Source organism: Gossypium arboreum, chromosome 1 (genome assembly GCF_025698485.1).
Source record: "Gossypium arboreum isolate Shixiya-1 chromosome 1, ASM2569848v2, whole genome shotgun sequence".
Taxonomy (NCBI): domain Eukaryota; kingdom Viridiplantae; phylum Streptophyta; class Magnoliopsida; order Malvales; family Malvaceae; genus Gossypium; species Gossypium arboreum.
The window spans coordinates 80,074,945-80,147,033 of NC_069070.1; positions in this window are offsets into that span (position 1 = coordinate 80,074,945).

Sequence of the window (72,089 nt, forward strand, 5' to 3'; positions counted from 1 at the left end):
GTGTTCTATGAATTGTCATTGACAACGGACGAATGCCTAAAATGTGCCGTTTCACTTATGAGAGATACGTCATATCATTGGTGGAAGACGTTGATATCCGTAGTTCCGATAGAACAAGTTGCCTGGGATTTATTTCAAGCTAAATTCTGAAAGAAATTCATCAGTCAGAGATTCATTGATTAGAAATGTAAAGAGTTTCTTGAATTAAAACAAGGCCATATGTCATTACAGAATACGAGTGAGAATTTCTGAGGTTGAGCCAGTATGTACGAGAATGTGTTTCGACTGAAACAATTATGTGTAAGAGATTCGATGATGGTTTGAATGAAGATAAGTCGGGATTTTGGAAATAAAAGAGTTTGTTGTGCTTGTTGAACGAGTATGTAAAGCTGGAGAACTCCGGAAAGAGAAAAGAAAAGCTGATTCTGAAGCTAGAGACGTGAGAAAGAGATTCGAAAGTAAATCATTTCAGTCTACTTCAAAGAAGTTCCAAGATGATTTTAGCCATTCAAAGACTAATGTGGGGTATTCGAGTAAAGACTGTGCTAGATCGCGTTCGAGCTTCAGAGCTCTAGCTACTTCTGTTGCAAATTTTGGAAATGTCAGATCTGATTGACCCGAGTGTAAACACTATGGTAAAAGACATTCTGGCAATTGTAGACTGTATGATCAGGCTTGTTTCAAATGTGAATCTTTAGATCATTTTATCCGTGATTGTCCCAAGTTTGTTGAGCAAGAGATTGTGCAAAATTCGAGACTGAGTAACACTTCAGCTCATGGTAGACCTCCTAGAAATACTAGAAATGTGAGTGGTAGTCAAAGAGGGACTAAAGACACCGCTGTTTGATCTGAGGCCAAAGCACCTGCCAGAGCCTATGCCATTCGAGCTCGTGAGGAAGCTTCATCTCTTGATGTTATAACTGGTACTTTTACTCTTTATGACACTTCTATAATTGCATTGATATATCCTGGACCAACGCATTCTTATATATGCATGAATTTAGTATCCAGTAAGACTTTGTCTGTAGAGTCTACTGAATTCATGATTAGAGTATTAAACCCCCTAGGTAAAAGTGTTTTGGTGGACAAAGTCTGCAAGAATTGTCTATTAATATTTCGAGACATTTGCTTTTCGGCCGATCTGATGTTATTACCTTTTGATGAGTTTGATATAATTTTGGGAATGGATTGGTTAACTTTGCATGATGCTATTGTAAACTACAAACGGAAAACTATTTCTTTTAGATGCAAGAATGATGAAATAGCTTGAATTGAATCTAGTGATTTAAATGGATTGCCTGTTATGATATCTTCGACGAAAGCTTTGAGGATTGTGAGAAAAGGTTGTGAAGCCTACTTTGCCTATGTGATCGATTCGAAAATAACAGAAAAGAAAGTTGAATCAGTGCCTGTTGCCTGTGAATTCCATGAAGTGTTTCTTGAAGAACTTCCGGGATTACCTCCAATTCGAGAAGTTGAATTTGGCATTGAGTTATTACCGGGAACTACTTCGATTTTAATAGCCTCGTATAGAATGGCTCCAACCGAGTTAAAAGAATTAAAGTCTCAATTGCAAGAGTTGATCGATAGAGGATTTGCACGACCGAGTTTCTCGCCTTAGGGTGCACCTGTTCTATTTGTGAAAAAGAAATATGGCACGATGAGAATGTGCATTGATTATCGTCAGTTGAACAAAGTGACTATTAAGAACAAGTATCCTCTGCCCCAAATTGATGGTTTGTTTGATCAGTTGAAAGGAGCTACTGTGTTTTCAAAGATAGATCTGAGATCAGGCTATTATCAGTTGCGAGTAAAAGATTCAGATATTCCGAAAACTACTTTTCGAACGAGATACGGACACTATGAATTTTAGTTATGCCTTTCGGATTGACTAATGCACCTGCTATCTTTATGGACTTGATGAATAGAATTTTCAGACCGTACTTAGATCGATTTGTTGTCGTATTCATTGATGACATATTGATATATTCATGTGATGAAACTGAGCATGCTAAACATCTGAGATTAATACTACAGACTTTGAGTGATAAGCAGTTGTATGCGAAATTCAGTAAATGTGAGTTCTGGTTACGTGAAGTTGGTTTTCTGGGAAATATTGTATTAGCATCCGGTATTCGAGTTGATTCGAACAAAATTTCAACTATTTTGGATTGGAAACCTCTGAGAAATGTTTCTGAAGTCCGCAGTTTTCTTGGACTTGTTGGTTATTATCGAAGATTCGTAAAAGGATTTTCAATGATTGCAACTCTGTTAACGAAACTGCTTCAGAAAGATGTGAAATTTGAGTGGTCAAAAAGTGCTAGAAAAGCTTTGATCAGTTGAAAGCTCTATTGACAGAAGCTCCGTTATTAGTACAACCAGAATTAGGTAAAGTTGTGATCTATAGTGATGCTTTGTTGAACGGTCTGGGTTGCATTTTGATGCAGGAAGGCAAAGTCATTGCCTATGCTTCAAGATCCAAAGAAAACATAATTAGATCGGGGGAAAATGAAAGTCGTTGAATAGTATCTTGTTTTCGTTCATTTCTGTATGAGGTAAGTCGATATCCAAATAAATATGTTTTGAGTTGAATTATTGATGTTTATATGCTCTTGATCAATGTTAAATGATTATATAAGTTGAGCATGAGATATTCGAGAAAGTATCGACAAAGTTTCGACGTTTGAAAAGCCCCGTACAAACCATAGGAATAGTTAGGATACATATGTCATGACATAGGATCCGATATGTGTTTTCGTGTAAGACCACGTCTGAGACGTTGGCATCGACATATGATTTACGTGTAAGACCATGTTTGGGACATCGACATCGTATTTGATTTCGTGTAAGACCTGTCTGGGACAGTGGCATCGATATTTGATTACATGTAAGACCTCGTCTGGGACGTTGGCATTGTACGAGATTTCTGAGTTATCCGAGTATCCTTATTGATTTCGAACGGTTCAACAAGCATTCCGAGATAATGAATGACTATGTGAATGAGTATCTGATTCAGGTACGTTGGAATTGTATACCATGTTGAAAATGAACGGTAAGTACATGTACCTTTGTGAACATAAGATATAGGTATGAATTGGTATGAGATTGAGATATTATGAATACATATGTGTATTATGATCAAATGAAATATAAGATACATATGGCTATGTGAATGTATTTTTCCTTGAGTTATATGAATGAATTGATGTAGATTGATATTATGTGATAAGTTTATTTGTATATGGCTTACTAAGCTTTTGAAAGCTTACTTTGTATGTGTTTTCAATTGTTGTATAGATATCATAGATATTGGGAGCTCGGGGATCGTCGAGGATCATCACCTCACTATCGGACTCTATTTTCGTACCTTTTGAAAATGTGAATATTAAAGTATGGCATGTATTGGCTAAAAGTACTTTGATTATGTTTCGTGATGTATGTATATTTAGCCATGTGATATGGCTTGGTTTTTGTTATGATTATGGTTTGATTTTGGTATTTGAAATTTGATGCAATATGATCAATATGATGTGTTTATGAATGCCCAAGAAATTTGGTAAGTTTGGTAAGTTTTTGGTATGTGCTTAATTGTGGAATTGGTAAGAATGTGGTATGAGATTGAATGAGTATATTAAGGTTATAAATGTAACAAACTGATTTAGACCCTAATCAGAACGATGGTTTCGGGACCACGAATCTGAGTCAGAAAAATATTTAAAAATTATTTTCTATGTTTGTTATGTGTGAATTAATACCTGTGAAATTTTCGTGATTTAATTTTGTCGTTTGAGTGTTGATTTAATAAAAAGGGCTTAATCGCGTAAAATAAAAATTTGATGGTTAAATATGAAAGGGCCGAATGGTTGTTGACTTTTTAAATTGAGGTATTTAAGTTGCAATTAGACCATAATATTAAGTGATGGACGGTTGTGGACAACCATTATAAAGATTTTATATTAAATTATAAAGGTTAAATTTGAGATAATATGTATTAAATAAAACATAAAATAAAAAGCCATTTGTTCATATTTTCTTTCCATGACCGAAACATCAAAATAATAGAGAAAGGAAAAGGTTTTCAGGGGTTAGGCCGAAGCTAAGCTTGATTAAGATCAAGAACCAAAGAAATCAGATTTGGATCGGGGGAAAACCAAAGTTGTCGATTAGTCGTCCTGTTTCGATTTTCCTTGTCTGAAGTAAGTTTATAAGCAAATAGATGATGTTTATTTTAAATAAATATGAGCTTATTATGCTGAAATTAATTATGTGGAGTATATATGTTGGTAGCCGAATGTGTATATGCTACGGAGCTATATTTTAAAATTCGTTTCGACTGAGTTATGATGTCTGAAAGCCCCTTATGAACCTTAGGAATAGCTAGGATACATATGTCATGACATAGGATTCTGAATGTGATGTGCGAGTAAGACCATGGCATCGATATATGTAACGCCCCCACGCCCGAGACCATCACCGGAGTCGAGCTTGAGGGGTTACCGAACATAATTTATCAATTTAAGAACTTCAAATCATTTGTTTCTACATTCACAGCTTTCTAGCTACTCGCATCACAGTTACAAGAAAAATCATATCTCGAGTTACAAAACTCGAAATCAAGATCCGTAAATTTTCCCTGAATCTAGACTCATATATATATTTACTAATTTTTTTCTAGAATTTTTTTATTGGGTGAATTAGTACATTTTATTAATTAAAGTATCCCCTGTTTCAGGATTCGACTGTTCTGACCTCTGTGTATTACGAATCAGATATATCTCTATAAAAAATTTCAATGACTATGAGGTTTGTTTCTATTAAAACTAGACTCAATAAGGAATCTTTAAATATAAATAACAACTTCTAATTATTTTAGTAAAATTTATTATGAATTTTTGAAGTCAGAACAGGGATCCAGAAATCACTCGCCCTGTTTTGCAAAAGTTTAAATATCTCATAAAATATAATTTATATTCCTGTTTTGTTCAATCCATATGAAAATAGACTCATTAAGCTTCAATTTCATAACTTACTCATCATTTAGTTATATTTATAATATTTTTAGTAATTTTTCAAATTCATGTCATTGCTATAGTAATATTCTGTTTTAAGGCAAGTTTCATCTTTCCATGAATTTTTATGAACTAGATAACCTGTTAAACTTCCATGATATCAAACATGATCTAAATTAGCCATCACCATGACTTATCAATATCAAACATTTTCTCAACCAAACATGGCCATATCATAAAATTATTTACACAAAATAGGTATATTGCTATACATGCCATACTTAAGTAGTTGTACAAGCCATTTACCAAGATAAAAGTCCTTTGGATAGTGTGATTGAACTTTCGACTGTCCCGATTCTGAGTAAAGCTTGTTCAAAACTACAGTGAATGAAAAGGAAGGAGTAAGCATAAATGCTTAGTAAGTTCATATGTAAATAACAAGTAACATAACAATACAAATATACCAAACAACTTTAGCATGGTACCACCAAAACATATATCACATCTTTAAACATCATTCATCATCTTACCACCTTATCGTTGTTGTATCTATTTTCAACCCGAGGGTTAAGAACATACCTGTCCAAAGTGTCCATTTCACAACACTTACTCAAAACGTCACTTATATCTTAAGTGTTCTTCCATTAAACTAGAAATTTCACCCGTTGAACACATCGGAATATAACTCGGATACATGGATAATTTGCACATAAGTGCCACATATGTAATCAAGAAATCATGTAACCCGCCCCTAAGTGAACTCGGACTCAACTCAATGAGCTCGGGCGTTCGCATCCATAAATGAACTCGGACTCAACTCAACGAGTTCGGATGCCTAGTTACATTTCACGAACTCGGACTCAACTCAACGAGTTCGGACATTCGCATCCATAAGTGAACTCGGACTCAACTCAACGAGTTTGGATGCTCAACCATCCTAGTGACATGTCACTTGTATCCTAATCTATTCCTAAGGTTCAAACGGGCTTTTTTCCTCGATCTCACATTGCTGTCTTCCATGGAATATCGGAACCGATACTCGGTAGTAATTCATATTTATCAAGTAGTAAACATAATTTGCATATTACTCAACATTAACCACAAAGCATAATATTTACGATAAAAAAAACAGCATATCATATAATTAACATCAATAACTTAAAAATAACAATTATGCTACATTATTTACACATGAACTTACCTTGGTACCAAAATATAAAGATTTTGCAATTTAGTCCACAATCTTTTCTTTTCCTCGATCACGACTTGAATCTCGTTTTTCTTGATCTATAATACCAAATTAATCTTATTTAATACATACATTCATCAAAACAGCATTTAATATGAACTTTAAAAATTACACTTTTGCCCCTAAACTTTTGCATAATTACACTTTTGCCCTAGGCTCTGGAATTAAACTTTATTCCTTATTCTTATGTTTTATAACATGCTGATCACTTTTCCCTTCTATGGCAACATCAAATTCTCTCTCTAACATATACTTGTGACTATTAGGTATTTTTGCCGATTAAGCCTTTTTACTCGTTTTCACTAAAAACCGAGTAGCAAAAGTTGTCTAACATAATTTAAAACCCCATATTCTATCATAAAACATCAAAATACACAAATTTCACCTATGGGTATTTTTCCAAATATAAACCCTAGGTTGAATTATTGCTAGCATAAGCTTAATCGAGCTTCCGGGATTCCAAAAACGTAAAGAACATTAAAAACGGGGCTTGGAATCACTTACTATGGAGCTTTGAAGCTTGAAACAAACCCTAGCTATGGAGAACCCTTGAAATTTCATCCTAATGAAGAAGATGGACAAAAATTGGCTTTTAATTTTGTTTTTAATTCATTTTAATAACTAAATGACCAAAATACCCTTACTACTAAACTTTCCAAAAATTCCTTCCATGTCCTAATTTTGTCCATGAACTTAAAATTGGTCAAATTGCTATTTAAGACCTCCTCATTAATATTCCAAAACAATTTCATACTAAAAACTTCTAGAATGCAAGTTTTGCAACTTATTCGATTTAGTCCCTACTTTCAATTTAAGCACTTTAGGCATAGAATTTCATCACGAAATTTTCACACAATCATGCAATCATATCATAAACATCAAAATCATTGTAAAATAATTATTTCTATCTCGGATTTGTGGTCACGAAACCACTATTCCGATTAAGCCCTAATTCAGGATATTACAATATATATGTGCGAGTAAGACCACGTTTAATATGTTGGCATCGATATGTGATTCTGATATATGTGCGCGAGTAAGGCCACATTTAATAGGTTGGCATCGATATGTGATTCTGTAATATGTGTGCAAGTAAGACCCTATCTGGACAGTGGCAACAATATGTGATTACATGTAAAACCACGCCTGGGACGTTGGCATTGTACAATATGTGTGACTATATGAGTATCCTATTCAATTCCGAATGGTTTAATGGGCAATGATAAGTTGTGATCGAATGTGTAAAACGAGCTAAAACGATCAGGTATGAGTTAGTTGATTACCTATTTGAAAATAAGGTAAGTTGGCTATTTGATATGTGATGTAAATTATACAAGTTACTAATGTAAACATATGTGCATTTGTGTAGTATATTCAACCATATGCTATGAATATGTATGTGATGCTATATTTTGATTCATGAGTATATGTATAGAGTGTAAATGTACTTGGTTATATAATGATATTTTGGTTTTGAAATCGAATGATACCTTGTTAATATATATATGTACATTCGGCCATGATAAAGTTTATATGTGAAAGTATATGTTATACATGAAATTGTAAGCTTGAGATTAAATGTGACTATGGTAGTATAATTTGGTTTGGTTTAAATGAGTTGATTATGTCATTGAGTTGTTTATTTGCTTATAACTTACTAAGCTATGATAGCTTACTGTCTATGTTCATGTTTGCCTCTGTTTTATAGATTTTGGAGATTAGTTACAAGCTCGGAGATAGTCAGCAAAGTCCATCACACTATCGACTGTTTTTGGTATTTTATAAGTTTAAATTTGAACCTATGGCATGTATAGGCTAGTTTAGTTATTATGATGATTTTGAAGTATGTATATATTGAGAGCCATGCGAAAATGGCTTGATTATAATGTTAAAGTTTGTGTGTTTGTGGCTATGACTTAAATTCAATGTGGAAGTGTATTTCATGGTGTATATATGCGTGGTATTAGGTTATATGGTTCGCCTTGCTTATTAGGTTAATTGATGATTTAGTAATTTGATATGAGATAATTATATTTTGGTAAGTATGTTCCTTGGTCTATATGTTTGTGATGTTTAGTTAAATATTTCAGCAATGAAAATGGTAAGTATAAGGTATAATCGGTTTAATAGTTAGTTCATTTTGGATGTATGAAATGTGGTATGATTGGGATGGTGAATGATAGTAAATTTTGGCTTAGTATTGAGATAAAATGATGGATATATATTTGAATCAATATTGGCCTATTATGTTCGGTTGCTAAATGGCAAGTAATGACTATGTTATATAATTGTTTTGGTTGATATATATATATGTATACTAATTTGTTTCTATGAAAGGTTATGCGTATAAAGTGATAACTTGAAAATGATGAAAATTCAAGCATGGAAAAAAGCTATGTTTTAAGCATGATTACATTCGGCTAATGTATTGAAAAATGACCAAATGAATAGTGATTATGGCATTGGTTAAACAAAAGGATTATATGAGTTTTATATGATCCATATATGTTCGACTTGGTAAAATATATATATATATATATATATATATATATATAGGTTAGTCATTTAATTAGGAGCATGAGTTTGATTTTTAAGCTTATTATTCGGTCAAATAAGAATATCACTGAAATTATTTGTATGTGAAATTTGAGTTTCCCTATGAAAGTGATTTGTGAAATTTTGTATGTATTTTCATGAATAGATTTTTTGGTGTTCTTTGAAAATATGTTTAAATTGTTATGTTATGACTTGTAAAGAATTTAAATTAGTTATTTATGTTAACATTTGATTGGTTTAAAAGTTTGAGCAACTGAATGCATATGATTGTTTAGAATTTGTGTCTCGTCCGGTAATACCTTGTAACCCCATTCCAGCGACGGATATGGGTGAGGGGTGTTACATTTGATTTGGTATCAGAGCTACGGTTTAGTCGATTCTAGGACTAATGTGGCGCGTGTGAGTCTAGCTATACATGCCATATTATATACTGCGATAGTGTGATGACTTATGACATTTGAAAATGTGTTTTCTTACAGAAATGAATCCCAATTAAGCTGTAATGGATGACATAAAAGATAATGCACCCGCTCCTGCTCAAGGGGCAGCGTCGGCTGATTCTAGGCTGATTTCGAGTAGTATAGAGGGAAAGGCTAAGCAAGCCTTCTTCCAGTTAATGAATGAGTGGTTCACAGAGTTCGTTAGAACAAATACGGCTATTCAACAACCTCCACCCCCTCAAGTTCCTGTAACTTCTCAAGTTATACAAAATGAAAAGAAAAAAAAACTGATTTTGAAGTCGGAGATTTCCGTGAGAGATCATCGGGTAAATCATTTCAGTTTGCATCAAAGAAATTCTGAAATGATTATAGTCGTTCAAAGGCTAATGTTGGACACTCTAGTAGAGATCGTGCTAGATCACATTCGAGCTTCAGAGCTTCAACTACTTTGATAGCTAGTGTTGAAAATGTCAGATCTGATCGACCTGAGTGCAAATGTTATGGTAAGAGACATTCTGGTATTTGTAGATTGAATAATCAAGCTTGTTTCAAATGTGGATCCTTAGATCATTTTATCCGAGGTTGTCCCGAGTTGGTTGAGCGAGAGATTGTGCAAAATCCGAGATCGAGTAACATTTCAGTCGAGGGTAGGTCTTCTAGAAATATCGGAAATATAAGTAGCAGTCAGAGAGGAACTAAAGACACCACAGTTCGATCTAAGGCTCACGAACTGCCACAGCTATTGCCATTCATGCAGGCGAGGAGGCTTCATCCCTTGATGTTATTACTAGTACAATCACTCTCTATGATACTTGTGTAATTGCGTTGATTGATTCTGGTTCGACTCATTCCTATGTATGTGAGACCTTAGTATCCAGTAAGACTTTGCCTGTAGAGTCTGCTGAGTTTGTAATTAAAATATCGAATCGCTTGGGCTGGTATATTCTGGTTGATAAAATGTGTAAGAATTATCCGTTGATGGTTTGAAATTCATGTCTTTCGGTTGATTTAATGTTATTATCATTCGAAGAGTTCGATATAATTCTGAGTATGGATTGGTTGACTTTGCACAATGCTGTTGTAAACTGCAAATGATAGACCATTGATTTGAGATGCCAAAATGATGAGATTAATCGGATTGAGTTTAATGATCTGAATGGTTTACCGACAGTGATATTTTCGATGTTAGCTTAGAAAATAGGTGAGAAAGAGTTGTGAAGCTTACTTTGATTAGGTGCTTGGTAATAAAGTGACCGAAAGAAAGATTGAATCAGTATCAGTTGTGTGCGAGTATCCAAATGTGTTTCCTGAAGAATTGCCGGGTTTACCACCTATCCAAGAAGTAGAATTTGGTATTGAGTTAGTGCTGAGGACGGCTCCGATATCGATAGCTCCGTACATAATGGTACCTACTGAATTAAAAAAAATTGAAAGTTCAGTTACATGAGTTGATAGATAGAGGTTTCGCGCGACTGAGTTTCTCTCCCTGAGGTGCACTAGTTTTATTTATGAAAAAGAAAAACGGAACTATGAGAATGTGTAACAACTATAGACAGCTCAATAAGGTGACTATAAAGAATAAGTATCCATTGCCAAGGATTGATGACCTGTATGATCAATTGAAAGGGGCTATAGTGTTTTCAAAGATAGATTTAAGATCAGGTTATTATCAATTGCGAGTTAAAGACTCTGATGTGCCAAAGGTTGCTTTCCGAACAAGGTACGAACATTATGAGTTTTTGGTTATGCCTTTCAGACTTATTAATGCACCTGCTGTTTTCATGGATTTGATGAACCAGATTTTCAGACAGTATCTAGATTGATTTGTGGTTGTGTTCATAGATGACATTTTGATCTATTCCTGTGATGAAACCGAGCATGCCGAACATTTGAGACTTGTGTTATAGACTTTTCCGGATAAATAGTTATATGCAAAGTTAAACAAATGTGAGTTCTGGTTACGTGAAGTCAGTTTTCTGGGACATGTTGTATCAGCATCGGGTATTCGGGTTGATCCGAGTAAAATTTTAGCTATACTTGATTAGAAACCTTAGAGAAATGTTTCTAAAGTCCGAAGTTTTCTGGGACTTGCTGGTTACTATAGACGGTTTGTGAAAGGTTTCTCTATGATTGCAGCCTTGATGACGAAGCTATTACAGAAAGATGCTAAGTTTGAATGGTTAAAAAAGTGCCAAAAAAGTTTTGATCAGTTGAAAGCCCTTTTGACCAAAGCTCCAGTGCTAGTTCAGGCAGAATCGGGTAAAGAATTTGCTATCTATAGTGATGCATCCTTAAATGGTTTGGGCTGTGTTTTGATGCAAGAAGGCATAGTCATAGGTTATGCCTTCAGATAGTTAAAGTCGCATGAAAAGAACCATCCGACCCACGACCTAGAATTGGCAGCTATTTTGTTTGCATTGAAGATATGGCATCACTATCTGTTCAGTGAGAAATGTCATGTTTATTCTAATCACAAGAGCTTGAAATATTCGATGACTCAGAAAGATTTGAATCTGAGATAGCCTCGATAGTTAGAGCTGTTAAAAGACTACGAGCTTGTGATTGATTATCATCCGGGAAAGGCTAATGTTGTTGCTGGTGCTCTAAGCCAAAATTAACTATTTGCTTTGCGAATGAATACGCAAATGGTTATGTCTGATGATGGTTCGATTATAGTGTAGTTAAAAGCAAGACCATTATATATTCAACAGATTTGCGATGCTTAGAAAGTTGATAATAAATTGTTAGCAAAGCAGAGCCAATGTGATTCGAATGCTGATTCAGAGTTTTGAGTTGATGCTGAAGGCTGTCTGAGGTTCAGAAACCGAATATGTGTTTCGAGAAATTCAGAGTTGATTTAGATGATTTTGAATGAAGCTCACAGTAGTCAATTATCTGTTCACCCGAGTAGTATGAATATGTACAATGATCTGAAATAGTTTTACTGGTGCCATGGTATGAAACGAGACATTTCTAACTTTGTTTCGAAATGTTTAGTTTGTCAGCAAGTAAAAGCCGAGCATTAGGTACCTTTCAGATTGCTTCAACTGATCATGATACCTGAGTTAGAAAAGATCCATAATGTATTCCATGTTTCAATGCTTCATAGATATCGATCTGATCCTTCCCATGTGATTAATCCATTAGAGATTGAGATTAAATTTGATATGACATACGAGGAAGAATCGATTTGTATTCTGGCTTGCGAAATTAAAGAATTGTGAAAAAAGAAAATTCTGTTAGTAAAAGTACTGAGGCATAAACACAGAGTTGAAGAGACAACATGAGAGCCAGAAGATGCAATGAAAGAATGTTATTCGAACTTATTCACCAATAAGATTTTCAGGGACGAAAATCCCTAAGGGGGAGAGTTGTAACAGCCCCATTTAGACCCTAATTGGAACGGTAGTTTCGGGACCATGAATCTGAGTCAAAAAAATATTTAAAAAATATTTTCTGTATTTATTATGTGTGAATTAATATCTGTGAAATTTTCGTGATTTAATTTTGTCGTTTGAGTGTCGATTTAATAAAAAGGGCTTAATCGTGTAAAATGAAAATTTGAAGGTAAAATATGAAAGGGCCGAATAGTTGTTGTCTTTTTAAATTGAGGTATTTAAGTTGCAATTAGACCAAAATATTAAGTGATGGACGGTTGTGGACAACTGTTATAAAGATTTTATATTAAATTATAAAGGTTAAATTTGTAATAATATGTATTAAATAAAACATAAAATAAAAAGCCATTTGTTAATATATATATGTACATTCGGCCATGATAAAGTTTATATGTGAAAGTATATGTTATACATGAAATTGTAAGCTTGAGATTAAATGTGACTATGGTAGTATAATTTGGTTTGGTTTAAATGAGTTGATTATGTCATTGAGTTGTTTATTTGCTTATAACTTACTAAGCTATGATAGCTTACTGTCTATGTTCATGTTTGCCTCTGCTTTTATAGATTTTGGAGATTAGTTACAAGCTCGGAGATAGTCAGCAAAGTCCATCACACTATCGACTGTTTTTGGTATTTTATAAGTTTAAATTTGAACCTATGGCATGTATAGGCTAGTTTAGTTATTATGATGATTTTGAAGTATGTATATATTGAGAGCCATGCGAAAATGGCTTGATTATAATGTTAAAGTTTGTGTGTTTGTGGCTATGACTTAAATTCAATGTGGAAGTGTATTTCATGATGTATATATGTGTGGTATTAGGTTATATGGTTTGGCTTGCTTATTAGGTTAATTGATGATTTAGCAATGATATGAGATAATTATATTTTGGTAAGTATGTTCCTTGGTCTATATGTTTTTGATGTTTAGTTAAATATTTTGACAATGAAAATGGTAAGTATAAGGTATAATCGTTTTAATAGTTAGTTCATTTTGGAAGTATGAAATGTGGTATAATTGGGATGGTGAATGATAGTAAATTTTGAATTAGTATTGAGATGTGTCCTTTTTGAAACCTCGATGTGTCCTTTTTGAAAAGCTACTTATCTTACTCATTTGTGAAATTCTAGAATTTGTTAAGCAAAACATGTCTCTTAGTAAAATTGTTACTACATTTTTTAAACGTAGCTTGTTGCGGAAGCATTCAAAACAGGTTACGTAGCATGGTAGTTGAAAAACATTTGTTTTTCTTTTTAAACTCGAGTCCTAGTGCTCACAGGTTTAAGTCAATTTAATTAAATTCCCAAATAAAAACTTAAAATGGCCTTATTACATAAATTTACCCAAACAAATTTACTTTTACTAAAATCAAAATGAAAACATAACTAGCGGTGTGGCCATCTGTGAGTCCCTCGCAGCATTGATTTGCCTAAGGATTACCTGCATAGATGGGCAAAAAAGGTGAGTTTATGAAAAATCAGTGTCTAATCCATATTTATTAATTAGACAAACATACAGTATTGAACAGTCTGGGCCTAAGCCCAATTCAGTAGCAATAACAGTGTGGGCCTTAGCCCAATACAGTAATAGTATCCATGTGAGCCTTAGCCCATTTCAGTACAGTATCAGTAATGCACACAAAGATCCTACCCATCCATCCTCTACACTCCACTTCGTCCAACCCTACACTCTATGTGGGGATAATATCGACCCACCCATCCCTATACTCCAAAATATAGTACCGATTTTGGCACAAATAGTAATTGCAGTAGAGCTATCAGTAATAGGCTTATAGCCTTTCAGTACACTTCCTCCAATATCATAAGTCCCACCCCATGCAATGCAACATAATATATATGTACATAAATGATAAAGATGGCATGTTCAAACATTCAGATATCACATAGGGGTATTTCCGTCATTAACCTCATGAGGGTATTACAATCATAACATAGATTAGGGTCTAGATATACTTACCGACCCATCAGTAGGTTCACAGTCGTCTCGTGCGACCCGTGCAACCTTAGCAGCCAAACCGTGAATATGGGTCAAAGCCCATAATAGGCCCCATGTGGGCCCACATGCTCGTGTGATTCAATAAGCCTAAATAATGACCATTGCCATGTAAACAACACAACCGGCCTAAAAGTCTCCACATATTCGTGCGATTTACCAGTGTGGGGCCTACACAGCCATTTCGGCCCAACATGGACCAAAACAACCTAAGCCCACGAGATCGCTCGTGGTGGTCTCTACAGTCACATGCTCACGCTTATGAGTTTAGACGACCACACGAGCGTGCGCATGCCCGTACGGTATTGATGGTACATGTTTTCCGACTTTTACAGTTTAACAACAGTGTAGTGTGGTTACACACCTTTAGAGAGTTGTAGCCAAAATGCCTCTGATATCAAGAACCTAAGATCATTAACGATATCTCATTAGTCCAACACCCTCGATAATAAAAACCATACTACCCTTGAATAAGATATTTCGACCAAATCATCACCACTTACCAATCAACAGTCGTAGCCCTTCCTTGTTCTAACCTACGTATTCTCCCCAACACTTAACCTTCACAAAAACGGTTAACCAAATCTCCTACGTATTCTCCCCAACACTTAACCCTTACAAAAACGGTTAACCAAATCATGAGAATCTGAAATCCCACACAAACACATCTAAAACTCAACACTTACCAAAAGAAGAGTTATCACTTGCACAGGAAAAAGCAATTGGCTCCACACCTTGTTTAAAGAGATTGAATCCCTAGCAACATCCGTAATAAGAAGAGAATGTGACAGCCCTAATTTGACCCTAGTCGGGAAGTGGTTTCGGGACTACAAAACCGAGTCATAAAAATAATTAATTGTTATATTCTATGCTTATTATATGTGTACATGCATATGTGAAAGTTTCATGCTCTAATTTTTGTCATTTGTATGTGAAATTATTAAATAGGACTTATGTGAAATAATTGTGGAAGGTGATAGGTAATTTTAAAAAGGGGGTCTATTAATGCATGTCACAAAAGGTTTGGACTTGCATGTCAAATATACATTTTTGTTTATAATGCCCGGCCATGATGATGCTTTTATATTAAATATATGTATTAATTATTAGTTAAATGGCTTTATACTTTATAATATAGATGAATAAAATAAAATAATAATAGAAAGAATGGTGAAGAAAACAAAGTCTCAGCTTTGTTCTTCTTAGCCGAATCTAAAGAAAGAAAAAAAAATGGAGCAAGACATTTGGCCATTTGAATCATAAGGAAGGTTAGTAAATTGTGTTAGTTCTTTTTTAAATTCTAGCTTATTTTAGGTTAATAATCATCATGTTTCTTACTTAGGCCATGTTAAAATTTTGGATTTGGGTGGTGAATGGAGCATTCGGCCATGGTTGTTAATGAAGAGATTGGATTATTTTCTTTATGTTTTGATGAATAAATGTTGATGAGAGAAGTTTGAACTAGTTAAAAGTTTAATTTGATAGTATTTATATGTGTAATAGCCGAACTTGGACTTGTTTAGTTACTTGAATAAATGTTTTGAAGTTAAATGCTAAAATATGAGTATTTCCGTTTAGATGATTTGAAAAGAAAAGGGTAGATGTTTGAATGTCTAAAGGTTCGGTATTGTACATGAATTCTAATGGTATGATTTTGTAAATTGCCGAATGAGCTATAGGAGTTCGAAAATGGTTTAATTTTCATGTTTAAATTCGGTTATATCCAATCATGGTTGGAGTTATTTTGATATGCATAGTATAAGGTATGTATGATTTGTGTTTTGGTTGCATAACTATACATGTTTAAATGATATGAATGCAAAGAGTTGTGAAATAGTAAATTGTAGTAAATCTGCTTGGGACAGCTGATTTTGGAAAATCACCATAAATTGTGGGAGTGGAGTTAGAAGCTGAATAAACTATGTAATTAAAGCTTAATGAGTTTAGTTTCAAATGAAATCAATGAGAACATATTTTGAATTCTGTACAATTATAAATTTGATTCGAAGTAAAGGGTGGTCAGATTCGTCAAACAGTGAAACAGGGGAAATTTTAAGAAAAATCTGGTATTGATTGGCCAAGCTAAAAATTCTGAAAATTTTATGGATAAAATATATATGAGTCTATTTTAAGGGAAATTTTACGGCAATTGATTTGGAGTTTTGTATCTCCAATTATAAATAATTTAGTGACTATTGCTCAGGAAGACATCTTATTGTGAATTTGTGATTATGTGGTAAATATTGATAAAAATTTGTTAACGAGTTGCTTAATGTTTTCTTATAAACTTACTATGATCTATATGTGTGAAATTCGTATATATATATTATATTCTGAAAGTAATGCTTGAATAGTCGAATAATGACTAGTTTAAAATTATTGAATTTAAGCTCAAGAGTATAGAGAACCAAGGTTGGACAAGGGAAAAGAGAAAGTAGTTGAATAGCCGATCCGAGACTGTTCGAAAATATTCGAGGTAAGTTTTGAGTAGTCACCTTTAGTATATAATTGATGATGCTTTGATATGTGATATTTATATATGGCTTTCGAATCGAAATGTAAATGATGGTATTCATATGGAGCTTATATCCCAACGTAGCAAATGACTACTAATGTGATATGCTGAATAAGTTGTGTTAATATATGATTAAATATGCATGATATTTGATGTGTATCCGGCTTAAAGACCCGCAGCTATATCTTGGAATTATATCCGGCTTAAAGACCCGCAGCTATATCTTTGGAATTATACCGGACTTAAGGTCCATGTGCTATGTCTTTGGAATTATAACCGGACTTAAGGTCTACGAGCTACGTCTTTGGACATATGTCCAGCAAAAGTCTCATGAGCTTCGAAATGGTATTATACCGGGTTTAAATTCCCGCAGGCTTGTGCTGGTAATTGGTTTCAAGTTCTAAGACCTGACAGGCTTAATGCCAGTAATTAAGTAAGACTACGATATTGAATGTTTGCAGTAAACAATCGTTGAGTAAGTACTATACATTTAAGATGTTCAGGTACGTATTACTTACACATCGGTGATTTGATTTTGAAGTGAATCATAGCATCAAAGAAGAATATATATATACATTTATATATATATAAGTGTAATTGATGGTTATATTTGCGAATATGAGAATGATTTAATCGGTCATGGTATATTTGTATATGAATTATATATTAAAATTTCTTTATGGACTCAACTACATTCAGTCAATGATTTGTGAATTATTAGTATTAAAGAATGATACTTAAGTGTGAATGATTGTTATTTCTACGAGCAAAGCAATGACCTATTCGATCAAATGTTGTTAGTATATGAGATTATTTATTTTAAATGCATCGTACGAACTATTAGTAAAAGAAAAATATGTGCTGAGAATCTATGTTTATGTTTATGTGTATTCGGCCATGAAGCAATTTGAAGTGAGAATAAGTCTGTTTAAATGAATGTTTTGATTTTCGATAAGTTTTAATTATTTGTGATGCTTAAAACTTACTAAGCTTTAAAAGCTTACTTCGTTTGTTACGTTCTCTGTTTTATAGATTGTTGATTCGATTACACCTTTCGGAAAGGAATAAATCACTACTCGTCACACTATCTGTCATTTTGGGGTACTACTGTATTTTGAAGCTAGTATGGCATGTATGGAATAGACTTAAGCGAATGATATTTTGAGATGTACTTATATATAAGCCATGTGAATATGGTTACTTTTGAATGTCGATACAAGTTTGAATTTCGATCTTTAACTAAGTTTGGCGACGTATATTTTTATTTTATTTTTTTATTGTGTATGTTTTTAAAATATTAAATTTTGAATCAGTAACTCTTCATAACCCACCCCGACGACGGACACGGGTTATAGGGGTGTTACAATTTTATTGGTATCAGAGCTACGGTTTAGTCGATTCTAGGACTAACGTAGCGTTCCCTTACCTTACCTTGGCTGGCCATGCACCTAGACAATTCACTTCATATTTTATTTTTTTCATTTTTCTCTTCTCCTTTCCTTTAGCCGGCCCTCCTCCTTGCTTCTGCCATTTTCCTTCAATTTTCTTTATTTCACCACCCTCCTTTCCCATTTCTCCTCTATTTCTCCACCACTAAAGGCTATCACACCTCCACCTCACCACCACTGGACTACTGCCTCACATCCAATGCTGTCGTCCTAGCCGCACTACCGCCACCTTCGACCACCTCCTAAAATTCTAATTTCTCTTCTTTTTTTCCTCTCTTCTAATAATCAATTTATTCTTCATCTCAAATCTGAATTTTCTTATTTTTAAGGGATTATTTTCCAACCAATTTTTCTGACTTCTTATTTTATTCATCATAGTGGCAAATCCTCCTCTCTAGTCAATTTTTCGAAAAAAAAGTTGTCGAGCCTCTTTCCTCCATTGTTATGTAAGTATGGAAGAACCTCCGCTCATGTTTTTCTTTCTCATGCTATTATTTTTGTGTGGTTAATACTAACAATCTACTTTACAATGCTTTCGTGATGTGCTATTTAAATCCTCGATTCGTGTCCCACTTGTAGAAGGGTGCATTTAGACGAATATTTGCGTAAGTAATTTGCCAAATTGTTTGATTAAAGGGTATTTATTTATGAACCAGTACTAACTCAACTGTATGGTCGAAATCATAAAGACTCGAGAATCAACCTCTCCTATTTGAAGTTGGAATAGAGATTTGTACAATCGAATTTGCAAGGTGTAGGGATTTTTTTTAATAATAATGGTTGATATTAGTTTTGATAAAAATAATAAAAATGAGTAATATAATGTTATCATATATATGATTCACTGAATAATGAGATATTGGGTGAGTACAATAGTATTCATAAAAGATTGGCAAAATCTGATAAAAAAGGATACCAAGTAAGTATTCCTAAAATTTCACATCTGTGATGATGATTGTGATTTGGTGATTTTTTTTTTTGTGAAATATGTTATTATGGGATTCTTATTACTCATGACATGTAATACATGGAAATTTGAATGTGTATGTGAAAATTGTGTGAAAATTGAATTATCGATGTTCTAATTGGCATGATAAATATGTTACTATTCTGATATTCTTATTTGCATGTTAACCATGCCATATTTCTGATATTCTGATTTGCATGTTAAGTATGTCACTGTGATAAATCGTATTGAGATCTGATTCGCATGTTAAGCATGTAATATTTCTGATATTTTGATTTGCATGTAAAGCATGCCTACTGAAAATCTATTATGTATGCCATATCACATGCATGGGGTCGGGAAAATATGTACGAAGGAAGTATCTGGTAGTAAATTTACATTATCTGGTAGCTTGTTCACAATATTTAGTATTTGGCAGTGAATCTGCATTATTTGTTGGCTAGACCATAATATTCTGTTTCTGGCAGTTCGACTGTACTATTTGGTGGATTGACTACTGTAACAGTCTGTTTTTAGTCAAATCAGAACAGTGGTTTTGGGACCACAAATTTGATGTCAAAATATTAATTGTATTATTATTTTAATGTTTACAGCATGATTGAGTGGCTGTATAAAAATTTCGTTTCGTTAAGAAATTTTATCGTTTGAATGGTTAATTTGATGAAAAGGGCTAAATCGCATAAAGTGTAAAACTTGAGTTCTTATAGCTAAAAGTGCCTAATAGCTATAGAACCTTAAAGTAAAGGTCCTTATGTTGTAATTAGACCATTAATAGCATGAGTGGAGATATATGGACATATATTAAGGTGTTTTTAAATGGTTTTATATAAGGTTAATATAGTAATTTATATAATGCATGCTTCATTTACAAGTGATTTTTAACCTGTAGTGATTTCTATATTTTTGAGTTCGTTGTAGCTCAATCTATCTAGCCCGTACCTTCAATTTCAAAACTGTTAAAATTTGTGAGAGTTGCCATTGATGTATATATGTGTTCTTTGATGATTCATGATGAATTGTGAATGTTTGATAATAGTAATACAAGTTTTGTTAAGTGATTTTTAGTGAAAATGCAAAATAGGGATTAAATTGAGAAATGTTGAAACCTTGTGGTTGAAATGTGAAATAAATGAAAAATGGCCTGCTAGGGGTATAATGGTAATTCAGCTAAGCATGGGTGTTTTGAAATTTGCATGAATTTGTGATTTTGTGTAATAAGGACTAAATTATAAAAATGTAAAAATTTAGGGGCTAATGTGTAAAATAGCTCAAATGTATATTATGGATTGAATGGAATAAATAGATGATTAAATGAGTTGAATTTGATATTATATAGATCAAGAACAATAAAATTTGGAATTTGATCGGGGAAAAGATAAAGTACTCGACTAATTAACTCATTTTGTTGTTTCCACATTCGAGGTAAGTTCTTATGTTATAAATCTCAATATAAATGTATTTCATATACTTTGATATTGCATAAATTGCGAATATGAGACTATAGATATCAACGATAGTGATTTGGTAACGATTCGACATTTGAAATCCCGGTTGAACCTTAGGAATAGTGTAGGATGCTAGTGACATGTCATTAAGGGATACGTTGAGTTGGATTCGGGCCATGATATAGCACTTCGGGTATGAGTTATACCAATTTGGCTTCGGGCCATGCATATTGGCTGATTTGGCTTCGGGCCATGGTATCAGTACTTCAGAGATAAGTTATCTTGATTTGGCTACAGGCCATGGTATAGGTATTTTTCGTGTGAGACCCTTGAGTATCCGACTTCTATTCCGAATGGTTCAATGGGTAAATGAAAGACGAGAATGTGCATGATATTGATACGAGATAGTACAGGTATGTGCATAAACTATTTTAGCGTTGAATCGAAGAAATGATGATGAAAGTATATAATTTTGTGAATAAGTATTTGAAAGGTTTGTTAGCTAATGTAAGCTACATATTGGTGTATTCAAATTATTCAATTATGTTTATGTGATTGAATTAAGTTTATTTCATACGAGATTACTAAGCTTTATAGCTTACATCATTTAATTTTCTATGTTTTATAGTGAATACAAAGCTAGCTCAGATTCGGGGATTGGAGATCGCTTCACACTATCCACTTATCTTTCGGTACCTATGAACTTGGTATTTTAAGTATATGGCATGAATAGGGATTTTGAGTTATTTTGGTTATGTTTTGTTAATGAATTTGGCCATATGAATTGACATTGTAAATGTTTATGTTCGGTTTGTAAATATAGCCATAAGATTTGGCTTAATTTGGTGGATTTTGGTTATGTGCATATTTGTGTATATATGGTTGTTATGGTGAGCTCATGGATATCTGAATATATTATATTATTAGGCTTGTGGATATTGATTTGGTAAATGTTAAATGGATAATATTAGATATAAATTGTGTTTGTGAATTGGTGCAAAAATGATGTATGTTTGAGAAAGGTTTAGCTAGTTGAATTGTATACGAAATTTTTGTACAAATGGTATGTGTATTTGGAGAATTTGTGTATTGAGATAACTGGTTTAGATCATGCATGAATTAGGCTTGAGTTGAATGTTTTAAAATGTCTATCGATGCTATATATTGGTGTAATTGAATTGATGTAGGTGAGCACGAATTTGGTGGCAAATTGGCTTGGTAAATAGCCTATTTTTGACCACACGGGCAGAGACACGGGCGTGTGTCTCAACCATGTGTGACAAAAGATCAAGTACATGATCGTATGTCTCTTAGTATTGATTTTGAAATTAAGTTAGTATGCTCTACACGTTTGAAATTAAGTTAGTATGCTCTACACGGCCTTACACTCGGGTGTGTGACTCAGTCGTGTGGCATAAGTTAGTATACCCTACAGGTTTGGTATGGCCTAGCACATGACCTAGCACACGGGTGTGTGTGGCCATTTTTAGGGCACACGGGCTAGTCACACGGGCGTGTACGTTGTCCGTGTGACCCAAGTCAGAGAGTTACATTGGGTTCAACACAGGCTGGGACACAGCCATGTGCTCCCATTTAGAATGTCCACATGGCCTGTGACACAGGCGTGTCCTGTAGCCGTGTGAGACACACGGCCTGGTCACACAGGTGTGTATCCCCTGTTTTGAGAAAAATTTTCAAAGTTTTGTGAAATTTGCTTAAGTTATCGGTTTAGTCCCGAACTACTCCCAATGCATGTTTAGGGCCTCGTAGGTTCGTATTAGGGACAAGTTGATTGAGATTGAATGATGATTATATGTATTTATTAAATGTACGGTAAAAGTATGTTTAAATGTGTTGTAAGTCTGGTAATGCTTCGTAACCCTATTCCGGCGTTGAATATGGGTGAGGGGTGCTACAACCACAATTTTGGTGTGTTATTGGATGGACAAGTTCTAGGGAACTTATTATGGCATGTAGCGAAGATGGGTAGGATCTGTTTTCTGAAAATCTACATTGATTTTTGAAAACGTGTTACATTAACATCGCCACTATACATTCTGATAATTGTGATTTTGTGACTGAATATTTAGTATGTTTATGATTTGTTTAAACTATTTATGCTATGTGTTAAATTCTGTTATTTATGATTTGTAACCCACACTGGGATTTTTAAGCTCACCCTTTTAAATTCTAATTTTTCATATAATAATCGAGGTTAGGATGAGCTCAGCTATAGAGGAGCTCTTGGTCACTTTTTAGAAAAGTATATATTTTGGTATTTATTATCTGGGATGTGTTTAATTATTTTGGACTTTGGTTTTGGACATAGACTTTGGATTATTTTTGTTTTAGATGATTTTGCATGACATACGTTTTAAACTAATACTTAAGGGGTTTTCAATAAATAATAACTAAACGATGGATTTTCACAAAAAGGCCAAACCACTTAAAGATAGTGATTTTGTTAAACTCGATACTCTGTTTTCAAAACTCAAGATGATGTGCTCACGAAACTGAAGGTTTAAAAATATATATTCAATCTACGTTTTACAAAATGATGAACAAATTTAGTTAAGATATTTTCGCTACATTATTCTTTTCAAATATGATGTGTTATAATCAAATATACAATACTCAAACTTTTCTAACAATAAATGATTTTCAAAAAACTACTTTACAAGAAGGGATCTAAAAAATGATATTTTTATTTTTTTCTTCAAACAAAACAAAAGGACGTTTTAAATACTGTAACACCCCTAACACATCTCTGTCACTGAAATTGGGTCGCGGAGTATTACGATAACAATTTAAACATTTAACATTACTATCTCATAAATATTCAACCATAAATACAAAGTTTCATTCACATTGCAATTATAAAAAAACATATACTTATGACCTTAAGTCAAGCTTACGGGCCCTAAAAATAGTTTGGGAACATTCTGGGGTCAATTCGAAACAAAACTGAAAAGTTAGGAAAAAGTGGAAAATTTTGAATTCAAGGAACACACGGTTGTGTGTCACAATCCAAATCGTGTGGACATTTGAAGTCAAGACAGATGACTATGCCCTAGCTCGTGTGTCTGCTCGTGCGTATATTCGAATTAAGGTCACACGGCCATATCCAAGGGTGTGTGCCTGCTCGTGTGTGTAACAACCCGTTTTTAGGGTTAATAGGAACAGTGGTTTTAGGGCCACCAAATCCGACGAGTAGGTTTGTAAATATTATATTTAATATTTACGAGTTAATTGTGAGTTAAAAAAAAAAGGTTTTTGATATTGTGATTTTTGTTTTATAAGCGATTTATTAAGTTCAAGTGGTATAACCCTAAGGTCAAGTGGGTTTAGAAAATGAGGCATCGAGACCTCGTTTCTATAAATTGAGTCATAAATATTTTTATAAATATTTACGGAGTGGCAATAAGATGATATTAAAGTTTCGTTGAAAAATTTTTTCGTTTTGATAGTTAATTAAGCAAAAAGGACTAAATCGTGCAAAGCGTAAAAGGTTTGTTCTATAAGTTAAAGATATTAAATGGCTATGGAATTAAATAGTGGGAGCCCTTAAGTGGTAATTATTCCATAATTGTTGATAGTGGAATTCCATGGCTTGGTATAATTGAAATTATTAATGGATATTAAGGTTAAATATGGTATTTGGTAATTATAATAAAATAAAATAAAACAAAAGCCAAATTACATGCTATCATCTTCATCAATAGCCGAATGTGAGAAAGAAAATAATGTTCTCAAAGCTTTGAAGGTTTGGCCATGGTTGTTCATACATGTAAGTCCATTTCGTCTCGGTTTTTAATAAATTTTACGTTTTTGAGATCGTTACTTTGTGTTCTAGCTAGCCCGTACCTCTGATTTCAAAATTGTTAAAGTATTTGGATGATGCCATTGTTTAATATTTGAGTATCTTGATGTTTAATGATAGAAAATAAATCTTTGATGGCAGATTATTGAGTTTTCTTAAGTGAATTTTAGCAAAAATGTCAATTTTGGACTAAATTGTGAAATATAATAACTTGTGTGGTAAAAGTGTGAATAAATGAAAAATCTGGGCTGATATGAGCATGTATGAAATTCGGATAGCTTGGGATATGATGAAATTGACTAAATTTGCATTTTATGAGCTTAGGGACTAATTTGTGAAAAGGTCAAAAGTGTAGGGGTAAAATAGTAATTTTACCAAAATATGAAATTGAGTTAAAATGAATAGAATATGAATTGAAATAGCTGAATTTGATTGATTAGATCAAGTTAAGCCTCGTACAAGTCTATATCAAGGGAAAAACAGAGTTTCGGGCTAGTCGATCCATTTTAACATTTTGACGATCGAGGTAAATTCGTATGTATTAAGCATTGTTAAATTTATGCTTTTAATGCTTGATATTGTATAAATTGTCTATACGTGATTATTGTTATGACTAATGACTTATCGGCTAAAATGGCACTTAGTGTGTGGTTCGAAATAGCTTCGGCTAAAAGTAGCACTTGGTGTGCAATTTGAGACAGCTTTGGCTATATATATATATAAATGGCACTTAGTGTGCAAAGTATCGAGGATGGCACTTAGTGTGTGAAACATCCAGAATAGCACTTAGCATGCGAGGTATCGAGTATGGTACATAGTGTGCAAGACATCGAAGATGCAACGACATTATGTATATGTATGAAATGGTAAGGATCGGTACAGGGATGTACAGAAACTCAACTTAATATGAAATCCATGAATGGTAAGTCCATGAGCATTATGAAATGATGTTGTGTTAATTTGGTGAATAATGATATATGTTTATAAATGTATGGATTTCAAATTGAAAGAAAGGAAGGTGTGGTAAATTTAGTTATCATCATTTTCTTACTAAAACAGTTTTGGACAGCAGCAGTAGTCCGACTTTAAAAATACACCAAAAATAGTAGAAACTGAGTTAAAGATTTAATAAAATATAGAATTGAATCTTATTGAGTCTAAACGATGTAAGAAAAAGAATTTCACATTATGAGATATTTGAAGTTGTGTGGGACAGAGTTAGAACAATTTCGAAAACCCCTGCTCTGATTTGAGAAAATCATTAAAAATTTTAAGAAAATATTTATGGGTTATAATTTATATGCCTATAATTATTAATGAGTATATTTTCAATAAAAATAGACAAAACAATTATCCAAGTCTCGTACTATGAGATAATTAATTTTTAGTGAAGAAAGGTCGAAGCTGTTGGTTAGCGAAATAGGGGTGACTTTAAAGAATAAACTGTACTTATTGAATAAACCAAAAATTTTGAAAATTTTATGGTAAGAATATATTGAGTCTAGTTTCAATAAAAATTAGCAAAACTTAATTTGGAGTTCCATAGCTCTAGATATAAATAAATTAGTGACTATGACTCCAGAAAACAACTTGACCTAAACATAAGTGAAAATGCAAATATGGTTGTATTGCCTTGAGAAGCAAGTTAATAAATTGCTTATTATTTTCATATGAATTTACTAAGTTTTATAGCTTACTCCCGTTCCTTTTCATCTCTTACAGGTTTATTTAGCTAACTCAGGTTGGAGATCGCCGGAGATTCAATCATACGATCAAGCTACCATTTTAGGTATAATTATTCAAATACTTAAGTCTATGGCATGTATAGAGGCTTTATATTTTGTAATTATGTCATTACTAATGTTGTAAAATGTGTTGGCATATAATGGTTATAGTTCAATTTGTGTATAGTCATGAATGGTGGCTTATGTTGATTATATGATTATGCATGTGCCTATGTCATGGAGATGAGGCTTGTGATTGTGTGTATCTAATGAGTTATATTGTTGGTGGTGAATGCTTGATGGTTTAATTGAGATGAGATGATGTGTTGATAAATAAGGCTTAAATGTGTGATATAGGAGTAATCTTATAAATATTGATGCATTAGAATTAGTAAATTTGAGCTTGACTAAGCATGATGTTTTAAGTATGTAAAATATGACATGAGGTTACCATGACCTTGTATTGTTTGTAGATGATTGAATGTTCAAATGTGCCATGTTAATGGTCAATAAAAGTAAGCATGTGAGTTTGTTATTGAGGGTGACAATTGGCTTGGAAAATAGCCTAAAAATTGTCCACACGGGCCATGTGTCCCCTGCATCATGTACTTTAGTTTTGAATTGGCCACACGGGCTGTGACACAGCCATGTGTCTCACCTGTGTGAGGGACACGACCTAAAGGCATGGGCGTGTGCCTTGGCCATGTGCCCTTATTTTTGTAATGACGTCATAAACAGAGAGTTACATGGGTTGAGGACACGGGCGTGTCTCGAGCCACACGGGCGTGTCTCGAGCCACACGGGCGTGTGACCCTGTTTCATGATGAAATTTTCTAAGTTTTCCAAAAGTTTCCAAAGTTCTCGGTTTAGTCCCGAACCACCCCCGATGTATGTTTTGGGCCTCGTAGGCCCATATAAGGGTTATGCATGTGTATGAAAAGTTTTAATTTGGATGAAATTTTATGGCCTGGTTTTGTATGAATGTTTTGATGTAAGTCCGGTAATGCCTCGAACCCTATTCCGACATTGGATACGGGTAAAGGGTGTTATAGTGTGTGCATTCAAAACTTGGTCACACGGCTGTGTCACAGGCCATGTGCCAGACCATGTTTGAAATTGTTTTGGAACAAACTACCATGTCGCAGGTCATGTGCCAAACCGTATGTACCCTTTATGTAACACCCCGAACCCGAGACCGTTGCCGGTGTCGGACACGAGGGGTTAACAAGCCAAAACCACTTATGGCACCGACCAATTTGACATTCCAAGGCAAGCTGGAAAACTGCATCGCTGACGCCTTAAAAAGCATATCTCGAGTTTCACAACTCGGAAACTGATTCCGTAAATTTTTCCTGAATTTAGACTCATATATCCATCCATGGATTTATTTCTAGAATTTTTGGTCGGGAAAATTGGTACAGTTTATTAGTTAAAGTCACCCATGTTACAGGGGTCGACTACACTGACCTTCGCGCGTTCCAACTTGAATATCTCTCTGTACAGGGTTTCAATACTGATTCCGTTTGTTTCTAATGAAACTAAACTAAAAAAGGAATCTGCACATATAAGGCATGACTTCTAATTCATTCTGGATAATGTATGGAAAATTTTTAAATTCGCGACAGGGGACCCAGAAACCGTTCTGGCCCTGTCTCACAATAACTTTAATATCTCTTAACAAGTAACTCCTATGACCGTTTCGTTTCTTCCATATGAAAGTAGACTCATCAAGGTTCATTTACATAACTTATTCACTATTTAATACGATTCCTACAAATTTTGGTGATTTTTCAAAACCACACCACTGCTGCTGCCAGCATCTGTTTTCAAGGTAACCTTTACCTATTTCATGATTTCTACGATTCAATTGGCCCTTTTTGCATACATAGCACAAGTGTGATCATGATTAACCATTCCAATGGCTAATCTTTTCAAAACCATTCCATACCCCATAATGATCATCATACAAATGATTATAGAATCATACTAACAACGTATATAAGCCATTTTCGCATGGCTATCCAAGCTTACATAAAACCGAAAGGTACATGACCTTCTACAATAGGGTAGTCCTATACATGCCATTTCAAAGTTCAACCAAAATTATACCCAAAATGGAGGCTTTGATAGTGTAGATGACTTCGACTTTAATGATCCCGAATCCGATCGCTAACGAGCAAAATCTATAAAACAGAGAGCCAAAGCAGCGGGTAAGCATTTTTATGCTTAGTAAGTCTCAAGCAATAAAATCAGCTTTAACTAAAGCATTACATTCACATAGCCAAATGAATCATTTCATTAATACACATTCACATAATCATACTTACTTCACACTTCATCATTATATACTTTCACAAGATATCAACCAATTCAATAGCTGAAAACTCGTTAGTCGATTGAGCGAATGTTACTCAAACATATTGACTTTTCCAATGCACATATAAACATACCTTATCCTTTGGGCTTTTCGAGCGTACTAATTAAATTTATTACAGCAACCAACGCACACCTCCAGCCCAAGCTTCTTCGGAATACGACCGGATATAACCACATGCACGAATGCCTTCGGGTCTTAGCCCGGATAGAACGACTTGCACAAATGCCTTGGTATTAGCCGGATTTAACAACTCGCACGAATGCCTTGGTCTTAGCCGGATGTAGTCACTAGCTCAATTGCCTTGGTCTTAACCGGATATAATTACTAGCATAAATGTCTTCGGGACTTAGCCCGGATATCATTCAATTGCTCATGCACACACATACATCAATAATCATTACACATCCATGTTTCATTTTCGTTACTAAGGCTCAAACACAAATATATCACTAGCATAATCGCCTTCGGGACTTAGCCCGGGTATCATTCAAATACTCATACACACACAATTCAATAATCATTTCACATCCATATTTCATTTCACACAATTCGAGTAGGGTCATTTCTTGAGGACTTACCTCGGATGTTGTCGAACGGATTCAACGGCTATTCGATCACTTTTTCCTTCCCTTTATCGGATTTAGCTCCCTTTGCTCTTGAGCTTAACGAATACAAGTAGAAGTATTCAATATTTTCTCAATAATGTTCACTAGTCAATCACATTCGCATCTCATATCATCTCACTTTATTATAATTTATCATTCAACCTTTGAACCAAAACGCCATTATATGGCCACATATACATACATCCATATATTTAAGCTCAAGAATTTTAACATAACATCAAGTGCTCAAATTACTCATGTGGCCGATTATACATGGTCATAAATACACAAAATCAAAAATAATTTCAAGGTTTTTCACCCTATACATGTACTAGGCGAATGTACATGCAAATTTCACAACATTCTTCAACAAATTTCTTCTTTAAACAAACATATTTATCACTTTCTTCATCACCAAAATATCATGTGCAAACATATATACACATATAGGTGCAAGGCAATTTCAAGGTGTCCATAACCATCCAAAGCACAAATTTTAACTAACATGCAAGAAGCATAAACCATGCTCATGAATGCTTCATGGCGAATACATCACAATCATGCCCCTTTCAACCGGTCATGGTTAAACAAAAGAAAACTCAATGTCTTACTCAAGATTGCTACAAAGAAATTTCAAGAGTAGACAATCCATCATTGCATGCATCATTAGCAAGCTTCACATTTAGCATGCAATGGCTTTAACACAATAACAACTTTGGCCAAATACCATTTCCATGGCATAACAAGGATTTGAACCATGGCTATCATGAACATCAAGTTAGCAACTAAAACATGCATGAAACTCATAACACAACCTCATACATACCTTAATCTTGATGCAAGTTTAGCCAAATCTCCTTCTAGATCTCTTCTAAACAAAGAAAATGAAGCAAAAATCTCTTCTTCCTCTTAGAATTTTTGGCCAAAAGAAGGAGGGAAAAGATGAACAATTTTTTTGTTTTTCTTTCTTAGTTACACGGCAATGGGGGGGGAAAGGAGCCTTCACACACACATTTTTTTTTTGCATACTCCTTATTCTATTCATTCAAACATAACCCACTTACCAAACATGTTTCATGACATGATTTTTGCCCATAACTCCTTGTCATGGCCGGCCACTAGCTATAAAAAGGGGAATTTGACATGCAAGTCCATTGTTTTGCATGCATGCTTTAATTAGTCATCACACATTTCCCTATCGTACTTTCAAAGTTCACTACTAAGTCCCTTCTAGTGAAATTCACCTTTATAACACTAAATCAATCATCAAGAAATGTCACACATGAGCACACACATATTATAGGCATCAAAATAAATTTTAAATTATTTTTATGCCTCGGTTTTGTGGTCCCAAAACCACATTTCGACTAGGGTCAATTTTGGGCTGTCACAACTCTCCCCCACTTAAGAAATTTTCGTCCCGAAAATCTTACCGTAAGTAGGGTTGGGTATCGCTCTTTCATAGAGTTCTCGGTTTCCCAAGTAGCTTCTTCTATCCGTGTTTGAGCCATAACACTTTCACTAGCGGAACCCGCTTGTTTCATAACTCTTTCACTTCACGTGCGGGATACGAATTGGTTCTTCCTCATAACTCATATTGGCTTGAATTTCAACCGATGGACTAATCACGTGCGATGGATCGATCTATAGTGTCGAAGCATCGAAACATGAAAGACATCGTGAATCTTTTCGAGTTCAGGGGGCAAAATCAGACGACATGCCACTGGACCGACTTGCTCGGATATCTCATATGGCCCAATGAACCTCGGGCTCAACTTGCCCTTACTACCGAATCGAGTATCTTTTCCAAGGTGAAACCTTGAGAAACACTTTATCTCCCACCTGATGCTCGATGTCTTTACGCTTCAGATCCGCGTATGACTTCTGACGATCGGAGGCTATCTTCAGGCTTTCACGGATTACTTTTACTTTCTATTCAGCATCTCTAATCAAATCCACCCCGAAAACTTTGCTTTCACCGAGCTCAGTCCAAAACAATGGTGTACGACATTTACGACCGTACAAAGCCTCGTAGGGTGCCATCTTAATACTTGATTGAAAGTTGTTGTTGTGCGAATTCAATCAAAGGCAAATACTGTTCCCATGAACCACTCGAACTCGAGGATGCAACATCTCAACATATCCTCAAGTATCTGAATTATCCGCCGGATTGACCATCGGTTTGGGGGTGAAAGGCGGTCTTTGAAATGCAACTTGGTACCCAAAGCTTCTTGCAACTTCTTCCAAAATCGCGAGGTAAATCTCGGATCTCTATCCGACACGATAGAAATAGGCACCCCGTGTAATCTCACAATCTGAGAAACGTACAATTTGGCTAATTTGTCCATTGAAAAATCCGTACGTACGGGGACAAAGTGAGCCGACTTAGTCAGTCTATCTACCACGACCCAAATCGCATCCTTCTTACTTGCTGACAATGGCAGTCCGGATACAAAGTCCATTGTGACTCGATCCCATTTCCACTCGGGTATCGTGATCGGTCAAGTAATCTGAAGGCACTTGATGTTCCACTTTCACTTGTTGACATATTAAACATCTCAAACAAAGTCGGAGATGTCTCGTTTCATACCATGCCACCAAAATCGACGTTTCAAATCGTTGTACATCTTCGTACTCCCGGGTGGATTGCCATTCGGCTACAATGGGCTTCGTTCGAATTATCGAAATAAGTTCAATTCTTTGGAACACACGACGACTTCGAACCTCAAACAATCGTCATCATCGACCGAAACTCCGATTCCTTGTTCGAACACACTCGCCCGCTTTTGCAACCAACTCATCGTCGACCTTCCGAGCTTCACAAATTTGATGTATCAATAATGGTTTGGCTTTCAATTCAGCTACTAACACGTTGTCGGATCGAAGCGGACAAGTGCACATTCATCGCTCGAAGCGAATAATGATTTACGACTCAAGGCATCCGCAACCACATTCGCCTTTCCCGGGTGATAGTCAATGACCAGCTCATAATCCTTTAACAGCTCGAGCCAACGTCTTTTTCGCAGATTTAAGTCTCTTTGGGTCATCAAATATTTGAGACTTTTGTGATCTGAGTACACATGGCACCTCTCACCAAATAAGTAATGTCGCCAAATCTTTAAGGCGAATACGATGGCAGCCAATTCGAGATCATGGGTCGGATAATTTTTCTCATGTGGCTTTAATTGCCTCGACGCATAGGCCACAACTCGACCTTCTTGCATCAATACACAACCTAACCCAAGTAGGGAGGCGTCACTATAGATGACAAACTCTTTGCCAGATTCGGGTTGCACTAGAATTGGGGCTTCAGTCAAATAAGTTTTCAGTTGATCGAAACTCTTCTAACATTTCTCCGTCCATTCGAACTTAACATCCTTTTGGAGTAGCTTCGTCATTGGTGTGGCTATCGTTGAGAAACCTTTTACAAATCGTCGGTAATAACCGGCCAGCCCCAAAAAGCTCCGAACCTCGGTAATATTTCTCGGAGGCTTCCAGTTAAGTATGGCTGAAATTTTGTTCGGGTCGACTCGAATGCCCGATGCAGATATCACATGCCCCAAGAAGCTAACCTCTCTTAACCAGAACTCACACTTGCTCAACTTAGCATATAATTGCTTATCCCGTAGAATTTGCAGCACTAACCTCAGGTGTTCAGCATGTTCGGTCTCATTTCTTGAATAGACCAAGATGTCATCAATGAATACGACTACGAACCGATCTAAATATGGTTTGAAGATCCGATTCATCAAATCCATAAATACCGCAGGGGCATTAGTAAGTCCAAACGGCATCACTAGAAACTCGTAGTGACCATATCTCGTTCTGAAGGTAGTCTTGGGTATGTCCGAATCTCGAATTCGCAACTGATAATAGCCCGATCTCAAATCTATTTTCGAGAACACTGAGGCTCCCTTCAGTTGATCGAACAAGTCATCAATACGCGGTAACGGATATTTGTTCTTTATCGTCGCTTTATTAAGCTGATGATAGTCGATGCACAACCTCATGGTCCCATCCTTCTTTTTCACAAACAACACTGGCGCACCCCAAGGCGAAAAACTCGGGCGGGCAAAACCTCTATCCACCAATTCTTGCAACTGAGCTTTCAACTCCTTTAATTCCGTTGATTGCCATACGACACGGAGCTATCGAAATTGGAGTGGTACCGGTACCAATTCGATGCCAAACTCTATTTCCCGAACAGTGGGAAACCGGCAATTCTTCGTGGAAAACGTCCGGTATTCACAAACCATCGCGCAGATTCGGGTTTTTTTTCTGACTCCTTGTCATCGAGCACATACGCAAGGTATGCTTCGCACCCTTTTCTTACATATTTCTGGGCCAACATTGCTGATATTACAGCTGGCAACCCCTTTAAGTCCGTAGACTCAACTCGAATTATCTCGTTATTCGCGCACCTCAACTCGATAGTCTTGCTTTTGCAATTTACAACCGCATCGTGCATGGTCAACCAATCCAAACCAAGAATAACGTCAAATTCATCAAACGGCAAAAGCATCAAGTCCGCCGGAAAGCAAGAACCTCGGAATACTAGGGGACTTTTCTTGCACACTTGTTGACAAGCACGTAATGACCCAAGGGGTTTGACACCCGAATTACAAACTCAGTAGACTCAATAGGCAAAGTCTTACTGGATGCTAAGGTTTCACATATATAAGAATGAGTAGAACCAGGGTCAATCAAAGCAATCACATTAGTATCGAAAAGAGTGAAAGTACCGGTAATAACATCCGGTGAGGCAAAGCATCCTCGCGTCTTGCGTATGGCATAAGTCCTAGCAGGAGCACGAGCCTCGGGTCTTGTTGTAGCATCTCTCGGCCCTCTCTGACCACCACTAGCATTGCTCGCATTTCTGGATGGCCTACCTCGAGCAGTGGTAGCACTCGAGTTTCCACTTTGACTTACATTTTGTTCAAGCAACCTCGGGCAGTCCTTGATAAAGTGGTCAGCCGATCCACACTTATAGCAGGAGCGATCACGGAACCTACAGACTCCCGAATGCCATTTGCCACAATGCGAGACACTCGCTCTCTCTCGGCGATCATTTCCACCATGGCGATCGAAGTGACTCGTGTGGTCACAGGGGTCGATCGCGATCTCGTCTAGAAAAGCCCGAAGCGCCTCTAGACCGGCTCACATCATCTCGAAATCTCTTCGATGCCTGTTGAAGAGACTTTCCGAGGACCTTTTGAAATTCTCCGGTTCCCACATCAACTTTTTGTTTCTCCTTTCTAAGCTCTTGACTTTACAAGCTCGCTCAACAAGTACTACGAACTCTTGTATTTCGAGAATGCCAACGAACATCCTTATATCATCATTCAGCCCATCCTCGGCGTTTATACATAATAGCTTCGGACGAAATGCATTCTCGCACGCATCGGCTAAGCCTCACAAATTTTCGTTCGTGATCGATGAATCGACATAGAGCCTTGCTTAAGATCAAGAAATTCCCTTCGCTTTTGGTCGATGAATCTCTGAATGATATACTTTTTTCGGAACTCGGTTTGAAAGAATTCCCAAGTCACTTGCTCTCTAGGCACCACAGAAGTCAGAGTACTCCACCAATAGTAGGCGGAATCGCGTAGCAAGGAGATGGTACACTTTAAGCACTCATCGGGTATACAAGATAGCTCATCGAGCACCCGGATAGTGTTGTCCAACCAAAATTCAGCTTGCTCGGCATCGTCGCTATCCGTAGCCTTGAATTGGTGGCCCCATGTTTACTAATTCTGTCGACCGGGGCTTACTTGACCTTATTTGGTCGATTCATCGGAGGTATTGTAGGTCTGGGGTTGCATTAGTCGGAAATGGAGGTTGTGGAACAGCCATGTTAGTTCGAATGTATTGGTTAAACCAATCATTCATCACACTATAAAAGGCTTGCCTAGCCTCATCATTCGGATTGCTGGCCATAGGTTGAGAGTCCGCCACCTTTGTCCCTTGCGCGGAGCAGCGCCACACTCTCCACATCATCAGCCATTGCTCGGTTGGGATCGGGATCCATTGCTATAAACAAACACAAAGTCAAATTGTCAGAAATCACCACACTATCAATTCATCATTTAATGGCATGTATAGCTAGACCCCAAACACATCACGGTAGTCTTGGAATCGACTAAACCGTAGCTCTGATACCAATAAAATTGTAACACCCCGAACCCGAGACCGTTGCCGGTGTCGGACACGAGGGGTTAACAAGCCAAAACCACTTATGGCACCGACCAATTTGACATTCCAAGGCAAGCTGGAAAACTGCATCGCTGTCGCCTTAAAAAGCATATCTCGAGTTTCACAACTCGGAAACTGATTCCGTAAATTTTCCCTGAATTTAGACTCATATATCCATCCATGGATTTATTTCTAGAATTTTTGGTCTGGCCAATTCGTACAGTTTATTAGTTAAAGTCACCCATGTTACAGGGGTCGACTACACTGACCTTTACGCTTTACAACTTGAATATCTCTCTGTACAGGGTTTCAATACTGATTCCGTTTGTTTCTAATGAAACTAAACTAAAAAAGGAATCTGCACATATAAGTAATGACTTCTAATTCATTCTGGATAATTTATGGAAAATTTTTAAAGTCGCGACAGGGGACCTAGAAACCGTTCTGGCCCTGTCTCACAATAACTTTAATATCTCTTAACAAGTAACTCCTATGACCGTTTCGTTTCTTCCATATGAAAGTAGACTCATCAAGGTTCATTTACATAACTTATTCACTATTTAATACCATTTCTACAAATTTTGGTGATTTTTCAAAAACACACCACTGCTGCTGCCAGCATCTGTTTTCAAGGTAACCTTTACATATTTCATGATTTCTACGATTCAATTGGCCCTTTTTGCATACATAGCACAAGTGTGATCATGATTAACCATTCCAATGGCTAATCTTTTCAAAACCATTCCATACCCCATAATGATCATCATACAAACGATTATAGAATCATACTAACAACGTATATAAGCCATTTTCGCATGGCTATCCAAGCTTACATAAAACCGAAAGGTACATGACCTTCTACAATAGGGTAGTCCTATACATGCCATTTCAAAGTTCAACCAAAATTATACCCAAAATGGAGGCTTTGATAGTGTAGATGACTTCGACTTTAATGATCCCGAATCCGATCGCTAACGAGCAAAATCTATAAAACAGAGAGCCAAAGCAACGGGGTAAGCATTTTTATGCTTAGTAAGTCTCAAGCAATAAAATCAGCTTTAACTAAAGCATTACATTCACATAGCCAAATGAATCATTTCATTAATACATGTTCACATAATCATACTTACTTCACACTTCATCATTATATACTTTCACAAGATATCAACCAATTCAATAGCTGAAAACTCGTTAGTCGATTGAGCGAATGTTACTCAAACATATCGACTTTTCCAATGCACATATAAACATACCTTATCCTTTGGGCTTTTCGAGCGTACTAATTAAATTTATTACAGCAACCAACGCACACCTCCAGCCCAAGCTTCTTCGGAATACGACCGGATATAACCACATGCACGAATGCCTTGGTCTTAGCCCGGATAGAACGACTTGCACAAATGCCTTGGGTATAAGCCGGATTTAACAACTCGCACGAATGCCTTGGTCTTAGCCGGATGTAGTCACTAGCTCAATTGCCTTCGGTCTTAACCGGATATAATTACTAGCATAAATGTCTTGGGACTTAGCCGGATATCATTCAATTGCTCATGCACACACATACATCAATAATCATTACACATCCATGTTTCATTTTCGTTACTAAGGCTCAAACACAAATATATCACTAGCATAATCGCCGGGACTTAGCCGGGTATCATTCAAATACTCATACACACACAATTCAATAATCATTTCACATCCATATTTCATTTCACACAATTTGAGTAGGGTCATTTCTTGAGGACTTACCTCGGATGTTGTCGAACGGCTTCAACGGCTATTCGATCACTTTTTCCTTCCCTTTATCGGATTTAGCTCCCCTTTGCTCTTGAGCTTAACGAATACAAGTAGAAGTATTCAATATTTTTCTCAATAATGTTCACTAGTCAATCACATTCGGCATCTCATATCATCTCACTTTATTATAATTTATCATTCAACCTTTGAACCAAAACGCCATTATATGGCCACATATACATATATCCATATATTTAAGCTCAAGAATTTTAACATAACATCAAGTGCTCAAATTACTCATGTGGCCGATTATACATGGTCATAAATACACAAAATCAAAAATAATTTCAAGGTTTTTCACCCTATACATGTACTAGGCCGAATGTACATGCAAATTTCACAACATTCTTCAACAAATTTCTTCTTTAAACAAACATATTTATCACTTTCTTCATCACCAAAATATCATGTGCAAACATATATACACATATAGGTGCAAGGCCGAACTTCAAGGTGTCCATAACCATCCAAAGCACAAATTTTAACTAACATGCAAGAAGCATAAACCATGCTCATGAATGCTTCATGGCGAATACATCACAATCATGCCCCTTTCAACTTCGGTCATGGTTAAACAAAAGAAAACTCAATGTCTTACTCAAGATTGCTACAAAGAAATTTCAAGAGTAGACAATCCATCATTGCATGCATCATTAGCAAGCTTCACATTTAGCATGCAATGGCTTTAACACAATAACAACTTTGGCCAAATACCATTTCCATGGCATAACAAGGATTTGAACCATGGCTAACATGAACATCAAGTTAGCAACTAAAACATGCATGAAACTCATAACACAACCTCATACATACCTTAATCTTGATGCAAGTTTAGCCAAATCTCCTTCTAGATCTCTTCTAAACAAAGAAAATGAAGCAAAAATCTCTTCTTCCTCTTAGAATTTTCGGCCAAAAGAAGGAGGAAAAGATGAACAATTTTTTGTTTTTCTTTCTTAGTTACACGGCAATGGGGGAAAGGAGCCTTCACAGACATTTTTTTTCCATACTCCTTATTCTATTCATTCAAACATAACCCACTTACCAAACATGTTTCATGACATGATTTTTGCCCATAATTCCTTGTCATGGCCGGCCACTAGCTATAAAAAGGGGAATTTGACATGCAAGTCCATTGTTTTGCATGCATGCTTTAATTAGTCATCACACATTTCCCTATCGTACTTTCAAAGTTCACTACTAAGTCCCTTCTAGTGAAATTCACCTTTATAACACTAAATCAATCATCAAGAAATGTCACACATGAGCACACACATATTATAGGCATCAAAATAAATTTTAAATTATTTTTATGCCTCGGTTTTGTGGTCCCGAAACCACATTCCGACTAGGGTCAATTTTGGGCTGTCACACTTTACCCAGAAACATTAAGACAGATGACCATGTCGGTAGGCCGTTTGTAACATATGGTCGTGTGATAACCCGTGGCCGAGGCCATGTGCACCAAATTTTGCTTCAAAAACAAGGAAAAATTTACACCTAATTTGGCCTTCAATCCAAGCCTAAAATCATATTACAACCATGACCAAAAATTAATCTCCAACAAGTCAAAATATACCAATTACCTACAATTCATGTGCCTAACCAATGTCCCGTCATTGACACCACATTTAAATCATCAAATACAAGCCAACATTTCAACCATCCTTTACCTAACCAATATGCCATTCGAAGGCACCTCAAAAAAAGACTAATTATTCCATAACCATGCTAAAGAGCATATGACATTAACGACTTTCTCATCCTCAATCAACGTTCACCAAAATGACCAAATATAACCAATCTCACCAAGTTGCCATTTCACAAAGCATTTACCTATTCATATCAACAATTATACACATCCAAAAGAGTCAAGCTTCTCAACATGCTTATTTCATTCACAACTATATACAAACATTTGTTTCAAGACAGAACATAATTCTAAAGTTTATATGACTTTCAATATAAGTAACATATACTAGATTCAATCATAGACCAGAAGACTATTACTCAAAATATCATTATCCTAGGTACATGTCATGACACAAAAAGAAATACTTCACCAACATTGAGTTCGAGATTTGTCATGGATGTTGAGTCGTTGAACAAAAGTAAGTACCTAACTTGCACTCAAAGAAGGGTTAAAAAATTAAGCAAACTCATTCCTTCAAAGAATCACACTTACACCTAGTGACCTAAATTTACATTCCATAATGTATAAGTTTATCTCCGTGAAGTTTACCATACTACTCAATAATTCATTTAATATCTCTTCCATGATATCTTTCACATAAAAAATTTTCCACTAGATTTATTATACCTTGTAAATATGAGTCATTCAATGAATGTAACCCGATGCCTTAACGGTTAACCGTAACCAAGTTTTGTGCCCCGCACTAATCAGATAAACCAACAGATATAATGATGTTGCTAGCACTAGTAAGATAAACTGATGAAAGTTACGCCTAGTGATAGTCAGATAAACCGACAAATATAATGGTGTGCCCAGTGCTAGTAAGATAAATTGATGAAAGTTGCACTTGGCACTAGTCAGATAAACCAAAAACTACAATGGTGTGCCTAGCACTAGTCAAATAAAGTGATGAAAGTTGCGCCAAGCGCTAGTTGTATAAACCAACAAATATAATGGTGTGCCCAGCACTAGTTGAATAAATCAACAAAGGTTTGCACCCAGTGCTAGTTGGATAAACTGACAAATATAATGATGTTGCCAACACTAGTAAGATAAATTGATGAAAGTTGTGACTAGCACTTGTCAGATAAACCGAAAAATATAATGGTGTGCCTAGCATTAGTAAGATAAATTGATGAAAGTTGTGTCCAACACTAGTCAGATAAACCAAAAACTATAATAGTGTACCCAACACTAGTCAGATAAAGTGATGAAAGTTGTGCCAAGCGCTAGTCATATAAACCGACAAATATAATGGTGTGTCCAATACTAGTTAAATAAATCAACAAAGGTTGGGTGCCCAGCACTAGTTGAATGAATCGACAATGGTTTGCATATAAAAGTCCTACACTTCCAACACAATATCAAATAATTTATATTCCATCATATCATAACTAAAATTTTGAAGTTGACCAATATTGCTAATCATGAACTTATTTAATTTAATATAAAACCCATAATTATACACATAAATCATTTATGCATATCCAACCATTTAAAACTATTTACTCAATAATTCAATTATTCCAATTCACTCTCCATCATACTTTTATAATCTATTTCATATAGAATTATCATATATATATATATATATTACAAAGTCTGTAAGTAATGAAAATTAAATAGTTCGAGTCAAAGAGATACGAACTTACAGAATTTACGACAGTTTTTGGTGATCGAGGTTGCTTAATATATAACTTTCTCCTTCCCTCGGTTAATGACCGTTTTACTCGTTTCTTAATCTAAATACGATAATTTAATTCTATTAACTAACTAAAAATTAAAATAATTCAATTTAAACATTCTATCATAAAATTATATTTATACACTTAACCCTCAACAATTGGCAATTACATAACTCAGTCATTAACGTCAAAATTAATTAATCTCATCCTCATCTAATTTCCGTAGCTAACAGAATATACATATGATTCACTAATAGTCCCTAAATTCTTGAAATTTATAATTTAACACCATGAAATTTTAATTTATAGCACTTAACTCCTTTAAAGCTAATACTAGAGAAATCACTACTGAAAGTAATAATTTCTCATACCATACAATTTAATAACCCAACCAACATTTCCAGCGAAATAAATAGTCTCAAAAACATCCTTTTTCTTATCATAATTTATCCATTTCGTCCGTCAATTAGCTAATCTTTTTATAAATTAGTCCTTAATGTAAAATTTTATAAATTCACTGTACAAGGTAGTCTCACTTAACTTCCAACCCCCAAATCTATCGAAACAACTCCAAAACTTAAATTTCTCTAAGATGACATCTTCTACAATATTAACAAATTCTAAAAATTCCAACATTGATGAGATAATTCATGATCTTAAGGTTCCAAAAATATATAATTTAAGTAAAAAGGACCAAAACTTACCAATCAAATTGAGATTAAAAAATGGAACTAAAAGGCCAAAAGTCTCTCTTCTTCCCCCACCAATTTTGACATGCTTGAAATAAAAGAGAAAGGTTTTTGTTTCTTTTTAATTTTTCTTTTCTCCTACATTTACTTATTATGAAATATTAATAACTTAACATGCTTTATTATAATCAAATTTATAACATTTTTAATCCAAGCTATCATATTGCCATCTAGTAACTTGGTCAATGGTTTATTTGCCTAATAAGCCCTTTGTTTTATAGTCACTTATGATTTAATTATAATTCAACTTTTAACACTCACTCAATTAAATCCCCATACTTAAAATAAGTTCTAATTCAATTAAATTACCTAACCGAAATTTAATTTACTTCTAACTTTACTCCTTAAATATTTTATTAAATATTTATGAGCTCAATTTACGGAAACAGAACTCTGAAAATACACTTCTCGATACAACTGACTTTCGGGTCGTTACAATCCTCTACCCCTTAATAAATTACTTCCCCAAAATTTTCTTGAAAAGAGGCGAAGATATTAAGATCTCATCGTTTCTTCTGATTCCTAAGTTTCTTCTTCGATGTTATGGCTACGCCAAAGAATTTTCACTAGTGGAACACGTTTGTTACACAACTCCTTCACCTCAAGAGCTAAAATTTCAATCGGTTCCTCCTCACATGATAAATCAGGCTGAATTTCTATATCTTCGATTGAAATAATGTGAAACGGATCCGTACGATATCTCCTAAGCATTGACACATGAAAAACGTCATGCATTTTCTACAGTTCCGGAGGCAATGCTAACTGATAAGCAACAGGTCTAGCTTTTTCAATAACTTCATATGGTCCTATAAAATGAGGAATTAATTTCCCCTTTTGACCAAATCACAAAATTTTCTTCCACAGAGATACCCTTAAAAAGACTTTATCACTCAATGAAAATTCAATGTACCGACGTTTCAAATCCACATAGGATTTCTGTCTATCGAAAGTTACTTTCAATCTGTTCTGAATCACCTTAACTATGTTCTCCATTTCTTGGATCAATTTGGCCCAACTACCTTCTTCTCACTTAACTCAAACCAGCAAACAAGTATAGGATTCTGAATTATATTATGTGTAAGAGTTTTAGTCTAGTTAATTTACTTTAATCTAAACCGTATCAATTCTTAATCTATTTATATTGTAATAGTTTAATTTTACTTAATAAAACTTGTATTTGTAATTTTATACTATACTTATTACAATTAAAACAAATAATTGAAATAATAATTCTTACAAAACTGCAAATTCCTAAAAGTTCTATTGAATTCTGAAACAATTTTAACTAAAATGTCAAATCATCCTGTAAAATAAATAAAAAATTAATTAAGATACTCATTGCAAACAATACCTAATTGAACCCTTTTAAGTTCATTTTCTCTCAAAGCTTTGACCTAACGTTAGTAGCTAAATGTGATGAGGCAAGCTCACGTTTTAATTGATTTTTTAAATTATTTTATGAAGGGTTAGTTTAGTATTTAATTTTAAATACTAAGACTTTTAAAAATTTTAAAATATTTTTTAAAAATAAAAGTTACAGAAAAACTATAAAAATTTTAAATGTTATAAAAAACTTTTAAACAATTATAAAAAATTAAATTAGAAATTATTTTTAAAATTATAATATCTTAAAAATATTACTCAATTTTGTTTCTTCTTACATTCTATCTTATTCATACCTCTACCTATCCTTATCAACTTCTTTGCACCACATTTCCTTATTACCAAAACAAAGATTCCAAACTTGCAAATTAACAAAAATTTTCTATAAATTTTTATATTTTTACAAGAATAAAAATTTAATAAACTGTAACACCTTACACTCGACTCAGTCGTCGTATCTGAATCTGTGATGTCTCATTACGTTGTCAAAGCAACTCAGGCTAACTTGATACATATGCATAAATTCAATTTCATAATTATCATTCCTATCAAATTAATCATCCATCGTATTCACACACATACATACATTCATAACGTCAAATATTCTAATTCATCAAGTTATACAGGGTCAAATCAAAAGTTAGGACTCAGTTTCAAACTCAATTATCAAATTTCAATGTTATGTCTTGAGACAGGAGACTCCATGTCTCAAGCTATCTCGAGACAAACCTTATATTAGTTTAGGAATTTTTCGCTTCGAAGTTGATAGGTCTTGAGACAATGAAATACATGTCTTGAGAATGGTCTTGATATAGAATTCTCCTTTTTTTTGTAATTTAGCTTTGAAGTTTCCTTGTCTTGAGACCTAATTGGTTGGTCTCAAGACCATGGCCATTATAACATCTCAATTGGCACATTTTATGCTTAGGGTCTTGAGACATGTTCTTACTGTCTCAAGATTAAATGTTAATTTGCCTAAATTGAACATTTTAAAGGTATTTTAAAGGTCTTCAATCATAACCAAAACCTACTAAAACACGACTAAAGATTACACTTGTAACACCCTTTAACCCGTCTTCTTTACTTGATTAGAGAAAAATAGTTTAGAAACAATTCGAGATTAAATCAAAATAATACAGAAAATTTCGTAAAAACTTAAAAATTTGAAAAACATAGGCCACATGGCCGTATGTGTAACACCCCAAACCCGACCCAGACGTTATTGCCAGATCTGACGTGTCACATGAACTTACGACTTAGTATGCATTCGTTGGTTTAAGTGATTGGGGTGGTCTTTGTAAAAACAACGGTTGAATGAAAAGTCAGTTTATCAATCTTTAGGCTATCCATTTATTGTGCTTGTTGAGTCTTGGAAACGTTCATTAATTTTGAAAACCCACGTAGCCTAACACTAGTAGTTTCGACATAGTATAAATATAATCAAAAAATAAAACCATAGCGGAAAAAGAAATTTAAAGAGCAACCTTATTACAACTTAAAACCCAGAATTAAATCAGAATATAAAAATAATAAAAATAAACTAACTTAGAAAAACCAAATTTGCAGATGATGTGGCCACTCTGAATCCCTCACAGCTCCAAGCCCACTATGGTTGGGGATTTCTTGCAGAGATGAAAATAAAGGGTGAGTTCGGTAAACTCAGTGTGTAACATAACCCAACCATAGCCCAAAACAGATCAAACCTCAAAGTCAGACTTATCTGGGCCTTGGCCCAGTACAGAAATCAGAATGAAACCCATAGGCCCATAGCAGATACAGAACAAATATATCATGAATGCAGAAATCCCAACCCAGAGCCATCCATAACACCCCCGTACCAGCCTTACACCATGTGGGGAGACTACTCGACCCACACAACCGCTACACACAGTAGAAATTGCAGCGAGGCTGCCAGATATTGTGACGAAGTCACCAGAATAGATATATGTGGTGAGGCCACCAGATTGCAGCGAGGCTGCCAGAACGCTTCCTCCATCAATATAAACCCATGTCCCATGCAATAGAAATAATATGTCATGGCATACGTATACAGAAATAGAACATCATGCTTTTTAGAAAAAAATAACCCTAGAGGTAAAATCGTAATTTTGCATGCATAAGGGTATTTCAGTAATTATTACCTATTGCTAAGGTTTCATGCTCATTCTAACGTTTACCAAGTAATCAGAAGTACTTACCTCGTCTTTTTACCAAAGTGGGCCCGTTGGTCCATTGGCCTGTTTTCGGCCCATTAAGCCCAAAAATACCGTTGTGCACGAAAGTGCACACTCTGCACTCTAATCATCCAAATGCACCATATTCATTAACAGTTGTCTCATGAGTGCTCGCACCTCGCGAGTTCACAAAATGCCAACGTTTTGGTATTTCAGCTTTTACCGATTCAGTCTAAGGGAGGGTGTCGTTTACACACTTGGTTGATGACGATTGATGACGATATCTCCCACGCAATAATCCTACAATCGATCACTAACACATTAGACTTACGAATTAACGATAACTAACATAAATCCACGTCAACTAACCCAATCATCACACAAGTTAGTCATTAACACACGAGGGGCAAATTAGTCATTTTACCCTCCAAGGGTAAATCGGTAGTCCTACCCTACAGGGGTATTTTAGTAATTCTACAACTTATCCACTTGGGCCTACGGACCCATTGGGACCACATGGCCTATTTCAGCCCATCGCGGCCCAAAATAGCCGTCCTACTGCTAGAGTAATGAGAAATACACACCTGTTAGGAGACTGCAGTTAATCCGCGCTCCAAACACTCTTAGTTGACGCCCAACCCAAACGAGCACGTCACAAAGTGAAAGGGATCAGCCAAGAAGAGTATGCCTACTCTCCTCATGGTTTGCTCTATTTAAAGCCAGCTTTCCATCTACTCTTATGTTAGCTTCCCGATGTGGGATGCCTCCATCACCAGAGTTTAAAACCAACACCAACTCTTGCCGTCCCAACATAGCAAAATAATCAACCTTTGCGTGCCAAGGGATTCGAACCAAAGTCCTCTCACATGCTAACTCACGCCACCACCACTAGGCCATCAACTCATTTGTGTCATAAATCAAACACATTAAACTTTAAAGCGCACCTACTTACATCCAGATTTATTGAAAAAAAAACCAAAATATATTGCAAGAGGCAAGACTTGAACCTTGGACCCCTTGCTTCCTCTATGGTGTCACTTCCTTGTCCCCTAAGTGGTGCCACCTTGCCAGTACACCACGCTCCTTTTTGTGTCATCTTATACTCCTTTACTCTTAAAAGTCCAAACGCCAATTGCATCACCTGTTCATAAAATTAAAATTCCGAAGACTACCATGGATTTAACTTAAGTTTGGGCCTTCCAAAGGCCCACTAACCTACTAAAATATATATTTTAACTAACCAGAACACATACAAATTTAAAAAAAAAAACCACAGAAACATAGAAAACCAGAAAATTGGGGCTTTACAACTCTACCCCCTTAAAGAAATTTCATCCTCAAAATTTTACCTGAATCAAATAGATGAGGATATTGTTGACGCATCGCCACTTCTGGCTCCCAAGTAGCTTCCTTTCTGCCATGATTACGCCACAGCACCTTTACTAGCGGAACTGATTTCCTCCTTAAAATCTTAACATCTCGATCCAAAATTTGCACAGGCTCTTCCTCAAAGTCAAGTCTATTTGGACCTTGATCTCTGCAACCGGCACAACATGAGTAGGGTCAAAATGATACCACCTTAACATGGAGACGTGAAAGACATCATGAATCCTATCTAACTCTGGAGGCAGTTCCAACTGATAAGCCACTGGGCCCACTCGCTTAAGAATCCGATAAGGCCCAATGAACCGCGGACTTAACTTGCCTTTCCTCCTAAACCTTAATATTTAAACTAAACAGTGATGGGGTTCTGTGTTTTAAGGGTCGGATTTGTGTACCTAACGATGTTGAATTGGGGCAGTCAATTCTACGGGAAGTGCATAGTAGCCTTTATGCTATGCATCCCAATGGGAATAAGATGTACAGAGATATTCGAGAAATTTACTAGTGGCCTAGTTTGAAGCTGGAGGTAATCACTTTTGTTTCTCATTGTCTGACGTGTCAGAAGGATAAGACTGAGCATCAGCTACCTTCAGGTCTATTACAATAGGTTAAGATTCCCCTTTGGAAGTAGGAGCGGGTGATTGTGGACTTCGTTAGTCAGTTGACCTTGACACCTAGTAAGAAGGATTCAATTTGGGTCATCATTGATCAATTGACCAAGTCTGCTCACTTTTTACCGATTAGGACTTATTATTCGCTTCATAAATTGGCTAAATTTTATGTCTCTAAAATCGTCATATTACACAGAATCCTGTTTTCGATAATTTCTAACAGAGATCCATGCTTTACTTCTCGATTATCTGAGCAAGTTATTTAGATTTTGGAGGATATGTTGCGGAGTTGTGTAATTTACTTCCGGGGTAGTTGGGAGGATTTTCTGTCACTGATTGAGTTTGTGTATAATAATAGTTTCTAGTCTAGTATTTAGATGACAACTTACGAGGTTTTTTATGGCCGTAAATGTCAAAACTTTCTATGTTGGACTGAGTTAGGTAGATGTTAAATTTTGGGTCCCGAGCTATTTTCTAAGACTAGAATGTTGTTAGATTGATTTGAAACCGTCTTAAGGTATCTTTTGATTGACAGAAATCATATGTTGTTCTTAAGAGAAAAGATATTGAGTATTCTGTGGGTGACCAGGTGTTTCTGAAAGGTTTCTCCGTGGAAAAAGGTTCTCCGATTCAGATGTAAGGGTAAGTAGAGCTCGAGGTTCATTAGACCTTACAGCATTTTGAGGTCTATCAGACCTGTCACTTATCAGTTAAAGTTCCTCCTAAGTTAGATCAGATTCATGATGCGCTCGACGTCTCGATGTTGAGGCTGTATTGGTCTGACCTTTCTCATATCGTCCCGTTTGAGGAGATTAAGATGAGACATGATTTGACTTTGAAGAGGAACCTGTCTAGATTTTGGACTGAGACGTAAATGTCTTGAGGAGGAAAACCTTCCCTTTGGTTTAGGTCTTATGGTGGAATCATGGCACCGAGGAAGCCACGTGGGAACCTGAGGATGCAATCCGTCAGCAATATCCTTATTTGTTTGAGTCAGAAAATTTTAGGGCCAAAATTTTCTTTTAGGGGGAGAGAGCTGTAACGCCCCCAAAATTTAAACATTTGTTGGATAAATTCTGTCAATAATTAAGTCTTTGTATCTGTGGTTAAGTGTTCTGTTTGTGAGTTGAGATCGAGGGCTCGAGTTTTTCCTCTTGAATTTTTTAGTTAATTTTGGCATAACCACTATCAGTGAATTATCAATTTAACTTTATTTATGCGTTAATTGTTGTCAAGAATGAGCCTGCTGGTCAATGGTTAATCTTTTGTATTGCCCTTAGCCCTGTGTTTGAGTCTTTACGTAAGCGAAACAACGGTACATTCTTGCTATGTAACACCCCGTACCCGAGACCGCTGCCGGAGTCGGACACGAGGGGTTAACGGCTTAAACCATTCATTTTCACGATCCATTTTAAAATTTCCAAGCGGTTGGCTAATCGCATCACATCACTTTAAAAATCATATCTTGAGTTCCAAAACTCGAAAATCAGTTTCTTAATTTTTCCCTGAAACTAGAATCATATGTCCATCTATAGATTTTTTTCTAGAATTTTTGGTTGGGCCAATTAGTACAGTTTATTAGTTAAAGTCTCCCCTGTTACAGGGTGCGACTACACTGACCTTCATGCATTACGACCTAGATATCTCCCTGTACAGGGCTTCAATACTGATGCCGTTTGTTTCTATAGAAACTAGAATAAAAAAGGAATCTATACATATATGGCATGACTTCTAAATATCTCTGGTTAATTTATAATGAATTTCCAAAGTCAGATCAAGGGATCCAGAAACTGTTCTGGCCCTGTCTCACGAAAACTTTAACATCTCATAATATACTCTTCATATTTAATTCCATTCCTACTATTTTTAGTGATTTTTCACATCCACATCACTGCTGCTGCCAACATCTATTTTTAAGGTAAACTTTACCTATTTCATGATCCTTCATGGATCAACTAGAGTTTGTCATACATATATCAAAAGTGATCATGAATAACCATTCCCATGGCTAACCATTGCCAACATTTCCTTACCTCTCGACGGACAACATACAAAACGATTATAATGCTATGATCAAAGTATATTTAAGCCATTTTCACATGGCTATCCAAATTTACACAATACCGAAGGGTTCATGACCAACAACAAAAGGGTGGTCCTATACATGCCATTTCAAAGTTCAACCAAAAGTATACCAAAAGGAGCTTTGATAGTGTGGGTGACTTCGACTTCAAAATCCCGAGTCCGATAGCTGAAGAACCAATATCTATAAAACAGAGAATCAAAGAAACGGAGTAAGCATTAAATGCTTAGTAAGTTTTGAGCAAAGAATTTAGACACAACCAAAGTATAGCATTCATGTAGCTAAACAGATAATTTCATATGCACAAATTTTCAATATCATACTTACTTCACATTACCAACCCTTATATTCATATACAAAGATCAACTTAGCCAAAGGCGGTAGCTCATTTATCAACGGCGAATACTTATTTGTAAGGGCTCAACTAATTCAAAGCGCATCTGAAACATACCTCAATGTTGGGATGTTACAAGCGTATTAACTGAAATTTTACAGCAAGATCGTTCATTCCCGAATCACATACCTTGAATTTAACCGGATATAGCTACTCGTTCAAATGCCTTGGGACATAGCCCGGTTATAGTAACTCGCACAAATGCCTTGGGACTTAACCCGATTTAGTAACTCGCACCAATGCCTTCGGCTTAGCCGAATTAGTAACTCGCACAAATGCCTTTGGATCTTAGTCCGGATATGGTCACTTAGCACAAAGCCTTCGGGACTTAGCAGGACATCATTGAATAACCATGCACATTTAACAATAAATCATGACACATTCGTATTTTATTTTCATTAGCAAAACTCAAACACAAGACACTTATCACACTTGCAGTTTCGGCTCAATAGCCACACACAAAGAGCATGATTTTGATTTGCTTAAAACATGATCTAATCAAATCATAATTTAAGCTCTATTACTCAAGAACTTACCTCGGATGTTGTCGAATGATTTCGATGGCTATTCAACCACTTTTTCCTTCCTTTTATCGGATTTAGATCCCCTTTGCTCTTGAGCTTAATTAAACAAATAAATTGATTTAATCATTTGAGCATCGAAAAGAGGAACACAAGGCACTTAGCCCATATTTATACATTAGACATTAAAGTCACATACATGTGAAATCATGCATCAACTCAACATATTAACCCACACTCCCTTTTAGCCGATTGTCCTAACCAAGATAAAGGCATCAATATGCTTGCCTCTAACCGAATGCATGCAACACTAATCTTCTCATGTGGCCGAGTATGCATGTATATGTTGAGGCCAATTATATGCTTAATACTTCCTACAAGTATGGTTACTTGTATTGATTATATCTCATTTCGTTTCAAATTCAAAACTCGGCTAATACGTATTTATACACTAGTAATCAAATACTAACATTTTGCATTTCATCTTACTACCATTTCACATCTACTTTCTACCATGGCCGAATGCATCAAGACACCATTTACCCTTGCAAGGCATAAATTTCACCATCAAAACTAACAAGCTTATAATCCCATGACCGAAATCTCTAACAACACCAATTAAAATACTTCATGGGTTTGAGGTAAAACCAAGAAAGAAACTCATGAATATAGAGATATAAGCACTAACATTGTTCATCTAGATTTAGCATGACACAACATCCATCACCCTTATATTTACCATAGCCGAAAACCTTACTCATTCCAAAAATTCAAATCTCAACTTGGTCACAAAAATAACTTGATATCTCACCAACACAACATCAACACCAAGCAAGAATGATGCATCCATGGCCGAGTGTCATTTCCATCACATAGCAAGATTTAGACCATGGGCTAGGTAGAACTCAAGCTATTAACTAAAACATGCATGCATCTCATGGAACATCATCAAACATACCTTAGCCTAGTTACATGCATGGCCGAACCTCTTCAACCTTTCTTCTTCCTTCTTCCTTAAAATTTTCGGCCAAGGATGAACCAAAGGATGAACACTTTTTTTTTTGTTTTTCTTTCCTTCAACTCACGGCAATGGGGGGACAATCACACACATCCTTTCTTTTTTTTTTTATTTCTCATCTTACTAACAGTAATATTTTATTGCCCATGCTCTTTATTTTATTAATCCTTACATAATGCATTACCCCAACATGTTTATGACATGTTTTTAGCCATAACATCTTGTCCACCCATGCTCATGGCCGGCCACTACATATTAGGGGGGGAAAATTGACATGCAAGTCCCCCTTTTTGATTACATGCACTATTAGGTCATTGTAGATTAGCCTATCACATTTCAAAAATGTCACCCATAAGTCCTTTTGACTAAATTCACATGCAATTTACTAAATCGAAGCCTAAAACTTTCACACATTCATAATCACATATTTTAGACAATAAATATCACATTCAAATAATTTGGTGGCTCGGTTTAGCGGTCCTGAAATCGCTTTCCGACTAAGGTCACTTTAGGGCTGTCACATGCTATTTTGTATAATCAATTTTGTTTTAAAAGATTTCGGCTTCTTGAACGTTTTTATTTTTTCTTTCTTTCCTTTTCATTAGTTCTCCTCCTTCTTTCCCCTTTCTTTTTCATTCTTTTATTTTTTACTTAGTAATCGCTGGAGTTGCCGGTAATTTTGCTACTATGAGTTGGGGTAGGTACGCATTTCATTGTTTGTTGTCTAAATGGTTAATTGCGTGAGTTATTGTAGAATTTCTAACAAACATTCGTTTTCACTCATTTTTATCAAAATTAGTTTTGACTTGTTCTATTTGAATTCATTATTAAGGATCGTTTGGCTTTCTTTTTAAGCGTAGTCATCGAAGGTAACAATCTCCAACGCGCTAATTCTACTGATTGTCGTTAACTCATTGGTAAGCGGTAGTTCATTTGGAAGTTTTGTGTCAAAACTTTTGACATCATTAGTTAAGTGTTAAACAATGTGAAATTGGTCATTTCTGCCGTTTAATTGGTTATTGAATGGTCATTTTAGGTTCCAGGATTCTTCTGCGATGCTTTTACATCGAAATTATACCAAGTGTGTAATGAAAAATCAATTTTCTATGAATTGCAAATGTAGAAAAACATGGCGCCCAACATCGCATGATCGTGTGTTAGGCACACAGTCCAAGGACACGAGCGTGTGTCTAGGCTGGGTAACTCACTATTTGTATTTTGCGGTCACACGGGCTAAGGACACGGGCATGTGTTTAGGTCATGAAACTCACTGTTTTGGATCTAAGGTCACACGGGCCAGGGGCACAGGTGTGTGCCCAAGTCATATGAGGGGTTATGAGCCACACGGACGTGTACTTGGCTATGTGTCAGACCGTGTAACTCACTATTTTGAGCCACACGAGCGAGAGACCCAGGTCGTGTGAACCCATACGGGTATGTTGGCCAACATAATAAAATTTTCCCTAGGGTCGTAAACATTGTTCGAGTCGAATGTAGGCCTTTGGTAGGTGCCGTACGATTTGAATTAGACTATATAATTTAATATCCAATATTCCAAGGTTGAATAATTGTGTCTCTATTGTATAATTGATGTTGTAACACCCCAAACCTGGCCTAGACGTTATGGCCGAATCTAGCGATGTTACATGGAATGGATTTTGAAATCGAACTTGTCAAGTTAAAAACCGTACCAATTTAGTAAATTTTATTTGATTTGATAAAACATGCTATAGGTGATTTGCCGCAAACTTGTCTTTTAAGCGGAAGCTTTTGTAACCAATTAATTTAGGAAAAACCATTTTTATTTATGAAACCCTTAGTTTTTAGAGAAAACCCGTGTTTTGTTGAGTTGCATTTTAAAGATCCATAAAAATAGTATAAAGTCCCAAATTTTAAACCAAACAGTCCAAGTTCAAAATTTACATCAAATCCCCAAATAAGTAATAAAATCTGAAAACATATGGAGAACAGTCTAAAATTTGTGTGTGGCCACCGTCGAGTCCTCTGTCGTACCGATCCGTCAAGTCTAGGGATTACCTGTAAAAATTAAACAAAAAGGGTATGTTTTTGCAAGCTCAGTGTGTAATCCCCACAAAAAGTCATTCATATAGTTGTACATCAGAATACAGTCATTTACAGTCCGGGCCTGAGCCCATTATAGAATTAATTTGGGCCTTAGCCCATTTAGATATGATTTCAGAATTATATCAGGGCCTTGACCCATATCAGATATAGAATGCAGACACAACAATCAAAATCCTACCCACCAGCCTCTACACACCATCTCCGTCCAGCCCTTCACACCATGTGGGGATTAAATCAACCCACCTATCCCTACACACCATGTTGTACCGACATGCGGCACATAATCAGAATATTGTAGTTGAGCTGCCATATAACAGTCTTAAGAGCCTTTTTGACACTTCCTCCAAATAACATCAACAATGCAATGCAACATACCACAAATGACATGCAAATATACTAATAACAGAACATACGTACAGTTCAGTACAGATATCACGCTCAATCAGACACCATACAATCAGGTCATATAATTAGGGGTCAAAGTAAAGGATACCGACCCTACAGTAGGTCCACAGTCAACTAGGGTGACTTGTGCAACCTTATAGAATATTTTAGAAAAATGGGCTCACACGCCCATGTGGCCTGCCCGTGTGGCCAACACGACCCAATTTGGCCTTGGCCGTATAGATCACATGGCCTGGCCCAGAATCCCACACGCTCGTGTGGACTACCCGCATTGGCCCACACACCCGTGTGGTCTACACGGCCTAACTATGTCTAGCTCATGTGTTGCACACAGCCTACCTGGCCATCACACAGCCGTGTCATGTGCGCATGGCCTGGCTTGTTGATTACACACCTGTGTTATGGCACACGGCCTACCACACGGTGTAATACCCCTTACCTGTGTTCGATGCCGGAACAGGGTATGAGGCATTACCGGACTTAATCACTAATCATCGTATAAAAACCGATTCATAATTTCACTCTAATTTAAAAAAATTTCAAACACATTAAAGCTGTCCCTTAAAAAGAGCTTACAAGGTCCATATCATGCTTTAATTCAACCACACACATAGGCAAGCATGCACATTCATAAATTGCATCATTTAATTAATAACATAATCAAGACTATCTACATTAAATGAGTTTATACAATAGAGACCTTCAAATAACACAGGTCAGTATTTTAAGCCAATTCCTAGCAACTTAATAACAATTAAACGAGTCTCTATACATGCCAAAGACTTAAAATACTTTAAAACCTTTATATATCGATCAATAGTTTGATAGTGTGATTTAACCTCCGGTGACCTCCAACTCGAGCTAACATCTGCGACACTATAGGAAAAAGGAAAGGAAGCGAGTAAGCATTATAGCTTAGTAAGTAAGTATGTAAATATTAATAAACAATACATTATCATACTTTAAACAAAGTCACAATATGTTCCTGGAATATTACCATCACAAACACACATACTTTCACTATTACAATCATAAATAGGTTTAAAATAAGCTATCTAGCAGAGTTCTAGAAACTAAATTATTTATTTATGGAGCTACAGAACTCCAAATTACAAACTGTTAATTTTCCATGAAACTAGATTCACATATATTCTTACCATAAAAATTTTAGGATTTTTGGTCTAGCCAATTAGTACAGTTTATTCATTGAAGTTACCCCTATTTCACTATTCAACTATTCTGACCACTCTTCACTACGAATCAATTTTATCCTTGTACAGAATTTAAAGAATGTTATAGTTTATCTTATTTGAAACTAGACTCATTAAGGATTTCAAGAATATAAATTATATCCCCTAATTAGTTTTGTACAATTTTTAATGATTTTTCTAAGTCAGAACAGAGGATCACGTAGTCATTCTGAACCAGTCTCTAAAAAACTTAAATATCTCATAATATAGAATTCCTTTGCTTGCTCTGTTTCTTTTATATGAAAATAGACTCATTAATATCTAATTTGATATCTCATTCAGTCTCTGATTCAATTTCTTCTATTTTTGGTAAATTTTTAGATTCACGTCACTGCAACTATCCAAAACATTTTTATTGTCAATTTTGATCTTTCACACTTCAATTGTATTCATCACTTTCCCATAACAATCTTTCCAATTTCCAATCACATATCGAGCATATTGCTCATAAGTTACACACGTATATACTTACACTTATCATCACAAAGTCATACACAATTTCATTTAATCAATTTCCCAGTTGAACGCTTCGGAATAATAATGAAACGCAATGGTATCGCTTTGACCCACCTTTAAAATTGAAGCTCTCTTGTACACATAGTGGCCTTCACTTAGCACCACTCATGTGACCTAGCTCGATTGTACACATAATTTTGGCTCTCTTGTACACATGGTGAACACTTAGTACCACCCATGTGACCTAGCCAATTTATCTCATAGCTCTCTTGTCTACATGGTGTCCTTCACCTGGAACCATGCATGCGACCTAGCTACATATATCCTGTAGCTCTCTTGTCTACACGGTGCACACATAGTATCACCCATGCAACCTAGCTACATCATAATGTCTCGTAGCTCTCTTGTACACATGATGTACACTCAGCACCATACATGTGACCTAGCTACATACCATATGTATCATCCAATCTTTCTGAAGGTTCAACCGGGATTTCTCACTCTTTCTAATACTTGATTCCATACTTCCAATAGTCAATTATGATTCAAAAATCAGCTACAATACATAAAGTATGCTGAAATACAAAAACATAATAAAGATAATGTATTATTTACATAAAAACTTACATACTTTCTCATTTCCATGTCGAATTAATATTGAACATTTGAATCATCATAATTATACTTAATATTGAACATTTGAATCATCATAATTATACTTACTTTCAACACCTCGGCAATCATAGTCAATATATCAATTTTACATTGAAACATGCATAAATTAATGCTTATTATACATATGAACTTACCTTGATACTAAAACAGTCATTTTACCAACTTTTCCGATTTTCGATTTTTCTCCCATTCTAGATTCAAATCTCGTTTTTCGGGATCTAAAACATCATATTTTACTTATTTAATTAATGTACTATTCAAAACAGTTCTTAACTCAAACTTTGGAAAAATTACAATTTTGCCCTTAAACTTTTGCATATTTACACTTTTGCCTCTGGGCTTGGGAATTAAACTTCATCCCTTATTCTTATGTTTTATGACATGATGATCATTTTTTCCTTCTATGACAACATCAAATTCTCACTCTAACACATAGTTATGAACAATAACAACTTTTACCGATTAAGTCGTTTTACTCATTTTTGCTTAAAACCGCTTAGCAAAAGTTGTTTAACATAATTTCAGCCTTCATATTCTACCATAAAACATCAAAATAAACACATTTAACCTATGGGTATTTTTTCAAATATGAACCCTAGCTGAAATTATTGCTAGAATAAGCTTAATCAAGTTACCTAGATTCCAAAATCGTAAAGAACATGAAAAATGGGGCTAGAACGGACTTACTATTGAGCTTGGAAAGCTTGAAAACCCTAGCCATGGCTTCCCCCATGCTAATTTCGGCCTCCATGAAAACGATGAGTCAATTTTGGCTTTATTTTCCCTTTTTATTTCTTTTAATTACCAAATGACTAAAATGCCCTTAAGGTCTTTCTTTAAAATTTTGTCCTATTCATGCCCATTTTTGTCCAAACGAAATATAATCGTGTAATTACCATTTAAGGACCTCCTCTTTAAACCCCCATTTCAATCAAGTACTTATGAATCAGAACACATATTTTGCAACTTTTGCAATTTAGTCCTAAAAGTCCAATTAAGCACTTTATCAGTAAAATTACTTAACGATATTTTTACACAATATTTTAATCAATAAATAAACCTTAAAACTTAATCGGAATAAATTTTTTGACTTCAAATTCGTGGTTCTAAAACCATCGTTCCGTTTAGGCCCTAAATCGGGTTGTTACAGCAACTTCTGTAAATAAGCCCTAATAGGCAAATTAAACATGCAATCTATAAAATTTCTTATCAATACACTAACACATGCATCTAATCACTCGGTAAATCATAAAAATTAATCGAAATAAACTTTTCTATCTCAGATTTGTGGTTTCGCAACCACTATTCCATTTAGGCCCTATTTCGAGATGTTACACACAGCCTACCACACGACCGTGTGGCATCGACAGAATGGTTTTTGGCTTTCACTGAAACCTCATTTTCTGTGCATTCGGGTAGACACTTGGTATCTAAACGATGCTAAAGCAACCACGAGCACTCCAAAACCTAATTATTGATCAATTCAACACCTTAATTAGTCTTAAACCCAAGGTTATTTCGAAACCACCATAACCACAACAATTAAAAACATCCACATAGCACTTACCTCGAAACCCCGAATGATTTAACTATTAAACGACACTAGGGCAGCCCTTTACACCCAATTCTCTACTGTCAAAACATAGCACACAAACCTCCGATGAGAAACTTAAAATCAAACTACAAAACACAAAGATTGCTTAACAAATAGGGATGAAAAATAGTAACAGATTCCCAAAGAGCAAAATGAACGAACAAAAAAGGTGAAACATATTGATTGAAATCAAAAGCAACAAGGGGAGGAAAAAAAAACAAAAGAAAAGTTGCTGTCAGAATTTCGGGGACAATGGGAGAGGGAGCTAAAAACTTGAAGAAAATAATCAGAATAGGCAATATTTTGATAACTTCCCTCCATTATCTCCTCAAATCCCTCACCACTCTCCCACTTAGAAACTACTAGTCAAAATCCTCTTTCCATACAACTTTAGCCGAAAATTGAAGCAAAAATACTACTCCTTGCCACCACAGAGAATCGAACACAAGATCTCCAACACTCTAGCACTCCACTTAACCACTAGACCAACTGGCCCATTTTGATATGTTTTACAAATACCTAAACTTAGGCCTATTTAACAAGGTTAAGGCTTTATTTAGAAAAATTCCAAAAATTTACCAAAGGTAAGGCTTGAACTTGGGACCTCACACACACACACATAGAACACTTAACCACTAAAGCAGACACAGATTTGTGCTACAATTTAACAAAACAACAATATAAATTTTGGGGCATTACAACTTAACCCTCTAAAAGAGAATTCTGTCCTCGAAATTTACCTGATCAGAACAGATGAGGATACTGCTGGCGCATTGAATCCTCAGGCTCCCAAGCGCCTCTTTGGTGCTATGATTCCACCACAGACCTTTACTAAGGGGATAGATTTCCTTCTAAGGACCTTTACATTATGATCAAGAATCTAAACTGGCTCCTCTAAGGTCAGATCTGGCCGAACGCCAATCTCCTTAACAGGAACAATGTGTATGAAATCAGAGTGATAGCGTCTTAACATCGAGACGTAGAACACATTGTGAATGCAGTCTAATTCTGGAGGTAGCTCCAACTGATAAGCAACTGGTCCTACTCATTTTAGAATCTGATACGGCCCAATAAACCTAGGGTTCAATTTGCCTTTGCGACCGAACCTCAAAACCTTCTTCCATGGTGAGACCTTCAGAAACACGAAATCCCCCACAGAATACTCTATCTCACGTATCTTTAGATCAGCATAAGACTTTTTCCTACCAGAAGCTGCTTTCAGTCGATCCCTAATCAGTTGAATCTTATCTTCAGTCTCGGAGACCAACTCAGGACCCAGAACAAGTCGCTCGCCCAACTCAGTCCAACATAAAGGAGTGAGACACTTACAACCATACAGTACCTCGTAAAGTGTCATCTGAATGCTAGACTGGAAGCTATTATTATATGCGAACTCTGCCAATAGCAAGTACTCCTCCCAATTGCCTCAGAACTCAATCATACAACTCATAAACATATTTTCCAGTATCTAAATCACCCTCTCAGATTGGCCATCTGTCTGAGGATGGAAAGTGGTACTGAAATCCAACATTGAACCTAGAGCCTCATGTAGCTTTTTCCAAAACTGAGACGTGAAGCAAGGATCCCTATCAGAAATGATCAAGATGGGTACCTTATGCAATCTCACTATTTCTGATATGTAGAGCTTAACCAATTTTTGAAAAGAAAAGTCTATCTGAACCGGGATGAAGTTAGTAGACTTGGTCAATTGATCCACGATGACCCAGACAGAATTCTTCTTAGTGGGTGTTAGAGGCAAACCATTAACAAAGTCCATCGTTACTCACTCCCATTTCCATAACGGTATCTTTAGCAGCCGTAGCAACCTCGAAGGCAATTGATGCTTAGCCTTAACCTGCTGACAAGTCAAACAATGAGCAACGAAGTCAACAACCTCACGTTTCAACCCTGGCCATCAGTATAACTCTCGGAGATCTCGGTACATCTTGTTCCCGCAGGGTGCATAGCATAGGGACTACTATGCGCTTCCCTTAGAATCGCTGCTTTAAATCCTCATCATTCGATACACAAATCCAACCACGAAAACAAAGTGCCCGATCACTATTTATCCCAAAATCGATAGTGTCACCATTCTCCACCTAACGGAAATGCAACTCAAAAGACTTATCCTCCATCTTTTTACCTCTAATCTGCTCGATCCATGGCGTCTTAACCTGAAGCTCAGCTAATAGGCTACCATTATCAAAGAGACTAAGGTGAGAAAACATCGCCTTCAGATCAGTCATAGCCCTGCAACTCAAAGCATCAGCCACCATATTGGCCTTGCTAGGATGGTACTCGATGGTGCAGTCATAATCCTTAAGCAACTCGATCTATCTATGCTGCCTAAGGTTTAGCTCCTTCTGGGTGAGGAGGTACTTGAGGCTTTTGTAATTAGTGTAGATGATACACTTCTCACTATACAGATAATGCCTCTAGATTTTTAGTACAAATACCATGGCGACCAACTACAAGTCATACGTTGGGTAATTGGTCTCATGAGTCTTAAGCTGACGACACGCATACGCAACAACCTTACCATCCTACATCAACACACAACCTAAACCGACATGTGATGCATCACTATAAACAGTGAACTTCTTTTTGGACTCCGGCTGTATCAAAAAGGGGCCTCAGTCAGTACAGTCTTGAGCTTCTCAAAGCTCTCTTTCTGTACATCATTCCATACATAAGAAACTCCCTTACGGAAAAACTTAGTCAATAGAGCTAGAATTAAGGAAAACCTTTCCAAAAATCACTGATAGTAACCTACCAACCCCAGAAAGCTGCGGATCTCAGCCACTTTCTTCGACTGTTTCCAATCCAACACCACCTCAATCATACGTGGATTGACTCGTATCCCCTCAGCAGAAACTACATGTCTTAAAAATGTTACTTCTCGGAGCCATAACTCACATTTGCTAAACTTCTCATACAGTTGTTTCTCACAAAGAGTCTGTAGTGCCACTCTAAGATACCGGTCGTACTTGTTGTGCTCGTCTTCAGTCTTAGAATACACCAAGATATCATTGATGAACACCACCATAAACTAATCTAGGTAGGGCTGGAACACTCGGTTTATCAAGTCTATAAATGCTGCTGGTGCATTAGTTAAACTAAAGAGCATAACTAGGAACTCGTAATGTCCATATCGAGTCCTAAATGCCATCTTATACACATCTACCTCCTTAACCCTCAATTGATGATAACTCGATCGTAGATCAATCTTGGAAAACACAAAAGCCCCTCTAAACTAGTTAAATAAATCATCAACCCTCGAAAGTGGGTACTTATTCTTAATCATCAGCTTGTTCAACTGCCGATAATCGATACACATCCTCATTATCCCATCTTTCTTTTTCACAAACAACACATGTGCTCTCCACGGACACACACTGGGACGAATGAACCCACGATCCAACAATTCCTGAATCTGAGCCTTAAGATCCGTAAGCTCATTCGGTGCCATTCGGTAGGGGGAGATAGACACCAGAGCTGCACCCGGTAAAAGCTCAATCCCAAATTCCACTTCTTGACTCAGAGGCAAACCCGGTAGTTCCTTAGGAAAGACATCCAGAAAATCCCTGACAGTTCTGATGTCCTTTATAAAAAAGTGCCCAGAATAAAAAACACTTACTTAGGCCAAATATGCCTCACATCCTTTTTGGACCAACTTTTCTGCCACTAACGTCGAAATCACATTAGTCAAAAAATCCCGACGTTATCCAATCACAACTACCTCAGCGTCCTCCTTGGTTCTCAAAACGGCCCTCTTGGTCACACAGTCCAGACTTACTCGGTGCTTGACCAACCAGTCCATCCCCAGGATCAACTCAAACTCCCCAAACAAAAGCTCCATCAGATCAACTAGAAATACTGTCCCTTGAACCTCTAATGGGACATCTCTATACAGTCTACTAACTCGAACAGATTGCCTCAAAGGATTCAATACAGTTACCTCACATTAGTACTCTCAACTGGAGTCCCCAAAGTTTTAGACATAGTACTTTCTACGTAAGAGTGTGTAGAGCCTATGTCTATCAGTGCAAGATACTTTACATTATAAATTAAAAATGTACCCGTAATGAAGACTAGCGCATCTCTGTCCTCTCGTTGACAAGTAGCATAAACAATAGTAGGTTGCCTCACCTTAGTATGACTAGCACCTCTACCTGGTGCTTTCTGTCCACAGCCTATGCCGTTACCATCCCTAGCCTGACCACAGCCCCTAGGTTGCTACTGAACTACCCTCCACGGATGCGCAATGCCAGAACTCAGAGCTTGCATCTGATCGGCCCTTAGTGGACACTCTCGGATGCAGTGTTTAGTAGACCCACATCTCAAGCATGCCCAGTCGTCTTCCAACATTTGCCCGAATGGCGTCTACCACAATGCTCACAAGTCAAGATCCCAGTAGGAGCAATAAGGGCCCCAACTCTAACTGGCCCATCAGGTCTGGCCTTTTTCTTAGGCCTCATCGCAGAACCCGAGGGATCCTAATACCTTTTATTCTTACCCCTCTCCTTATCTCAATTTTGACGCTCAGCGCACTTCACCTCCTCGACGATCTTTACTTTCTCTACCAGTGCTGAAAAATCACGCTCCCTCTGTGAAGCTATCAGAACTTTCAAATTTTCCCTGAGTCCATCTTCGAAGCGAACACAACACTTATATTCAGTTGCCACCATGCCTCACGCATAGCGAATCAATCTCAAAACTCAGCCTCATACCCGGCCACTGAACAATCTCCTTGCGTAAGATTCAGAAACTCACGCCTCCTAGCATCGATGTAGCTTTCCCTCACATATTTACCTTGGAAAGAAAACTTATAGAAATTCCATCTCAAACGTTTGGGCTGAGTGCCCTCCTTAACGGTTAGCCACCACTGGTATGTTTCGTCATGAAGCAAAGAGACAGCACCCTTCAGCTTCTGCTTGGGGGTAAAATCAAAGTCGTCCATGATTCTTTCAGTGGCCTCCATCCAGTACTCGACAACATTAGGCGTGACTCCAGTGAGACCCCTGAGTAGCTTAGCCCCATTGGACCAGAGTCGCTCTGTAACCGATCCTTGGCCCCCAGATCTAGTATTAGGCCTAGCGACCCTCTCCATTATCATGAGCATAGCCTAGGACAGTGCGTCGTCCCAGCCATGCAATCTTGAGACCCAGTCTCAGTCGCAGGTGACACTGGTGTCTCATTCGTGTCTAAATTAGGCATGCTGTCAGATATCAAAGACTCAGCTCGAGCCCCTTCTACAGCCCCTTCCACGGCCTCTAGTACCCCTTCCACAGATACCTCATGAACTCATTGTAGATTTGAAGCTTATCTACATTAACAGTTTTGTGAATCAATTACAATTCAATAATTATTAGCAAATGTTTTATGTAAACAATTTTAGTAATTCAGAGTGATTTTCGTAACTCGTAGTCCCTATTAGTTTTGCTACAGTCTCAGTATACACTAACTAAAGTGTTTTCAGTACAGTATACTACCTATAGTAGTTTTAGAATATACTAATCATATTTTCAAAAACGTATCAGAGTTTCCAAAACATTTACAGAATCGGTGTTGGAGACTCGTTGTACCACATACTCGGTCAAAAATATTTTAGACCATAAAAAACATTTCTTTAAATCCAAATTTTAAAACCCAAATCTACAGCCAAGTTTTGTAACCTGGCTCTAATACCACTAAATGTAACACTCCAAATCTGGCCTAGACGTTATGGCCGAATCTAGCGATGTTACTTGGAATGGATTTTGAAATCGCACTTGTCAAGTTAAAAACCGTTCTAGATTAGTAACTTTTATTTGATTTGAAAGAACGTGCTCTAGGTGATTTTCCTCAAAGCGGAAGCTTTTGTAACCAATTAATTTAGGAAAAACCATTTTTATTTACGAAACCCTTAGTTTTTAGAGAAAACCCGTGTTTTGTTAAGTTGCAGTTTAAAGATTCATAAAAACAATATAAAGTCCAAAATTTTAAACCAAATAGTCCAAGTTCAAAATTTACATCAAATCCCAAAATAAGTAATAGAATTTGAAAACATACGGAGAATAGTCTAAAATTTATGTGTGGCCATCGTCGAGTCCTCCATTGTACCGATCCGTCAAGTCTAGGGATTACTTGTACAAATTCAACAGAAAGGGTGAGTTTTCGCAAAATCAGTTTGTAATCCCTACAAAAGGTCATGCATACAGTTGTACATTAGAATATAGTCATTTATAGTCCGGGCCTGAGCCTATTACAGAATCAATTTCGGCCTTAGCCCATTCGGATATGATTTCAGAGTTATATCCGGGCCTTGGCCCATATCAGATACAGAATGCAGACACAACAATCAGAATCCTACTTACCAACCTCTACACATTATCTCCGTCCAGCCGTACACACCATCTAGGGATTAAATCAACCCACCAATCCCTACACACCATGTTGTATCGAAATGCGGGACATAATCAAAATATTGCAGCTGAGCTGCCATATAACAAGCTTAAGAGCCTTTCTAACAATTCCTCCAAATAACATCAACCTACCCCTATGCAATGTAACATACCATAAATAACATGCAAATATGCTAATAAGAGAACATACGTGCAGTTCAATACAGATATCACACTCAGTTAGACACCATACAGTCAGGTCACATAATTAAGGGTTAAGTAAATCTTACCAACCTTACAGTAGATCCACAGTCCACTAGGGCGACCCGTGCAACCATACAGAATATTTTTAAAAAATGGGCTCACACGACCATAGGGCCTACCCGTGTGGGCCCACACGGCCCAAATTGGCCTTGGCTGTGTGGATTACATGCCTAGCCCAAAATCCTACACACCCGTGTGGACTACCCGTGTGGGCTCACACGGCCCAACTCAGTCTAGCCCGTGTGTCGCACACAGCCTGCCTGGCTATCACACGACTGTGTCATGTGTGCACGGCCTGCCTCATCGATCACACGCCCATGTTATGGCATATGGCCTACCACACGGCGTATCACACGACCGTGTGGTGTCGACAGAATGGTTTTTGGCTTTCACTGAAACCTCATTTTCTGCGTATTCGGGTACACACTTGGTATCGAAATGATGCTAGCACTCCAGAACCTAATTATTGATCAATTCAACACCTTAATTAGTCTTAAACCCAAGGTTATTCCAAAATCACTATAACCACAACAATCCAAAACATCCACGTAGTGCTTACCTCGAAACTCGAATGATTTAACTATTAAATGGCACTAGGGCAGCCCTTTACACCCGATTCTCTGCTGTCAAAACATAAACACAAACCTCTGATCAGAAACTTAAAATCCAACTATAAAATACAAAGATTACTTACCAACTAGGGATGGAAAATAGTAACAGATTCTCGAAGAGCAAAACAAACAAACAGCAAAGGTGAAACGTATCGATTGAGATCAAAAGCAACAAGGGGAGGAAAAAAATAAGAAAAGTTACTGTTAGAATTTCAGGAAAAAAGGGAGAGGGAGCCAAAAACTTGAAGAAAATAATCAGAATAGGCAATATTCTGATAACTTCCCCCCATTATCTCCTCAAATCCCTCACCACTCTTTAACTTAAAAACCACTACTTAGAATCCCCTTTCCACACAACTCTAGCCAAAAATTGAAGTAAAAATACTACTCCTTTCCACCATAGAGAATCGAACACAGGACCTCCAACCTCCAGCACTCTACTTAACCACCAGACCAACAGGCCTATTCTGATATGTTTTACAAATACCTAAACTTAGGCATATTGGACAAGGTTAAGGTTTTATTTAGAAAAATTCCAAAAATTTACCAAAGGTAAGGCTTGAACTTGGGACCTTACACACACACACCTGGATTACTTAACCACTGAAGTAGATACAAATTTGTGTCACAATTTAACAGAACAACAATATAAATTTTGGGGCGTTCCAGTTGTAATAATTATGAACTGATCTGTATTATCTGATCATGAATTGCATTTGGATAATGGTATATACGTTCTCCATATCTGTAATATGCATATGCATTGGGTGGGAATGATGTAAAGAAGAAAGTGCTGACAGTTTAATGACCTGCGAAATTGAATGGCTAAGCTACAAATTCGTATCTAATTCTGGCGAATTATCGCGCACTGACATGACAACTAGTCTTTAATCATTCTGAAATGTGTTATACCGACTATGTGGTGTGTAGGGCTGGATGAGTATTTAATACCCTATATGGCGTGTTGGGATGGTTAGAGATGGTGTGTAGCAGATGGGGGTAGGAAACTGTAACAACCCATTTTTTAGTGGTGTCAGAAATAGTAATTTTGGGGCCACCAATCTGACGAGTGAGTTTGTAAATATTATTATTTAATATTTATGAGTCAAATATAATATTATAATAAATTTTAATTTAATAATTTATGTTATTTGAATGAATAATTTGGTTCAAGTGGTAAATCCTTAAAGTCAAGTGGTTTTAGAAAGTGAGGTATGAAGACCTCGCTTCTATAAACCAAGCTCGTAAATATTTTATTAATTATTTTCGAAGGGTTATTTAAAAATTGGTTAAGAAATTTTATCATTTAAATGGTTAATTAGGTGAAAAGGACTAAATCATAAATGATGCAAAAGTTGAATTCTATTAGATGAAGGTGTTAAATAGTTAAATTTATAAAGTCATAAGTTTTTATGTGGAAAATATACCAAAATTAATTGGTATATTGGTGCATTATTTTAACTAATTATATGATATTATTAATAAAATAATGTTAAGTTAAAACAAATATAATAAAACAAAAGCCAACATTTTAATTTCTTTTATGTTCTTCTTCTTCCCCATAACCGAAACCTCTATGGAAGGATAGGGAGCATTCGGTCAAGCGTAGTTCCACTGCATGTGAATGTTTTTTATTCCGTTTTTAATGATTTTTATGTTTTTCCTAACATGTTAGCTTAATCTAGCTAGCTCGGGGGTCAATTTGTAAAACTGTTAAAAGTTTAGGAACGTGGCATGAATAAGCTTGATGTGTTTGTGAATTTAGTTGTTGAATTATTAAAGCTAGTATCTAGATATAAGTATTGTGTTAAGTGATTTTTAGTGATTTTGAATGTTAGGGATTAAATTGTTCAAATAGTAAAATTCAAGGAAAATAGTGTGAATTGGTGAAAGATGTGGGCTATTCTTGACCCCTAAGAAAATTGGCTATCATGGGTTCTCTTTTAAAATGATAAAATTTCAAGTTACGGGATTAGAGACTAAATTGCACAAAAGTTAAAATATTAGGGGTAATTTTGTAATTTCATAATAAAGTGGGTTGTAAGCTAGAATTCATGATATTAAGTTAATTGGACTACTAGTTGAATGAAAATTTTTATTGGATTAAGAAATGAATCAAATGGATCTAAACCGAGGAAAAGCTAAGGTGTCAGTCGTTAGCTTCGTTTTTACAACTATTTTTGTTGAGGTAAGTTCGTTTAAGGATGGAAATTATTATCTTTTCCATTTTGGATGAATGTAAATAGTTAATTATGTTATGTTAAAATTAATTGATAAAGATGTGATAAATTATTATTATGGTTCAAATAGAGGAATTAATCAAATTAAATGATATGAGAGTTAATACTAACGTATTTAGTAATTTTGAATTATAGATTGTCTATTTAAATGTTACTTTAATTAAAATTCATGGTAATTCGATTATTGAATATAATTCACTCGAGTCTTATAATGTTGTTTCTAGTTAATGGAATTGTATATATATGTGAGATATCTTTTTTTTTTATATATAACAATGAGAATTGCAAGTATTATACATATATATATATATATATATATAAAATTAAGAAGAGATTATTAGTAGTAATTCTTGGATTTGAAAAAAATTATCTATGAATGTAACAACTCCTATCGTATAGGGAAATGAATAGGTGCCCCTGTATACACTTCGGTGTTCCTGTTTGCATGACTGTGCCCATGTTCACACTCCGGTGCCCCTATATACACTTTGATGCCCCTGTTTGCATGTTTGTGTGCCTGTTCGCACTTCGGTGCCCTTGACTGTATGTATGTGCCCTTGTTCTACATCTATGATGCCCCTGAAAATTGAGTGTTGATCAAGTATGTGAATTGAGTAGTAATGATTTAGACTAGATGATATGGATTGTTACATGGAATTGGTGTGGTTACTTGAGTACTCGAGTTAAAATTACTAGTTCATTAAGATATGGAAAGAATTGAATTGAAAATTGTTTATGTGCTTATATATTATGACATAATTATAGTAACGGTAAGTGAAAGATATTATAATGAGATTATTAGTTACATGTATGGATTTTTACTTTGAAAATATGTGATTTATGGCATGAAAAAGTCATTTGAAATGAATATTTTTTTGATGCATTTGGATTGAAGATGTAGCATTTGAGTTATGTGGACGAATGATTTGTAACATCCCAAAAATCGAGGGTTAGTAGAATCAGGCTTGTGAATCGAGAGAGAGTGGTCATGCCTTAAAATTTTAAATTATCTATGCATTTTTAGAAAAAAAATGAGATATTGGTTGTTGGTTAAGTGTTAGCCAAATGGTGAAGAAGAAGAAGCCATTTTAGTGTTTTAGGGTTTGACCTTTTAAATTCTTGATTAAGGTATGTTCTTTGCTCGGTTTTTTATAACTTTTACGTTTTTAAGATCGTTGCTTTGTGTTCTAACTAGCCCATGCCTTAATATTTGAATTTGTCTATGATTTTGTGAAATGCCATTCATGAGTACTTGAGCTATTGAATGTTTGATGATGAAATATGAACTTTTGATGATAGGTTAACAAGTTTTATTAAGTGATTTTTGATAAAACTAAATTAAGAAATTTGTAAATTGAGGGGTCAAAATGTGAAATAAATTGAATTAATGGGCTGCTGGGGACCCAAGGTGATTTCAGCCTAACATGGGCATGGTGAAATTTTGAGTATTTTGTGTTGTTTTGAAATAGGGATTAAATTGTGAAAATTTAAAATGTTCAGGCTTAAAATGCAAAACGTCCAAATTATGTATTTTTGGATGAAATTGAATGAATATGTTATTAAACAAGCAAAATTTGTATTGAATTAGATCAAGAAATGAGGAAATCGAATTTGGATCAGGGAAAGTTGAAAGTTGTCGAATAGTCGTTCTAGTCCATTCGTGTCCGTATGAGGTAAGTTCATAACTAATTAAATGTTGTTAAATTGAAATGTATGTGCATTATATCTGCCAGATTGAGTTGTAAATAAATATATATATATGTTTCCAAATTGAATTTAGCTTTGGAGAATCTATTCCGAGTGTGGATTGATTAAATATGTGAAATTGAGAAAGTTTCGATAATGTGATGACGTTTGAAAAGCTCTGTATGAACCATAGGAATAGTTAGGATACATATGTCATGACATAGGATTCCGATGTGTGTTATTGTGTAAGGCCACGTCTTGGACGTTGGCATCGATTTGTGATTTACGTGTAACACCATGTTTGGGACATTGGCATCGTATATGATTTCGTGTAAGACCCTGTTAGAGACAGTGGCATTGATATATGATTACATGTAAGACCACGTCTGGGACACTGGCTGTAACAACCCGATTTAGACCCTAATTGGAACGGTGGTTTTGGGACCACGAATCTGAGTCAGAAAAATATTGAAAAATTATTTTCTGTGTTTATTATATGTGAATTTACATATGTGAAATTTTCGTGATTTAATTTTGTCGTTTAAGTACCCGATTAAATAAAAAGACTTAATCATGTAAACTGGAAATTTGATAGTTTAAAAAATAAGGGCCGAGCTGCTAGTGGCTTTTTGAATTGAAGCATTTATGTTGTAACACCCTAAACCCAGCCTAGACGTTATGGCCAAATCTGTGTTAGGTTCTCAAGAAAAGTTTAGAGTGTCTGGTTCATTGTAAAAACTTCAAATCGGTTTAACAAAATTATTAATTATATGAGTTTGTTTTTAAACTTAAAAATGATGTTTGTTGCAAAAGCTTTCAAAATGTGTTGCGTAAGCATGATGTGTTCAGAAAATAATTTATTTGAACTACTTGAAAATCCGAGTCCAAGTACTAACAGGTAAAGTAAAAGCAAGTAAAATCCCCAAATCAAAATAAAAATTATAAAAGCCTTATTACATAATGAAAACCCAAAATAAAATCTTAAGTATAATATTAAAAGAACTATGTCGAGTGGCCACCGTCGAGTCCTCCATCATCTCGATCTGTCTAAGCCTGAGGATTTCCTGCACAGTTAACAGATAGGTGACTCTACGAAAACTAAGTACGTGAAATCCCATGACCGCAAACAACTAGTGTAAATACAGTTTGAGCCTAAGCCCTTTAGTTCCAGTTAGGGGCCTCCTTTTCAGTAACAGTAACATCTGGGCCTTAGCCTGCTTCAATACAATATGCAAGAAAAGAATCCTACCCAATCCATCTGCTACACACCATCTCCGTACCAGCCCTACACACTGTGGGGATTAAATCGACCCACCCAACCCTACACACCAAATCATACCGATTCCAATACCAAAACAGTATTTGCAATTGTGCTACCAGTAATAGGCTTATGGCCTTTCAATGCACTTCCTCCAAAATCATATATCCTACCCCATGCAATGCAACATAATATCATACGTGTATGTAGAAATGGCATGCTCAAAATCAGTCATACATAATACAGGGGTATTACAGTCAATTTATCTCGTAGGGGTATAATGGTCATTTCAATAGTATGGGGTCTAAGTGTACTTACCGACTCAACAGTAGGTCCACAGTCGTCTTGAGTGACCCGTGCAACCTTATCAGTCAATCAATGCTAATGGGCCTATAGTCCATATTGCAGGCCCATTTGGGCCCACACTCTCGTATAGCCCACATAGTCCAAAAATGGCCTCAACCGTGTAGTTCACACATCCTGGCTTAGAATTTACCTCATTCTGTGCAATTTCTCCGTGTGGAGCCACAAGCCTATTGGACCCACACGGCCCAGTTCGGCCCAGAATGGCCCAATATTGTTTCGGCCCATGAAAGCGTTCATGGCCATTTCGTTGACATCACGACCTCGTTTTGCTACTAGGCCTGCCACGCGGGTAGCCATACGCCTGTGTGGTGTCGACAGCCCACTTTTTGGCTTTTCAGCTTTTGCTATCATACATCTAATGATAGTCTTCACACACATGTTATGGAGTCGTAGCCGAAATGCCTCCGAGATCAAGAACCTACGGTCAACCACAACCTCTCATTAGTCTCAAACCCTTGTTAATCTAACACCATAATATTGAAACCGCTATAACCAAAACATTTACTTACGAATCATTAATTGCAACCTTCCCTTGCTCTAACTCCACGTACTCCTTCCAATGCTTTTACCTTCACAAGAATAGTTCACCGACTTACAAGAATCTGCAATCCCACACAACTGCAACTAAAACTTAAACACCTACCAATAAAGGGATTATCACTTGTAAAGGGAAAATAATCGCCCAACACCGTGCTTAATGAAATTGAACCCCTAGCAGTATTCGGCAAAACATAGTGTTATAAGTCAATCACTAAGGTGAAGAAAAGAATAAGTAAGAAGGGTACATCCGGCCCACAAAAGAAGAAGTCGACATTCCCTGAGAAGAAAACTTACCAATACTTAGCCGAGACCCCAGCCTAGAAGTCACCCGAATTGTAAAGGAATAATCGACCAAGACTATTCGACCAAGAGAAGAAAGGGAGAAAGTGGGAACAGGTTGTTCGACTTGAAGAACAAAAGATCTTAGGTTCGGCTATTACAGTACAAAAGCAAAGAAGGTCTAAGGAAAGAAGAAAATAATTGGTCTAGGAATCATGAGCAAAAACCTGAAAGTTGAGAAGGAGAGGAAAAGAAGACAGTTGATCAATAAGCACTATTGTGAAGGGCTAAAATAGAATAGGCAAGTGCTCGAATGTTCAAAATGAGAAGTACCCCAAAGACCCCTAGCAGAAAGAGGCTACTCAGTAAAAGTGAAGAAAAAATACACCAAAATGTAAAAGGGAAAACGAGAGTACTAAATTGACCAAAAATGAGAAGTATGACCCCTAGGCCGAATTCATGAGTGCCTAGAGTCCCCATTCGGCACCAACTCCCACAACTTCAAATCCCTTGATTCGCTCCTAAAAAATCTCATCATATCTCTCCTCAACTTCCTTCTACAAACCCTCCATGATCGATTCAAACTCCCCTCCCCTTATCAGTGTTTCAGTCAGCGACTACTACGTCCCCAAAGCAAGCAGTAAAAATAATCTCCCTTTGCACAAGCAGGGATTCGAACCTCAGACTCCATTCACACTCTACATACCACTTACCACTAGGTTAGCATGCTCACTTTTTCATGTC